Source organism: Coregonus lavaretus (assembly GCF_964263955.1).
Source record: "Coregonus lavaretus genome assembly, chromosome: 13".
NCBI lineage: Eukaryota > Metazoa > Chordata > Actinopteri > Salmoniformes > Salmonidae > Coregonus > Coregonus lavaretus.
Window position 1 is genome coordinate 24,539,148 of NC_140000.1, and position 72,089 is coordinate 24,611,236.

Below are 72,089 nucleotides of genomic sequence, written 5' to 3' on the forward strand. Positions count from 1 at the left end.
CACGCCAAGGCTCTTCACACTCTGGGAGGAGGACACAACGGAGTTGTCAACCGTGATGGCGAGATCAACCGTGACGTCTCCCGAGTGGCGCAGTGGTCTAAGGCACTGCATCGCAGTGCTAGCTGTGCCACTAGAGATCCTGGTTCGAATCCCGGCCGCAACCGGGAGACCAATGGGGCGGCGCACAATTGGCCCAGCGTCGTCCAGGGTAGGGGAGGGAATGGCCGGCAGGGAGGTAGCTCAGTTGGTAGAGCATGGCGTTTGCAACGCCAGGGTTGTGGGTTCGATTCCCACGGGAGGCCAGTATGAAAAAGAATAATGTATGCACTAACTGTAAGTCGCTCTGGATAAGAGCATCTGCTAAATGACGTAAATGTAAATGTAATCATGGAACGGGCAGTCCTTCCCCGGGAGGAAGAGCAGCTCCGTCTTGCCGAGGTTCAGCTTAAGGTGGTGATCTGTCAGCCACACTGATATGTCTGCCAGACGTGCAGAGATGCGATTCGCCACATGACAGAGCCAAGTGACTTGGTGTATAGCGAGAATAGGAGAGGGCCTAGAACTGAGCCCTGGGGGACACCAGTGGTGAGAGCACGTGGTGCGGAGACAGATTCTCGCCACGCCACTTGGTAGGAGCGACCGGTCAGGTAGGACGCAATCCAAGAGTGAGCCGCGCCGGAGATGCCCAACTCGGAGAGGGTGGAGAGGAGGATCTGATGGTTCACAGTATCAAAGGCAGCAGACAGGTCTAGAAGGACAAGAGCAGAGGAGAGAGAGTTAGCTTTAGCAGTGCGGAGAGCCTCCGTGACACAGAGAAGAGCAGTCTCAGTTGAATGACCAGTCTTGAAACCTGACTGGTTTGGATCAAGAAGGTCATTCTGAGAGAGATAGCAAGAGAATTGGCTAAAGACGGCATGCTCAAGAGTTTTGGAGGGAGAAAGAAGGGATACTGGTCTGTAGTTGTTGACATCAGAGGGATTGAGTGTTGGTTTTTTGAGAAGGGGTGCAACTCTCGCTCTCTTGAAGACGGAAGGGACATAGCCAGCGGTCAAGGATGAGTTGATGAGCGAGGTGAGGTAAGGGAGAAGGTCACCGGAGATGGTCTGGAGAAGAGAGGAGGGGATAGGGTCAAGCGGGCAGGTTGTTGGGCGGCCGGCCGTCACAAGTCGCAAGATTTCATCTGGAGAGAGAGGGGAGAAAGAAGTCAAAGCATAGGGTAGGGCAGTGTGAGCAGGACCAGCAGTGTCATTTGACTTAACAAACGAAGATCGGATGTCGTCAACCTTCTTTTCAAAATGGTTGGAGTAAACTAGTGGACAACAATGCTTAGGCCTCTATTTCCAGCTTATACATACTATATACATTTTAGGGACACAGTCAATTTTACAATAATTATATTTTGTTTGTTTTTACTCATGAACTTCCTCTACCCTCAACCTCTCCGATCATTTTCATGATGTCCATCCGGTTTGCTTCTATATGCCATATCTTTCTAACTGTGCTCTTTCACAAAAGCTCTCAACCTATAACCTATATACTTATTATGGACACAGTATGCTTTACATTAGTTATCTTGTTGTTATTAGTTGTTGTTAGTTGTTATTAGTCCCATCCTTCAACTCCATTCAACACCACCCATCTATCTCTTAACACCATCCATATTGGATTTCTATTTGTCATATATTTTTCAACTGTACTGTGATGTTTTACAAAAGTTCTGAACCCTTCTATTCTCATTGTTTATACAGATTGTAATTGAAAATATTTGTTGTTGTTGCTAAAAGTATTATTATATTATTGATCGATTGACTATGACTTTTCAGATCACCCAGTAGTGCTATCTGCAGGGTTAGCTCCAGGTAAATATTGCAGTCCTTTAGCTATTCCTGGACCTGTGTCCAAAAACAAGCTACAAATGGACAGTACCAAAACAAATGATCTAATGATTCTGTCTCTTCGCAGCAAAATCTGCAGAGCTGGGAAGATTGTATCCCCCATATAAATAACATTCTATTGGTAGCAATAATTTTATATAATAATTTTAATTGAAAAATTCTACTTTTTGAATCCGGCGTCGTTTTGCGCATCAGTTCATAAACACTATGCCATGGAATCGGTACGTCAGAAATCTCTTCCCAACTATTTTGCAATCTATATGGGACGGCTGTCAATCCTTTGGTCCTTAAATGAAACATTATTTATCACAATTTTCTTTAACCAATTATGTTCTTTAATGCAGGGCCGACAGACAAGTTCCTTACTTTTTCCCCCTTCCGCTTTCCTCTTCCATTTTTGCGGTAATGCTGCAATTATTTGGTTGTAATTTTGGGTAGAGCAGTCATTTCCATATGTTTTTGTTAGCTGCATGTGCGACATAACTCCACCAGTCCTACCTATGATATCATTTACGAAGATTATACCTTTTTAGAACATTTTCGTCATTGGTTATCAGTCTTGCTACCGTCGTGTCGTCAGCAAACTTGATGATGGTGTTGGAATCAAATATATTAGTGTCTTATTGCAGGACTTTGATTGTGGCAAATCACCTCCTCAGTCAAACTATTGTGCGTATTGAACATTCATTCATATTGGACTGTACAGCCTTAACTATGGAGTGTGTGCCCATGAAATTGGGTATCAGCATACTCAGTGATACCCACATATTACAACTGTAGAGTTTACATATATATACAAATCTAATCAAATGTTATTTGTCACATAAACAACAGGTGTAGACAAACAGTGAAATGCAGAGTTAAAGATAAAAGATACAATAAAAAATAGAAGTAGTGACACGAGAAATATACAGAGTGAATAACAATAACAATGACGAGTAAAAATAACATGGCTATATACAGGGAGTAGAAAATAACATGGCTATATACAGGGAGTACCAGTACCGAGTTGATGTGCAGGGGTACGAGGTAATTGAGGTAGCTATGTACAATGCTCAAAAAAATAAAGGGAACACTTAAACAACACATCCTAGATCTGAATGAATGAAATAATCTTATTAAATACTTTTTTCTTTACATAGTTGAATGTGCTGACAACAAAATCACACAAAAATTATCAATGGAAATCAAATGTATCAACCCATGGAGGTCTGGATTTGGAGTCACCCTCAAAATTAGAGTGGAAAACCACACTACAGGCTGATCCAACTTTGATGTAATGTCCTTAAAACAAGTCAAAATGAGGCTCAGTAGTGTGTGTGGCCTTCACGTGCCTGTATGACCTCCCTACAACGCCTGGGCATGCTCCTGATGAGGTGGCGGATGGTCTCCTGAGGGATCTCCTCCCAGACCTGGACTAAAGCATCCGCCAACTCCTGGACAGTCTGTGGTGCAACGTGGCGTTGGTGGATGGAGCGAGACATGATGTCCCAGATGTGCTCAATTGGATTCAGGTCTGGGGAACGGGCGGGCCAGTCCATAGCATCAATGCCTTCCTCTTGCAGGAACCACTGACACACTCCAGCCACATGAGGTCTAGCATTGTCTTGCATTAGGAGGAACCCAGGGCCAACCGCACCAGCATATGGTCTCACAAGGGGTCTGAGGATCTCATCTCGGTACCTAATGGCAGTCAGGCTACCTCTGGCGAGCACATGGAGGGCTGTGCAGCCCCCCACAGAAATGCCACCCCACACCATGACGGACCCACTGCCAAACCGGTCATGCTGGAGGATGTTGCAGGCAGCAGAACGTTCTCCACGGCGTCTCCAGACTCTGTCACGTCTGTCACGTGCTCAGTGTGAACCTGCTTTCATCTGTGAAGAGCACAGGGCGCCAGTGGCGAATTTGACAATCTTGGTGTTCTCTGGCAAATGCCAAACGTCCTGCATGGTGTTGGGCTGTAAGCACAACCCCCACCTGTGGACGTCGGGCCCTCATACCACCCTCATGGAGTCTGTTTCTGACCGTTTGAGCAGACACATGCACATTTGTGGCCTGCTGGAGGTCATTTTGCAGGGCTCTGGCAGTGCTCCTCCTGCTCCTCCTTGCACAAAGGCGGAGGTAGCGGTCCTGCTGCTGGGTTGTTGCCCTCCTACGGCCTCCTCCACATCTCCTGATGTACTGGCCTGTCTCCTGGTAGCGCCTCCATGCTCTGGACACTACGCTGACAGACACAGCAAACCTTCTTGCCACAGCTCACATTGATGTGCCATCCTGGATGAGCTGCACTACCTGAGCCACTTGTGTGGGTTGTAGACGCCGTCTCATGCTACCACTAGAGTGAAAGCACCGCCAGCTTTCAAAAGTGACCAAAACATCAGCCAGGAAGCATAGGAACTGAGAAGTGGTCTGTGGTCACCACCTGCAGAACCACTTCTTTATTGGGGGTGTCTTGCTAATTGCCTATAATTTCCACCTGTTGTCTATTCCATTTGCACAACAGCATGTGAAATTTATTGTCAATCAGTGTTGCTTCCTAATTGGACAGTTTGATTTCACAGAAGTGTGATTGACTTGGAGTTACATTGTGTTGTTTAAGTGTTCCCTTTATTTTTTTGAGCAGTGTATATATACAGTGAGGGAAAAAAGTATTTGATCCCCTGCTGATTTTGTACTTTTGCCCACTGACAAAGAAATGATCAGTCTATAATTTTAATGGTAGGTTTATTTGAACAGTGAGAGACAGAATAACAACAACAAAATCCAGAAAAACGCATGTCAAAAATGTTATAAATTGATTTGCATTTTAATGAGGGAAATAAGTATTTGACCCCCTCTCAATTAGAAAGATTTCTGGCTCCCAGGTGTCTTTTATACAGGTAACGAGCTGAGATTAGGAGCACACTCTTAAAGGGAGTGCTCCTAATCTCAGTTTGTTACCTGTATAAAAGACACCTGTCCACAGAAGCAATCAATCAATCAGATTCCAAACTCTCCAACATGGCCAAGACCAAAGAGCTCTCCAAGGATGTCAGGGACAATATTGTAGACCTACACAAGGCTGGAATGGGCTACAAGACCACCGCCAAGCAGCTTGGTGAGAAGGTGACAACAGTTGGTGCGATTATTCGTAAATGGAAGAAACACAAAATAACTGTTAATCGCCCTCGGCCTGGGGCTCCATGCAAGTTCTCACCTCGTGGAGTTGCAATGATCATGAGAACGGTGAGGAATCAGCCCAGAACTACATGGGAGGATCTTGTCAATGATCTCAAGGCAGCTGGGACCATAGTCACCAAGAAAACAATTGGTAACACACTACGCTGTGAAGGACTGAAATCCTGCAGTGCCTGCAAGGTCCCCCTGCTCAAGAAAGCACATATACAGGGCCGTCTGAAGTTTGCCAATGAACATCTGAATGATTCAGAGGAGAACTGGGTGAAAGTGTTGTGGTCAGATGAGACCAAAATCGAGCTCTTTGGCATCAACTCAACTCCCAACCCCCAACTCTGCTTTGGGGGTGTTTTTTTGCTAAGGGGACAGGACAACTTCACCGGATCAAAGGGACGATGGACAGGGCCATGTACCGTCAAATCTTGTGTGAGAACCTCCTTCCCTCAGCCAGGGCATTGAAAATGGGTCGTGGATGGGTATTCTAGCATGACAATGACCCAAAACACACGGCCAAAGCAACAAAGGAGTGGCTCAAGAAGAAGCACATTAAGGTCCTGGAATGGCCTAGCCAGTGTCCAGACCTTAATCCCATAGAAAATCTGTGGAGGGAGCTGAAGGTTCGAGTTGCCAAACGTCAGCCTCGAAACCTTAATGACTTGGATCTGCAAAGAGGAGTGGGACAAAATCCCTCCTGACATGTGTGCAAACCTGGTGGCCAACTACAAGAAACGTCTGACCTCTGTGATTGCCAACAAGGGTTTTGCCACCAAGTACTAAGTCATGTTTTGCAGAGGGGTCAAATACTTATTTCCCTCATTAAAATGCAAATCAATTTATAACATTTTTGACATGCGTTTTTCTGGATTTTTTTGTTGTTATTCTGTCTCTCACTGTTCAAATAAACCTACCATTAAAATTATAGACTGATCATGTCTTTGTCAGTGGGCAAACATAAAAAATCAGCAGGGGATCAAATACTTTTTTCCCTCACTGTAGGTAGGGTTACTGTAAAGTGACTAGGCAACAGTATAGATAACAGACAGTAGCAGCAGTGGGTAGCCATTTGATTAGCTATTTAGTAGTCTTGTTTAGCAGTCTTATGGCTTGGGGGTAGAAGCTGTTCAGGGTCCTCCTCTCCACCCTCTCAGGGCTGGGCATCTCAGGCTCTGCACACTTTTTGATTGCATCCTACCTGGCAGGACGCTCCTACCAGGTGACGTGAAGAGGATCTGTGTCTGCACCACATACTCTCACTACTGGTGTCCTCCAGGGCTCGGTTCTAGGCCCTCTCCTCTTCTCTCTATACACCAGGTCACTCGGCTCTGTCATATCCTCACATGGTCTCTCCTATCATTGCTATGTGGATGACACAACTATCTTTCTCCTTCCCCCCTTCTGACACCCAGGTGGCAACACGCATCTCTGCGTGCCTGGCAGATATCTCAGCTTGGATGTCGGTCAACCACCTCAAGCTCCACCTCGACAAGACAGAGCTGCTCTTCCTCCAGGGGAAGGCCTGCCCGCTCCAAGACTTCTCCATCACGGTCCATGGTGTCCCCCTCCTAGAATGCAAAGAACCTTAGCATGACCCTGGACAACACCCTGTCCTTCTCTGCAAACATCAAAGCAGTGACACGCTCCTGCAGGATCATACTCAACAACATCCGTAGAGTACGATCCTACCTCACACAGGAAGCGGCGCAGGTCCTAATCCAGGCACTTTTCGTCTCCCGTCTGGACTACTGCAACTTGCTGTTGGCTGGGCTCCCCGCTTTTGCCATCAAACCCCTGCAATTTATCCAGAACGCTGCAGCCCACCTGGTGTTCAACCTTCCCAAGTCCTCACATGACACACTGCTCCTCTGCACACCCCACTGGCTTCCAGTCGAAGATCGCATCCACTAAAAGATCATGGTACTTGCCTACGGAGCAGCAAGAGGAACTGCCCCTCCCTAACTTTAGGCTATGCTCAAACCCTACACCCCAACCCAAGTACTCCGTTCTGCCACCTCTGGTCTCTTGGCCCTCCCACCCCTGCGGGAGGCCAGCTCCCGCTCAGCCCAGTCCAAGCTCTTCTCTGTCCTGGCACCCCAATGGTGGAACCAGCTTCCCCCTGAAGCTAGGATAGCAGTCCCTGCCCATCTTCCAAAAACATCTGAAACCCTACCTCTTCGAAGAGTATCTTAAATAATCCCACAGCACCCCCACTTGCACCCCCCCTCCCCCAGCTTTTCTGATAGCTAATTTACTGAGGAAAAATGTACTATGACGGTGATATGTTGTTGTCCCACCTAGCTATCTTAAGATTAATGCACTAACTGTAAGTCACTCTGGATATGAGCGTCGGCTAAATTACTAAAATGTAAAATGTTACAGATTTACCGCTTGCCATGCGGTAGCAGAAAGAACAGTCTATGGCTTGGGTGGCTGGAGTCTTTAACAATTCTTTGGGCCTTCTCCTGACACCACCTGCTATAGAGGTCCTGAATGGCAGGGAGCTCGGCCCCAGTGATGTAAAGGGCCGTACTCACCACCCTCTGTAGTGCCTTGCGGTCGGGTGCCTTGCAGTTGACGTAGCAAGTGGTGATGCAGCCAGTCAAGATTCTCTCAATGGTGCAGCTGTAGAACTTTTTGAGGATCTGAGGGCCCATGCCAAATCTTGTCGTGCCCTCTTCACATCTTTGTGGGTGTGTATGGACCATGTTAATTCCTTAGTGATGTGGACGCAGAGGAACTTGAAGCTCTCAACCCGCTCCACTACAGCCCCATCGATGTTGATGGGCGCGTGCTCGCCCCTCCGTTTCCTGTAGTCCACGATCAGCTCCTTTGTCTTGCTGTTGAGGGAGAGGTTGTTGTCATGACGCTAATATTTGTGTAAACTCTACACAGTTTTGTTCTGTGGATGTCACTGAGTAGGCAGATACCTCATTTCATGGGTGCACATCATAGGTAAGGCCATACAGTGCATATATGCCAAAAGTATGTGGACACCCCTTCAAATTAGTGGATTCGGCTATTTCAGCAACACCCGTTGCTGACAGGTGTATAAAATTGAGCACACAGCCATGCAATCTCCTTAGACAAACATTGGCAGTAGCATGGCCAGTACTGAAGAGCTCAGTGACTTTCAACGTGGCACCGTCATAGGATGCCACCTTTCCAACAAGTCAGTTCATCAAATTGGCATCCGCCAAACCCAGATTAGTCCGTCGGACTACCCGAATACAAAGTGCCAACTGTAAAGTTTGGTGGAGGAGGAATAATGGTCTGGGGCTGTTTTTCATGGTACGGGCTTGGCGCCTTAGTTCCAGTGAAGGGAAATCTTAACGCTACAGCATACAATGACATTCTAGACGATTCTGTGCTTCCAACTTTGTGGCAACAGTTTGGGGAAGGCCCTTTCCTGTTTCAGCATGACAATGACCCCTTGCACAAAGCGAGGTCAATATAGAAATGGTTTGTTGAGATCGTTGTGGAAGAACTTGACTGGCCTGAACAGAGCCCTGACCTCAACCCCATCGAACACCTTTGGGATGAATTGGAACGCCGACTGCGAGCCAGGCCTAATCGCCCAACATCAGTGCCTGACCTCACTAATGCTCTTGTGGCTGAATGGAAGCAAGTCCCTGCAGCAATGTTCCAACATCTAGTGGAAAGCCTTCCCAGAAGAGTGGAGGCTGTTATAGCAGCAAAGGGGAACCAACTCCATATTAATGTAATGCATATTAATGTAATGCTATGTTCGACGAGTAGTTGTCCACATACTTTTGACCATGTGGTGTACATACATCTACAGTCGGATTTCAACAGTTTTATTGCATATTGTCAAATGAATTAATTATTGTATTGATTTGAAAGTTATTTAACAGCAATCCAACCTTGTTTAGAATTACCGGGTCCAAATATGTCATGAAAACCACTATTTGTATCCGTTTGCGTCACTTTCAATTAGTGACTTTTATTTTGAAGCCGAGCCGCAAATTCCACTATTGTTGTTAATCGATATTGTGGCTAGCTTCACATAGGTCCCGTCCTCTCTATACCCTTTCTCTCGACTAACGTCTGCTGTAGTTTCTCTGTCCATAAGTGGGGGCGACGTGGAGAGAAGCCTTGAGGAAGTCCATGCTCGAAGAACCTCGTTTCAATCCCAGTTCCCATTGTCCACGAAGTGAAGAAGATGGGGCTCGCTCGCTGCTGCTTTCCCGCGTCGATAAAGATGGACCTCGCGCTGCTGGCCTGCTTGGTTGCGCTTGTAGGCATCTGCTTAGCGCGCTCCGACGCTCCGCGAGGGGTGGCGGTGCCGTTTGTTTTTGACCTCAAAGCGACGTGCGACCCTCCGTGCCAACATGCTGGCATCTGCATCCGAAACAACACCTGCTTCTGCTCTCGCGGCTATGAGGGAGAGACCTGCCAGTATGGTGATGTTACAACTTTATATTTGCCTAGAAAGGAGACAGAAAACAAAATAGCCAAACTAGAAAAGAAAAGTGATGCATTGAACAATATATGAAATATGTATATCATGTATTTTTTCATCACAACATGTATGTAACATTTGCATGACTTACTGGATGAGTGCTGATGAATATATTGCCTGTTGTTTTGAACAGCTAACTGCTATCCCAAATGTAAGAATGGAGGAGAGTGCCTTCGCCCTGGAAAATGCAGATGTCCTTCTGGATTTGGAGGAAAATATTGTCATAAAGGTACTTATCTAATTCTGTTAACCTTTTAGATATACAGTATGTTGGTGCTTGGTTAATGTTAAAAATCTGAGTAAATATTGTAATAATATCTATGTATTGGTAACTACAGGAGGCTAGTACAAGTAACCTAAGATGTTTTATTTAGAGAGAGTGTGGTTGGACAAGGGTGGGGAGTTAAGACTTAGTCCTATAGTAAAAGGTTATGAACATGGACATGGGCAGGGAAGTGGATGATTTGATTTTATGTCTGTCTTTTCCAGTGAAATGTGATAGTGGATGCTGGAATGGTGGAGACTGCATCGCTGTGAACGGAGTGGCCAAGTGCATCTGTCCCTCCAGCTGGACCGGCTCCAAATGCCAAGAGGGTTTGTTTACATCCTAATTAGCCTAATCCACACAGAGGTGAAACCAGCAGTGAGACTGGTTGCTCAGCTGGCCTATTAATCAACAGTAGCATATAAATCCTCTCCGGAACCCTCTGACAACTTCATTGCAATGCCAAGATACCTTCACACGTACTAAAACAATAAAAAATAGTTTATTTAATTACGTTCGAATGGGACAAAGAAAACGCTTCACATGGCCAAAGGTATAATGGTGATTTATTGGTTCCCAGAATGTTGAGAATGCATTGTTGCGATGTTTCCCCAGCGATCTGTCCCCAGGGGTGCAGGAACGGGGGCAGCTGTGTGGCCCCAGGAATCTGCAGCTGTCCAGAGGGCTGGCTGGGTGGAGCCTGCCACACTGGTGAGTGAGATCTTAAGACGAATGCAGTAACTGTAAGTCGCTCTGGATAAGAACGTCTGCAAAATGACTAAAATGTAATGTAAAATGTGACTCATATACACACAGTTCACTCTCATAAACTCTCACAGATTTGGCACACAACCAACATACAGTATACACATTTTCAGACATGCACTTTCTTACTCTCACCAAAACAGACACACAAACACGGTACATTATGCACACACTAGCAGACACACTTACACAGATACAGGCAACAGGCCAAATAAATGTATAACCGTAACTGGAGCCTAATCACTAATCTGTTCTGGATGTGTGTCAAGTGTGTTACTTTGTAACACACTGACACACTTGGGTCAAACAATAGTTGGCAGAGAAGTTAATCAGGCATGCTAAAGAATAACAAATATAAATCAGACTGTCAGCAAATTAAGAAATTATAAACAGAAGTGTGTGAGAAGTGTGTGAGAAAGTGAGAAACCTGTCAATGTGAGATATCTGTTGAAAATGACTGTTTTGAGATTTTGCTCTCAGAGCGGTCTTTCCCCAGATGTGAAGAGGCCACCAGAGTACATAATGAGCCCTCCTTCCTTTCTTTCTTAATGTAACATCTATTTTTCTTATTTCCCTCTCCCTCTGTCTCTTTCCCCTCTCTCTCTATCTTGCAGCTGTGTGTCACCAGCCCTGTCTGAATGGAGGCAAGTGTGTGTCTCCCGATACATGCCGCTGTCGCCCTCCTTACTCCGGACCACGCTGTGAGGAGAGGAAAAAGGTGTTTTAACCCTATATGGGGTCAGAGGTCAAAGAGGACCAGTCAGAGGCCATGTAGAACTGTATTCATTCCAAATCTGGTGCTTTAGATATTGTCTCTCTGCCTTTTGTAAATGTTTTTTTAAAGAACCACAGATTTTTGTGTTAACGATAACATTTGACTATTAACTTAATATCTACTATACAATTTTGTGTTTGTGCTATATAATGAATAAAATGTGGATACAAGGTTTATTGTTATTTTCTTTTGAAATCATTTCTTATCATGCAGTCAGATGATTTACAGTAAAACAACACTTAGCGAACTGCTTTTACTAATAATATACTGTAGCTAATTAATAGTATAACTAATCTGTTACAAAAGTGTAAATCCATCCCCTTACTGTATTGCATTTGAACCAGTCAACATGTTACTTACAGCAAATTACACAATCACTTTTTATTTTGTTTCCATATGTGTGATTTACAACAATGAGGTGTAAGTGTTAAAATAATGAATGTTTTGACCTACAGTACCAGTCAAAAGTTTGGACACACCTACTCATTCAAGGGATTTTCTTTATTTTCACTATTTTTTACATTGTAGAATAATAGTGAAGACATCAAAACTATGAAATAACACATATGGAATCATGTAGTAACCAAAAAAGTGTTAAACAAATCAAAATATATTTTATATTTGAGATTCTTCAAATAGCCACCCTTTGTCTTGATGACAGCTTTGCACACTCTTTCTACAATGTAGAAAATAGTAAAAATAAAGCAAAACCCTCGAATGAGTAGGTGTGTCCAAATTTGGACTGGTACTATATCTACAGTATAATGTACAAAAGTGATCAAGTATATCTGAATTGATACTTATAACAGATCTCGTCAACAGTTACAAAACAATTGCAGACAAGTGGACCTAAAAATCAAACAAGCTAATAACATTTCCAAGGCAGGTGTGATGCATAAAGAAGAATAGTATTATTTCTCCATACATATTAAGTGTGAAACAACAGTGCACAACAGTTTAGGCAAAAAAACACTTTCAGTACCACAATAAACCACAGCGGAAAAAACGTTGGTCAAATTAATAACAAGGAACAACAAAACAAATAGAAAAGTGGGTATTAATATCTTATAAATCTAGATTCTTCAATAAACCATCAACTAGTTTTTCATCGGATTCTCTTCTCTTACTCTAACGTAATACTGTGTGCAGTAACACTTTTGTATAAAAGCCTAGGATAAGGACTATAAAACACATTTGTATGCATTAAAATACATTTCTTAATGTCTATGTTAGATTACATAGTTTGGCTACGTTTACACAGGCAGCACATTTCTGATCTTTTGCCCAATTATTGTCAAAACAGCTGATCTGATTGGTCAAAACACCAATTAGTATTATGCATTGTTAATGAATATGCTATGCATTTCTTATGCTAGGGCTTTATATCAATGTGCTACCTTGAGCATTGAGGTAGCAACAAAACAGGGACAATTAGATACGTGCAATATATCCAGTCCCCGTTAATGTACAAAGATACACACACACGCACATGCACACGCACACACACACACACACAAGCACACACACAAGCACACACACACACACATACAGGCACACACACTGCCTAATAAGGACTCTTTTCTTCTGTTGGCTGTGTATTTTGTAAAACTTCTGCATCTTCAGTAATTTCCCTTATGCAAGAGGGGCCTACAAAAGAGCAAAGAGGTTTTACAGTACACAATCTCCAAAAAAAACACACAAAAAAATGTTAATAAACATCCTAACTGTGCCCCAATGCTCACCTTTAACCCACAGGTGACGCCAGTGTACCCATTGCGGCAGTGGCAGAAGTTGGGCAGGACACACCTTCCCCCATTAAGACATCTCTGCTTACAGATGGCTGTGCGTCAGGCAGATGAAGGACAGTATAGAACTCAATATAAGTACAGGATAAAAGTATATATCTATGTATTGCAACTTGGCAGCAATATATCATATTGAATGTGAGAAGGACTCACCGGACTGACACTGCAGGCCTTCCCATCCCGTGGGACAATGGCAGGTGTTGGGTCCCACACACTCACCACCGTTCTTACACTTCTGAAGGCACACGGCTAAATACACACACGCACACAAACACATAGAGATGCTTAGCATTGTCAAGGCATCTTTACATGGGGACAGGTTCAGGTTAACAGTGGTTGTACATGATGTTCTCACTCACGAATGTTACACCTCTTCCCCCTCCACCCAGAGGCACAGGAGCAGGAGTTGGGCCCCACACACTTCCCCTTGTTCATGCACATGGGGTCACACACACCTGAAAGACACAACGCAACATGCATCTTTGGCTCAATTAACATAACTGCATGTACTTACTAGCTTGCTACAGGGTTATTACAATTAGGTTCTATCACATGTATTTACGTTGGTATAGGGCCTAGAACCATTTAATACTGCATGCATAGACAGTGATGTGGGGTGTCTGGTTGTGTTGGGTGGCAGTGGCACTTACTCTTCTGACACCTCTTCCCTGTGTAGCCCTCGGGGCAGGAGCACACGTTGTTCCTCATACACTGACCTCCGTTCTTACAGGGAGGGCTGCACACAGCTGGAGGGCGCAACACACACAGTGACACACCTACAGTAATACCTCACTAAACCAAAGTACCACCATGCAATAGACTTCTGTGCAAATTGACGGATCAATCACTATTAGGAGAACAGTAGAATGTCTCATAATCAATTGAGGTTATTGATTGTCAATATGACACCTATTCTTACCAATCTGACATTGGGAGCCATAGAAGCCACTGGGACAGGTGCAGATGTTGGGTTTGATACAAGTCCCACCATTCAAACACACTGGATTGCAGACAGCTGGAGATGAATACAATGGAATATTTAGCCCATAGCTAAACATACTGTTGTCAAAAAGAGATATATTCGGCATGGGCTTCTAAGTAGAAACATGTGGTGTTGATTGGAGTTACCTGAGTTACATGTTGGTCCGTACCAGCCAGACTTGCACTTACACACATCGGGAGAAATACACTCCCCTCCGTTTTCACAGTGCCTGTTGCACACCACTGAAAAGAGACACACACAGACACAGTCACACATGACAAATCCTAACCCCTATACACACATTCCGGGTTTTTTAGGCAAGCAGATAATTGTAGGGAAACATGATATATGCCAGAAAGGATCAAATGGATTGAATGAGCTCTCACTGATTTCACATCTTGGTCCCACGTAACCGTAAGGACAGGTGCAGAGATTCCTGGCCAGACAGGTTCCGCCATGCTGGCAAGACGGCTCACAGTTAGCTACAAACACAGCAACCAAGAGGTGTACAGAGCATCCAGTAAGAAAATGAGAATATTTACAGTACAATATATACAATGGAGAACATATAGCCTTGACCCAGATCTGTTTGTGCTATCTTGCCAACTCCTATTACATAATTGTCAAGCCACACAATGAGTGACAATGAGTTGGCAAGATAGCACAAACCGATTTGGGGCCAGGATATACAGTACATAGTTAAGAGTTCAAATATGTGTGGGATGATATGTTTACCTTCCTCACATGTTGGTCCGCTGTAGCCCACGGGACAGACGCACACATTTGGCCTGACACACTTCCCATGGTTCTTGCAGTCCGGTCGGCAGACAGCTGAGAAGGTAGAAGGTTAATAGAATCTACAACTTCTATGTGTAACTGAAAACAACTTATTCTAATTTACAGACATTTTTGCAGAAGTTATTTTGTAACTCTCATAAAAAGCCATAAGAACAGAAAGGTTCAGAACTTTTGTGAAACATCACAGTACAGTTGAAAAATATATGGCAAATAGAAATCAAAACTGGATGGTCTTCAGAGATAGATGGGAGGGGTTGAGTGGAGCTGAAGGATGGGACTAAAAACAAACAAAAGATAACTATTGTAAACTATACTGTGTCCGTAAAATGTATATAGTACGTATAAGCTGGAAGTAGAAGCCTAAGAGTTGTTGTCCATTAGTTTACTCCAATTAAGGGAGGGGTGGTAGGGTTAGGGGAAAATAATAAATAAAGAAAAATATATATATATATATACATTGCCTTCGGAAAGTATTCAGACCCCTTGACCTTTTCCACATTTTGTTACATTACAGCTTTATTCTAAAATGGATTAAATAAAACATTTTCCTCAGCAATCTACACACAATACCCCATAATGACATAATTACATTTTTGCTTATTTATAAAAAATGTAATACAGAAATACCTTATTTACATAAGTATTCAGCCCCTTTGCTATGAGACTCGAAATTGAGCTCAGGTGCAGGTCCTGTTTCCATTGATCATCCTTGAGATGTTTCTACAACTTGATTGGAGTCCGCCTGTGATAAATTCAATTGATTGGACATGATTTGGAAAGGCACACACCTGTCTATATAAGGTCCAACAGTTGACAGTGCATGTCAGAGCAAAAACCAAGCCATGAGGTCGAAGGAATTGTCCGTAGAGTTCCGAGACATGATTCTGTTGAGGCACAGATCTGGGGAAGTGTACCAAAAAATCGCTGCAGCATTGAAGGTCCCCAAGAACACAGTGGCCTCCATCATTCTTAAATGGAAGATGTTTGGAACCACCAAGACTCTTCCTAGATCTGGCCGCCCGGCCAAACTGAGCAATTGGGGGAGTCGGGCCTTGGTCAGGGAGGTGACCAAGAACCTGATGGTCACTCTGACAGAGCTCTAGAATTCCTCTGTGGAGATCGGTAGAGAGCACCTTCCAGAAGGACAAACATCTCTGTAGCACTCCACCAATCAGGCCTTTATGGTAGAGTGGCCAGACGGAAGCCACTCCTCAGTAAAAGGCACATGACAGCCCGCTTGAAGTTTGCCAAAAGGCACCTAAAGACTCTCAGACCATGAGAAAGAAGATTATCTGGTCTGATGAAACCAAGATTGAACTCTTTGGCCTGAATGCCAAGCGTCACATCTGGAGGAAACCTGGCACCATCCCTACGGTGAAACATGGTGGTGGCAGCATCATGCTGTGGGGATGTTTTTCAGCGGCAGGGACTGGGAGACTAGTCAGGATCGAGGCAAAGATGAACAGAGCAAAGTACAGAGAGATCCTTGATGAAAACCTGCTCCAGAGCGAAGGTTCACCTTCCAACAGGACAACGACCCTAAGCACACAGCCAAGACAACGCAGGAGTGGCTTCGGGACAAGTCTCTAAATGTCTTTGAGTGGCCCAGCCAGAGCCCGGACTTGAACCCGATCTAACATCTCTGGAGAGACCTGAAAATAGCTCTTCAGCAATGCTCCCCATCCAACCTGACAGAGCTTGAGAGGATCTGCAGAAAATAATGGGAGAATCTCCCCAAATACAGGTGTGCCAAGCTTGCAGCGTCATATCCAAGAAGACTTGAGGCTGTAACCGCTGCCAAAGGTTCTTCAACAAAGTACTGAGTAAAGGGTCTGAATACTTATGTAAATATGATATTTCAGTTTTTTTTGTTAATAAATTGGCAAACATTTCTAAAAAACTGTTTTTGCTTTGTCATTATGGGGTATCGTGTGTAGATTGATGAGGGGGAAAAAACAATTTAATCAATTTTAAAATAAGGCTGTAACGTAACAAAATGTGGAAAAAGTCAAGGGGTCTGAATACTTTCCAAAGGCACTGTATATACTGTACCAGTCAAACGTTTGGACACACCATTCAAGTGTTTTTCTTTATTTTTACTAATTTCTACATTGTAGAATAATAGTGAAGACATCAAAACTATGAAATAACACATATGGAATCATGTAGTAACCAAAAAAGTGTTAAACAAATCAAAATATATTTGAGATTTGAGATTCTTCAAATAGCCACCCTTTGCCTTGATGACAGCTTTGCACACTTGACATTTTCTCAACCAGCTTCATGAGGAATGCTTTTCTAACACTCTTGAAGTAGTTCCCACATATGCTTAGCACTTGTTGGCTGCTTTTCCTTCACTCTGCCGTCCGACTCATCCCAAACCATCTCAATTGGGTTGAGGTCGGGGGATTGTGGAGGCCAGGTCAACTGATGCAGCACTCCATCACTTTCCTTCTTGGTAAAATAGCACTTACACAGCCTGGAGGTGTGTTGGGTCATTGTCCTGTTGAAAAACAAATGATAGTCCCACTAAGCCCAAACCAGATGGAATGGCGTATCGCTGCAGAATGCTGTGGTAGCCATACTGGTTAAGTGTGCCTTGAATTCTAAATAAATCACAGACAGTGTCACCAGCAAAGCACCCCCACACCATCACACCTCCTCCTCCATTCTTCATGGTGGGAACCACAGATGCGGAGATCATCCGTTCACCTACTCTGCGTCTCACAAAGACACAGCGGTTGGAACCAAAAATCTCAAATTTGGACTCCAGACCAAAGGACACATTTCCACCAGTCTAATGTCCATTGCTCGTGTTTCTTGGCCCAAGCAGGTCTCTTCTTCTTATGGGTGTCCTTTAGTAGTGCTTTCTTTGCAGCAATTTGACCATGAAGGCCTGATTCACACAGTCCCCTCTGTATAGTTGATTTTGAGATGTGTCTGTGACTTGAACTCTGTGAAGCATTTATTTGGGCTGCAATTTCTGAGGCTGGTAACTCTAATGAACATATCTTCTGCAGCAGAGGTAACTATGGGTCTTCCATTCCTGTGGTGGTCCTCATGAGAGCCAGTTTCATCATAGCACTTGATGGTTTTTGCGACTGCACTTGAAGAAACTTTCAAAGTTCTTGACAATTTCCGGATTGACTGACCTTCATGTCTTAAAGTAATGATGGACTGTCATTTCTCTTTGCTTATTTGACCTGTTCTAGCCATAATATGGACTTGGTATTTTACCAAATAGGGCTATCTTCTGTATATCCCCCCTACCTTGTCACAACACAACTGATAGGCTAAAAGGCATTAAGAAGGAAATAAATTCCACAAATACAATTTTAAGAAGGCACACCTGTTAATTGAAATGCATTCCAGGTGACTACCTCATGAAGCTGGTTGAGAGAATGCCAAGCGTGAGCAAAGCTGTCATCAAGGCAAAGGGTGGCTATTTGAAGAATCTCAAATATAAAATATATTTTGATTTGTTTAACACTTTTTTGGTTACTAAATGATTCCATATGTGTTATTTCATCGTTTTGATGTCTTCACTATTACTCTACAATGTAAAAAATAGTAAAAATAAAGAAAAACCCTTGAGTGAGTAGGTGTGTCCAAACTTTTGACTGGTAGTGTATATATGTAAAAAAAAAATTATGGGGGATTGGAAATGATGCAGACAAATACATTGATGGAAGCCACAATCTATCTGCAATATTAAAGCTTATATCTACCCCCCCCGCAAAAAAAACAAAAATAAACATATATATATAAAATCGAATAAATTGCCATAAGAATATGAATTGTCCAGCCCTGACTGTTGTTCCCACCTATGTGGCAGTTATATCCAGTATAGCCTTCTTTACAAGTGCAGGTGTTGGGTAGAGAGCACTCCATATTCCTTCCACATGGATACCGGCACACAGCTGGAATACACAACACCACAAACAGTTTCATGTCCATGTAAGGATTTCAATGTTAAAAATACAGTACCAGTCAAAGGTTTGGACACATCTACTCATTCAAGGGTTTTTCTTTATTTTTTACTATTTTCTACATTGTAGAATAATAGTAAAGACATCAAAACTATTAAATTACATAGATGGAATCACATAGTAACCAAGAAAGTGTTGAACAAATCAAAATATATTTTATATTTGAGATTCTTCAAAGTAGCCACCCTTTGGCTTCATGACAGCTTTGCACACTCTTGGCATTCTCTCAACCAGCTTCATGAGGTAGTCACCTGGAATGCATTTCAATTAACAGGTGTGCCTTCTTAAAAGTTAATTTGTGGAATTTATTTCCTTTTTAATGCGTTTGAGCCAATCAGTTGTGTTGGGACAAGGTAGGGGTCGTATACAGAAGATCTATTTGGTAAAAGACCAAGTCCATATTATGGCAAGCACAGCTCAAATAAGCAAAGAGAAATGACAGTCCATCATTACTTTAAGACATGAAGGTCAGTCAATTCGGAACATTTCAAGAACTTTGAAGGTTTCTTCAAGTGCAGTCGCAAAAATCATCAAGCGCTATGATGAAACTGGCTCTCATGGGGACCGCCACAGGAAAGGAAGAACCAGAATTACCGCTGCTGCAGAGGATAAGTTCATTAGAGTTAACTGCACCTCAGATTGCAGCCCAAATAAATGCTTCACAGAGTTCAAGTAACAGCATCAACATCAACTGTTCAGAGGAGATTGCGTGAATCAGGCCTTCATGGTCGAATTGCTGCAAAGAAACCACTACTAAAGGACACCAATAAGAAGAAGAGACTTACTTGGGCCAAGAAACACAAGCAATGGACATTAGACCGGTGGAAATCTGTCCTTTGGTCTGGAGTCCAAATTTGAGATTTTTGGTTCCAACCGCCGTGTCTTTGTGAGACGCAGAGTAGGTGAACGGATGATCTCCGCATTTGTGGTTCCCACCATGAAGCATGGAGGAGGAGGTGTGATGGTGTGGGGGTGCTTTGCTGGTGACACTGTCTGTGTTTTATTTAGAATTCAAGGCACACTTAACCAGCATGGCTACCACAGCATTCTGCAGCGATATGCCATCCCATCTGGTTTGCGCTTAGTGGGACTATCATTTGTTTTTCAACAGGACAATGACCCAAAACACACCTCCAGGCTGTATAAGGGCTATTTGACCAAGAAGGAGAGTGATGGAGTGCTGCATCAGATGACCTGGCCTCTACAATCACCCGACCTCAACCCAATTGAGATGGTTTGGGATGAGTTGGACCGCAGAGTGAAGGAAAAGCAGCCAACAAGTGCTCAGCATATGTGGGAACTCCTTCAAGACTGTTGGAAAAGCATTCCTCATGCCAAGAGTGTGCAAAGCTGTCATCAAGGCAAAGTGTAGCTACTTTGAAGAATCTAAAATCTAAAATATATTTTGATTTGTTTAACACTTTTTTGGTTACTACATCATTCCATATGTGTTATTTCATAGTTTTGATGTCTTCACTATTATTCTACAATGTAGAAAACAGTAAAAATAAAGAAAAACCCTTGAATGAGTAGGTGTGTCCAAACTTTTGACTGGTATTGTATATGAATGAAAAGCAAAGAACAAGAGTGCTAACCGCTAACCTTTGCAGGTGACCCCATCTCCAGTGTAACCATATGGGCAGCGGCCACACTTGAAGAACCCTGAGACAGTGGGCTCACAGGGCACACCGGAGAAGCAGGGCGAGTCCGCACAGGTCACTATGGGAGTCGATGACCCCCACCTGACCCCGTGGTTGAGGTCAGGGGTCAGGTCCACCTTGCTGCTCTGACCTCTGTTGTGATTGGTGGGGGTGGAGACTCTGGTGATAGTTTGGTCCTGGGGGCTAATAGGTGTCTTTCTCTCCATGGAGGGGACTCTCTTGCTACCCGATGAGGGCCCCTCAGTTTTCCTCCTTTTCTGGAAGGAGGAAGAAGAGGAGGAGTTGGAGGTGGTGCCAGTGATTTCCCTACTGGAGTCTTCTGTCACTTGGGGACGTCCATCTTCTCTGTTGGTGGTAACTGGCTTCTGTCCTGTAAAACACTGGAAGTTAAGAGGATAGAGCTTGATTTGTATAGAGCTATTATAACTCAATCACCTCTATCAACTAACCCTATCAATCATCAGCTAAGTGATCAGGTGACCCTTCTCACCTGTTGTGGTGCTTCTACTACAGGTGTGTCCGTTGCCATGGAGCCCAGGTGGACAGGGTCCACAGATGTACCCTATGGACACATGTGTGCTCTCGAAGCAACTGCACCCCCTGGGTAGCATGGTTGTCTGGGAGCAGGGGGCCTGGCCTGATGGTTTAACCGTGCCAGAACCCTGGTGACCTCCAGTGGGTACAGCAGGTACGGGCACGGGCACTCTATGAATAGGCTCATAGTCATCACCCTTACCACTGGAAGGCTCTGATTTAACTACAGGAGAAGAGGAGGTAGAATATAATTACTCACAGTCAATATAAATATATTGATGAGAGAATGAGGGGGGGGGGGGGGGGGGGGGGTAGAGAAGAGAGAGATACAGAGACAGGGAGAGAAAACAGAGACAGGGAGAGTGGGACCCACTGCAACTCTTCCCGTCCCAGTGTAACCCTCTGGACAGGAGCCACAGGTGAATGAGCTCAGTGTATTGTTGCAGCCCACCCAGGGAAGCACGGCTCTGCGGCACATTCATCCAAATCCTCTCTACAGGTATGACCTGGAACACAAAAACAACATAAAGTACACAGCCTTACACACACAGGATGTAATCTACTAACAAAACATCATACTCCAAATTCACTGAACCAGAAAAGAAAATGTGGCCCTGCTTGTAGGCTATCCACACACTGAAAGAGTGGTCATAAAGAGTATGCTTCTTAGAATGCATATCTTCATAACCGAATGACTAAAAGTAATAAAGCATCTGAGACCCAGAAAAAAGTCAGAAAAGCATCCGAGACACCCAAAATTAGCTGCAGTATTAGCATGGACAGCATGCACAACATACAGTATGTGTTCTAATTAAGCAATAATGCCCGAGGAGGTGTGGTATATAGTCCCCGTGCCCAAGAACTCTAAGATAACCTGCCTAAATGACTACCGACCCGTGGCACTGACGTCTGTAGCCATGAAGTGCTTTGAAAGACTGGTCATGGCTCACATCAACAGCATAATCCCAGAAACCCTAGACCCACTCCAATTTGCATACCGCCCCAACAGATCCACAGATGATGCAATCTCTATCGCACTCCACACTGCCCTTTCCCACCTGGACAAGAGGAACACCTACGTGAGAATGCTATTCATTGACTACAGCTCAGCATTCAACACCATAGTGCCCTCAAAGCTCATCACTAAGCTAAGGATCCTGGGACTAAACACCTCCCTCTGCAACTGGATCCTGGACTTCCTGACGGGCCGCCCCCAGGTGGTAAGGGTAGGTAACAACACATCTGCCACACTGATCCTCAACACGGGGGCCCCTCAGGGGTGCGTGCTCAGTCCCCTCCTGTACTCTCTGTTCACCCATGACTGCATGGCCAGGCACGACTCCAACACCATCATTAAGTTTGCCGACGACACAACAGTGGTAGGCCTGATCACCGACAACGATGAGACAGCCTATAGGGAGGAGGTCAGAGATCTGGCCGTGTGGTGCCAGGACAACAACCTCTCCCTCAACGTGACCAAGACAAAGGAGATGATTGTGGACTACAGGAAAAAAAAGAGGACTGAGCACGCCCCCATTCTCATCGACGGGGCTGTAGTGGAACAGGTTGAGAGCTTCAAGTTCCTTGGTGTCCACATCACCAACGAACTATCATGGTCCAAACACACCAAGACAGTCGTGAAGAGGGCACGACAAAGCCTATTCCCCCTCAGGAGACTAAAAAGATTTGGCATGGGTCCTCAGATCCTCAAAAAATTCTACAGCTGCACCATCGAGAGCATCCTGACTGGTTGCATCACCGCCTGGTATGGCAACTGCTTGGCCTCTGACCGCAAGGCACTACAGAGGGTAGTGCGTACGGCCCAGTACATCACTGGGGCAAAGCTCCCTGCCATCCAGGACCTCTATACCAGGCGGTGTCAGAGGAAGGCCCTCAAAATTGTCAAAGACTCCAGTCACCCTAGTCATAGACTGTTCTCTCTGCTACCGCACGGCAAGCGGTACCGGAGTGCCAAGTCTAGGTCCAAAAGACTTCTCAACAGCTTCTACCCCCAAGCCATAAGACTCCTGAACAGCTAATCATGGCTACCCGGACTATTTGCACTGCCCCCCCACCCCATCCTTTTTACGCTGCTGCTACTCTGTTAAGTATTTATGCATAGTCACTTTAACTCTACCCACATGTACATATTACCTCAACTAGCCGGTGCCCCCGCACATTGACTATGCAACGGTACCCCCCTGTATATATAGCCTCCCTACTGTCACTTTATTCTATTGTATATATAGCCTCCCTACTGTCACTTTATTTTTTACTTCTGCTCTTTTTTTTCTCAACACTTTTTTGTTGTTGTTTTATTCTTACTTTTTTTGTTTAAAATAAATGCACTGTTGGTTAAGGGCTGTAAGTAAGCATTTCACTGTAATGTCTGCACCTGTTGTATTCGGCGCATGTGACCAATAAAATTTGATTTGATTTGATTTGATTTGATTTGATATGGTCAATATACCACAGCTAAGGGCTGTTCTTAAGCACGACGCAACGTGGAGTGCCTTGATACAGCCATTAGCCGTGGTATATTGCCCATATGCCACAAACCCCCGAGATGCCTTTTTGCTATTATGAACTGGTTACCAACATAATCAGAATAGTAAAAATATAGTTTTTGTCATACCCGTGGTATACGGTCTGATATACCAGCCAATCAGCCTTCAGGGCTCAAACCACCCAGTTTATAATTCTGTTTCTGTCATGTACATTACCTGTCATTCCGGGGGGACAGATGCAGGAGAAAGAGTTGGGTCCGTCTATACACTTGGCCATACGGCAGGGGTTGGGTTTACAGTCGTCTATGTCCTCCTCACACCTGTCCCCTCTGAAGCCAGCGGGACAGATACATAGGTACTCCCCACTGCCAGGGGGGAGGTTGATGTTTGTAACACAGGAAGCTCTGTTCAGACAGCCACAGGGCCACACAGAGACCTGGGGACACACAGTGGAATAGGATATGTTAGTAGAGTTTGGTATCTGAGGTAAGCTACAGAACATGGGTAAGTTACTATATCTTGGTTACATGGGTAAGATGCATGGGTATGGTACTGTGTCTTGGTTTTGAATGTCCTGCTAGTACAGTAAGGCTAGCATAGCCTTGGATACAGGACATGCTCATACAGTATGATCTTTGACGATCAATGATAATTACACATCTAGAGCTCCCTCTTGTGGTATTAATCCATATTTAGACCTTTTAAGCGTCACTTTCAACAGCCTGTTGGCATGGTAAGCGAGACTAACCCTACCTGGACAGAGGCATGCGTCTCTGCATTACAATCGTCTGTAACGGTGAACCGAAAGGTCTGTGTGGAGGTGGAGGTGGAGGTGGCAGCGTCAGTAGCCTTCCAGATGACCAGGCCAGCGGGGGAGAGGGAGGCGTCACTGGGGCCTGACTCTAGAGTGAACAGCACCGCAGAGCCCTCTGGGTCCTGAGCCTGCAGCTGGTACACAAAGTTCTCCCCCTGGAACGTCTGCAGACGCCCCTGGGCTGCCTGAAACACTGGAGGCTCGTTCTCTGCCAGGAGCAGAATAGTATTTAGTAATAACATAATAATAACCTAATACTTTAATAATTTCATAATTAAAGGCCATATCCTTATTTGAGGTACAATAATGTTCCTTTATTTCAACTTGTTTATTGATATGTTTATCGATCTTTGTAAAATTTAGATTTTCTGTTTTCATTCCTCGTTCAAACCAGTTTAATCTGGAGTGATTTGGCCTAATTTTATATTAACAAAGAAAACTAAAATCAAATCACAGCAAAAAGAAGGCATTGGAACACATTGAATCAACCACAATTACAGTACACAAAGTACTTTAAGTTTCTGTAATTACGCTGACCTCAATCACACCTTATTCCCTACAGCATGACCAACTCTGAGCTGTTGACATGTTAACATATTCCAGAGACCATGCAGCCATATGTGTTCTCTGTGACCGTGTGCTGTCGTCAGTAGTTGGTGGTAGCAAATACCTTTTTCCGATTTCAGTTGGCTTGGTATGAATTTGTATACAGATGCATTTGTATAATAGTAAAAGTAATTATAGAGTACTACATATTGTAGTATTAGTAGAGGGTGCTGTACTTACTCTCAGCGATGGACCATGTGTACTTGGAGGAGTCTGGTCGGCATATCAAGCAAGGGCTTCTGGGATTTCGGTCTCCCTCTCCATAACATACACTGTCAATGTTGCATGTTTTCTCCTGGGGATCGATACACAGCAACACAATTGGCATATATCTGTTTGCCTTTTAGAAAACATCAAACATCTGATCTTGCCATTGAAATAGGAACCAGGAACACTTTTCGGGCCAACAAGAGAACAGGGCTGGCATTGACTTACTGCATACACACGCAAGTGAACCTTGATTGGACTAAAACACCTAATTGTTTCCTGTGTTAAGAGATGCCAGAGAGGTAATCATGCCAGCTTCAACCTATCATCTCACCCACACCACTTCTATATGGACCTCCAGCATACATTAAATGACAAACAGAGCATTGGCCACTTTTTGTTTGGGTGATAAATGTTCTGTTTGAGTTCTTCAGAAGAAACTGGTTGGCACACATAACTAGGAGGAGTGGTGCTCAGGTAGCACATGGAGATGTGTGAAACGTATTCCTCAGCCTGAAGTGTCCCCACTTGCGCCACATAGCTAGCTTTTTGTGTGGCGCCGTATGTTAAGACGCTTCAGGCTGATGGGTAAGTTTCACACATCCCCATGTGCTACACTCACATTTAGTTTTAAGAGGGGCCAGGCCGCATGTGCTGGTTTTTCCTGGTGGGAAAGGGGCCTGAAATTTGAGCTAGCCTGAACATCTGTTGAATGTCCCACAACATAATGTACTGTATCTGTTGAATGTTAGTGGCTGAAAAAGAACACAAACTACGAGAAGTTGATTCATGCATCCTCAGGCTGAGAACATTTTCTCAATCAAATTGGAAAACACAAGGAACAAGGACATGAAAAAAAGGAAGAAAGTTAACCTGTTACAAGTATTGAATCATTTAAAATCAGACTCTAATCATTAAACAACACATTCTGATCTTGCTACCAGAAACGTTGTGATACCATTAAAACCCTGAGAAAAAAACAAAGAGAAACCCACCCTCGAGGTACAGAGAACGTCAGCATTGAGCGTGCAGATCTGACAGGCTCCATCGAACAGGGTCAGGATCTTGGCATTGCTGTAGCCGTAGCCATCGTTGGACACCTGCCAAGACAATGTTAATGACTTAGTTATCAGTGACTACTGGTAATAAATATTTACAGAAGCTACTACTATAAGTAAGGGTATCTTGTCCAGGTTTCACCATCTTGAAAACATCTGGTAGGTGTGCAAACAAACCATATCAGAACACTAGACCAGAACACTGCCCTGCTACAAATAGTACTATTGTTTAGGGCTCTGTTATCCAGCTATATTTTATGGGTCATTGGCCCATTCCCAAATGAGTCTGGACCCATTGGTGGGTTGGGGCCTTTTGGGTCACAGCTTAAGACTGGTTCCTGGTTAGAAATGGCAAAAACATTACTGAGATGTGCTGCATAGTGTTGTTCCACTGACTTTGATCTGCCAGCGTGCGAGGGGTCTGTCGGTGGCCATATCCAGGTCCACGCCTGCAGTGGGTTGTCGGTACTCCAGGGGGAGCCGACACTCCAGACCTGACACATCCAGGAAGGTAGCCAGGGAAAACTGAGGTTCGTCCAGGGTCCACTCACCATCCACAAACTGGACACACACAGACAGAGACAGGCGGGGTCAGAAGTACTGTGCTACAGAAAATAATATCACAAGTATGGAGGTGTGTGTGTGTGTATGTGTGTGTGTGTGTGTGTGTGTGTGTGTGTGTGTGTGTGTGTGTGTGTGTGTGTGTGTGTGTGTGTGTGTGTGTGTGTCGGTGTGTGTGTCGGTGTCGGTGTCGGTGTGTATGTGTGTGTTTGTGTGTGTGATGTAGTATGGTACCTTTTCCTTCAAAAATTCACACTTGAGTTCATAGGAGTCTTTGAAGCCTTGCCCAAAGACCTGTACAGTGGAGCAGTCACTCTGTCTGACATCACACAGTCCCTCGTTCTCCAGCTCTGTGATCTCTGGAGTCTGGTCTTCACCATCCCAGACGACACCAGAGACAGACAGAAATAGAAAGCAAAAAAAATGCCAGCAGGTTTTTTAATCGCTTTACTAGGATTAGCTAATTACTGTGATATGTCTTTCATTTTGATTAACTATAAGCCAAACCCTGGCCTAGTGTTGACTTACAATATGTATGATTGACTTATAGATGTGTGTTACTGATCCAATCCTGCCCTCTTCTTACCAGAGATAACGCTGCAGTCGTAGGAGCCGAATCCGGGGAAGCACAAACACCCCCACTCGGAGCACTGCCCATTCCCATTACATAGATTAGGACACTTGAGGAAGGACAACATGTCCTGGTGCTCTCCCTCTCTCCCCCTCTCCTCCACTAGCCTCCTCTCACACTCGTTCTCAAGCAGAGGCAGAGTGGCGCCCACCCAGGCCTGGTCGTCCTTTAGCTGGAGGTCGCTGACGCACATAGCCACCGCCTGGCTCACTATGGCCGGGCCTAAGAGCCGGCCGCAGCCCAGGGCCACACTGGAGTTAGCCACCACCCGCTGGCACTGCACCCTGGCCTGGAGCTGTGTTAGCCCAGACGGGGTGGGCCAGGTGGGGGGAGGGGAGGACTCGGGCTGGGCTGCCAGCTCGTGGTCCTCTGGGAAGAAGTAGGTGAAGCCCTCCAGGTCGGACTGGCTCAAGCTCTGGTAGGGCGTGTTGGGGAGGAACTGGTAGGACTGGCGCCTTCCACGGCTTCTCTGGTTGTTGGCTCCATGGCTGGAGCCTGTTAGGGTAGAGCCTCTCTCTCCAGGCTGGGAGGCGGTGTCCTCGGCCTGGCCATGCTGGTTGGAGTTCCCTGAGGGGTAGACATGGTGGCCTTTGAACAGCTCTACTGAGTTGATGTATTCGGCAGTGACATCTAGAGTGGGGATTATACTGTGGAGTCTCACGTTGCCGTGGTGATAACAGGAGGAGTCAGAGCCAGGGATTGGCTGAGACCTGGTTCGCGGGGATTTGGGGCGGGACTCTTCTTCACAGTTACAGTACCTGTGAGGGTTTGGGGCGCTCTGATAGGACGGAACGGTGTCAAACAAGCTGCTACCAGGAGGGAGTCTGCCAGAAGAGAAATACAAACTCATCAGTTAGGATTTCTATGGAAATACATCACAACCACAGCTGAAAGAGCTCATGTACAGTACCAGTCAAAAGTTTGGACACACCTACTCATTCAAGGGTTTTTCTTTATTTGTACTATTTTCTACATTGTAGAATAATATTGAAGACATCAAAACTATGAAATAACACATATGGAATCATGTAGTAACCAAAAAAGTGTTAAACAAATCAAAATATATTTGAGATTTGAGATTCTTCGCCTTTGCCTTGATGACAGCTTTGCACACTCTTGGCATTCTCTCAACCAGCTTCACCTGGAATGCTTTTCCAACACTCTTGAAGGAGTTCCCACATATGCTGAGCACTTGTTGGCTGCTTTTCCTTCACTCTGCCGTCCGACTCATCCCAAACCATCTCAATTGGGTTGAGGTCGGGGGATTGTGGAGGCCAGGTCATCGGATGCAGCACTCCTTCACTCTCCTTCTTGGTAAAATAGCCCTTACACAGCCCGGAGGTGTGTTGGGTCATTATCCTGTTGAAAAACAAATGATAGTCCCACTAAGCCCAAACCAGATGGGATGGTGCATCGCTGCAGAATGCTGTGGTAGCCATGCTGGTTAAGTGTTGAATTCTAAATAAATCACAGACAGTGTCACCAGCAAAGCACCCCCACACCATCACACCTCCTCCTCCATTCTTCATGGTGGGAACCACAGATGCGGAGATCATCCGTTTACCTACTCTGCGTCTCACAAAGACACAGCGGTTGGAACCAAAAATCTCAAATTTGGACTCCAGACCAAAGGACAGATTTCCACCGGTCTAATGTCCATTGCTCGTGTTTCTTGGCCCAAGCAGGTCTCTTCTTCTTATTGGTGTCCTTTAGTAATGGTTTCTTTGCAGCAATTCGACCATGAAGGCCTGATTCACACAGTCCCCTCTGAACAGTTGATGTTGAGATGTGTCTGTGACTTGAACTCTGTGAAGCATTTATTTGGGCTGCAATTTCTGAGGCTGGTAACGCTAATGAACTTATCCTCTGCAGCAGAGGTAACTCTGGGTCTTCCATTCCTGTGGTGGTCCTCATGAGAGCCAGTTTCATCATAGCGCTTGATGGTTTTTGCGACTGCATTGAAGAAACGTTAAAAGTTATTGAAATGTTCCGTATTGACTGACCTTCATGTCTTAAAGTAATGACGGACTGTCATTTCTCTTTGCTTATTTGAGCTGTTCTTGCAATAATATGGACTAGATTTTTTACCAAATAGGGCTATCTTCTGTATACCTTGTCACAACACAACTGGTTGGCTCAAACGCATTAAGAAGGAAATAAATTCCACTAATTAACTTTTAAGAAGGTACACCTGTTAATTGAAATGCATTCCAGGTGACTACCTCATGAAGCTGGTTGAGAGAATTCCAAGAGTGTGCAAAGCTGTCATCAAGGCAAAGGGTGGCTATTTGAAGAATCTCAAATACAACATACATGTTGATCTGTTTAACACTTTTTTGGTTACTACATGATTCCATATGTGTTATTCATAGTTTTGATATCTTCACTATTGTTCTACAATGTAAAAAATAGTGAAAATAAAGAAAAACCCTTTAAGGAGTAGGTGTGTCCAAACTTTTGACTGGTACTGTAAATGTTCAAAATGATTAATATCCAAAAGCCTGCTCCTGTTTTGCAGATCTAAAGAAACTGTATAGGCATAGGAATTACAATGAAAGCTGCAATGCAATCATTGGTAGGCTGGTTAGAATCTGCAAACTCCATAAAGTTAGGGACTAGAGGTTGATTTGAGATTTGGCATCAGACTAACCTCCATTCAGAGATGAAGGCTGCTACGTCTTCATTGTCCAGCGCTGCGCCCCCTGCTGTGTGGAGGTCATTGTGCGTCTGTCCGTCATACGTTCCACACAGGCCCTCGGTGTAGCCCCAGTCTGAGCTGGGGGCCCTCAGGGTCAGACTCATGCCCCAGTCAGACACATCGGCACACACAAATGCCCCAGACGAGAAGGTAATCTACAGCACAGACAGAAAGGGGATTAGATCCTATTGTATTCTGTTGTATTTCATTTGATTTTACTCTATTCTATTGAGACTAAATTATTTTCTGCTTTCCAGTGCTTCGCTATATCATCACAGTCTGTATCATATCATAATTAGCATAAACAATTGAATACCGACTTTGCACTGTAAGTTTACACTGCCTTTCACAACACCCTATTGGCTAATGACTACTTCCTGTGGGCGTGGGCTTCCACTCAGTAACCATTTTTCCTGGCACCACCAACTCATCAGAGGACAACTTTATTTTAAAAAATGTTTTAATGTTACATTTTATTTACTTATTTATTCACTCACTGTGACTTTGCGTCCTTGGTAAGACTCAGTGATGCGGATGCCGCTCTTGCCCACGTCCCTATTCTTCACTGACAGGTGCGGCCTGGTGTCCCCCAGCTCGCCGTTGCACATGTCGAAGGCTATGACATCACCGCCATCCCTCGCGACGAAGCCGCACATGCACGAGGCGCCGTGGACCACGCTCCCGCACTCCCACTGGCGCACATGGACCTCGAACGGCTGCCGCGTGCTCTTGTACAGCACAAACGTCCCAATCTGGTAGTTGTCATACTGCCTGGAAGGAAATGCATTAAATACATTACAGTACAGTATCAGTTACTGTAATGTGTATTCTTGTGATTGTTATCATATTTGCAGACTAATATTGCCATGACTGCATCTATCATTTATGCTGACTAAAAAGGAGTGATTGAAGTACCTGCCATCAAACGTGATGATGTGAGGATCAGTGAAAGAGTAGCAGTATGCAGAGGGAACATCCTTCACTGTGATCTGAAAACACAAAGCAGATATCACATATCAAATATAATTTATTTCATTTTCACATTCAGCTATCTAGATGAGAAAATAAAGTGTATACAGAACATGCTTATATGATTGTGTTGGCAACTTACAGTTTGTGTATGGGCAATTGTATACTATACAGTATATACAGCATCATAGCATATTCTCCATTGAGTGAGTTAAGTGTAACAACCTAGACTGGTCCCAGATCTGTTTATGCTGTCTTACAAAGTTTTATGCCAAACAGTGTGACAATGACCATGGGAGTTGACAAGATAGCACAAACAGATCTGGGACCAGGCTAATAAAAACCATCCCCTCTCCTCCCAACCCATCACAAGGTTTTTTTTCTTCCAGTTCCAGTACCTGGACACTCTGTGGTGTGTAGCCGCTCCAGAGGAAGTTGGATGTGACGATGGGTTTGACAGAGATCTGTGTCGTCCTGTCTCCGTCCCTGAGGAAGTCTGTGACAGCGCTGAGGTGAACCAGGGCCTGGCTACACACCCCGTTACGACACCCCAGGCTCTGGGAGAGATCCACCTGGCACGAGGACAACACCACATCTGGACCCAGCAGATCCTCTCCTATGGAGGAACAAATAGATCATTTAATGGTTGTTGTCGTTGGCTTTGTTTTTGTCTATTTCGTAGGGATACCGACATGTCAGAATGCGTTGTCACTGGAGAATCAAGACGCTATGGAAATCAAACGTATTGCCATAATCAGTTATTAAAAATTCTAAATTGTGAAGAATCTAACTTTACTGAGGTGATACTGTGAGTATGCAGGATTACTTACGAAGCCTTTACCTTGATTGCTTGTACTCAGGTGTAAGGAGAGAGTACACTGCTCTGTGGAGGAGGACAAGGAGGAGGAGGAGGCATCGCCAGGGCAGGGGACAGGGATGGTACTCTCCACAGTCAACTCATAGTCCTTCCCATCCTCAGACACAGTAGTCACCTCTGGTCTCAACTGCAGAGACAAGTCACAAGAGATATTCTGACTAACCAGTGACTACTTAAAACAAAAGGAGACACACAAACCCAGACCCAGAGAGAGAGACAGACAGACAGGCACGCCCGCACACACACCTTACACACTTTACACACACTCAAACACCAAATCCTTGAAATAGTGTTCTCTATCTCTTTGATTTACCCTGATCCCGGCGAAGAACTCTTTGCTCTCCACTGGGGTTCCCTGGATGTCCGGCGAGTCCAGAAAAAAACTGGAGCAACTGCAGTAAATCTGACAGAGAGGGAAGGACAGCCACAGCCGTTCAAGAGGAAGAGAGAGGCTACAGTTCAGGATGTATAAAAGCCTTTATAGTTGAAGCCAGGTGATAGACATGATACCACAGTAAAACAAAACAACATGTCTGACTAGAGTTTCATAAAAGGATGACAAGACAATATACTGTTTAACTTTGATGGCCGGTGGCAATCTAGGTTTTAAACACGGCCAGCTCTATCGCTCTATATCCTCACTTGTAAAACAAATTCACTTCAGTTTTGAGAGAGAGCTCGGAAGCTAGCATTGTTTTTGCGTTTGACTGTTTTACAAGTGAGGTAGAAGCTACCCATAACCGCAAGTCTCGAATCAAATTGCACTACCCTCGATCTTATCCTTAACCATTAGAGAGAGGAAAGATATCTGACCCTGCGTCAGTGGTTAGGGGTAACTTCTACCCACCTTGTCCCCCAGTCTGAGGTTGATCCCGTCCAGCTCGATGAAGGCAAAGGTTTGGACAGTAGTCTCCTGTTTCAGTTCTTCTTTGGTGCCTTGGGGGGAGAGGCGAGACCAGGCCACCACATAGCCTAGGGAGCTGTTCAGGCTGTGGCCTTCGAAGCTGCACTTCAGGTAGACGATGCTCCCAGAGAGCTCTGCTACTATCACAGGCACTGCTGGGGAAGGAGGCTGTTTAGCTGGAAGGGATAACGGAGTCGTGTTCAGTAGGGTAAACCGTAACAAAATGTTTAGCAACATGTTTTATTTGACAAAATTAGACTGAATGTCTTGTTGGACAAAATGGGAAGTACCTACCAGTTGCACTCAGTTTTCTTCCTACTGAACATGTCCCTGGTATTTACATGGATATAGCAGGTAATCATTTATACAGTATTTGGGTGATATGAGATGGTTGTGTATAATACAAGCTTGGCTGAATGTTTTTGTCTTGTGACCCACCAAGTAATCAAAATCAATATTTCAGGCAAGGAACCAGTCATCAGCCACAGCCCAACAGTGGGTTCCAACATTTTGGTCTATTTCTGTAACCCTAATCAGGGAAAGGGGCCAACCATAACAAACCAAAACAGTAGGTACCTTCTCCTATTTATAGTATTCCTTCCAACTTGATAACTTCTCTTGTGTGAATTAAAGTTAATTAAACCATCCACCTATGTCCCCAGCCCCCCTCCTCCTTCGCCATAAAACCAGAGGATAATTCATGACCTCAGTGAGAGATGTCGTCATGGAGATCGTCATGGAGATGGGGCGAGGGACGCAGGCGGCAGGACACACATGCTTAGCTCATTAAGAGGACCTGTGAGGGGCCTGTTGCTGCATTCCACACCGCCTGGCAATTCTGACGTGGCTTGTTGTGGTGTCTGACTTTAACAAGGGCCTCCTATAGACCTCACTCACCTTTACACGTTCCATCAACCTCCACCTCGTCAGGACCACACACCACCACCGCAGAGTCTGACATCTCTGCATGGTGAATGATAGCAGGACAATTAACAGACAATGAACAATGGTGGTCGTAACAGTTAACGCTACAGAGGTCTGAATCACTAGCACATAAATAACAGTTGAATGAGTTACATGCAGTTAGTGCTAATTCTCTAGTGTTTTTGACAGTTGTATCAAGTCACCTTTACATCCGCTATTACCACTATAAGAATTCCCTCTTAAATAATTACATTAGATCTATTCTATTCTAGGAGCCTGTCCAGCATTTAGCAAACACTTTTAAAGAAACCTACAGCACTGTCACGTTTACATTGACACATAAAGAGATCAAAGCATAGAGCATTGGCAATACGCTATGAAAGTGATGCAGCATTACATCATACTTCCGGGGTCAGCCCTAATCTTTTGAATGGGCTTGACGATTATACCATCAAATTCATGAAAACACGGTCATTTACACAATTATATTTGTGTTTGTGGATGAATTGACTTCTGCTAGATAGATGCCTTTTATGACATTTTGGCGCTGAAGACCATTGCGCTACGTTTCTGCCCATTGAAGACCCTTCAAAAAGAAAAAAATGACTTCAAGGCTACTTCCTGGAAAATGCAGCCTCACTTTCATAGCGTATAGAGCTCCTCATTGCCTCCACCTAAACAGACTATCGTAAACAGCTGCTGTACCCTGTGCGCAGTAGCCCATGCAACCCTGGGTGGGCTGGAGCAGGTAGACGTAGAAGTCTCCACAGTTGCGCACAGTGACAGGGATGCGGAACAGGCAGCAGTCCTTACTGCTGCTGAGGAAGAACTGCCAGGTGGCACAGGCCGTCAGTTGCGTCACCTCCAGGGGCCGCGGGAGGCTCTCGCCCTCCCCCAGAGACAGCCACACTGGGGCCTGGGTCCCACAGTGGTTCACCTGGTGGACACAGATGAAGACAATGGAGAACAGAATAAGACTACTTGAGCCTGGTTCCAGATCTGTTTGCACTGTCTCGCAACTCCTTGTCACTCATTGTGACAATAAGTAAGACAGCACAAACATGTCTGGGACCAGGCTAGTTTATACTGGGTGGTAATAATACAACTACATGGGTAATGATTGGTAGGGCGACACTTTGCAGGCAACAACTGCAATATGACACATGACAATGCCCTGGGAAGAAGAGGAAGCTGACACCTATGATGGATCCTTCAGTCTGCAGCACAGCAGGCAGCCCAGGTAAAATGAGGAACTGAAAATGTTTCCTGTCTCTCTCCTGTCTCTCTCGTCTCTCTCCTGTCTCTCTCCTGTCTCTCGCTCTCTTTGGTCCTTTGCTTAATGCTGATACCATCCCAGTCTCCTTGGAACAAAGAGCCTATGTTCACTTCAAAGGCCAAGACTAGCACTCATGTTACCACTGCAATGACTGGGCTACTCACTGAAAAGTACTCTAGTGCAAGAAGAGCTAGCTTATATCATTGGGACAATGCTCTTCTGTACTGTTCTGACTGAGGCATAGCATTTGCTATGAAAGACCACCTAAACCAGGTGTGTCAAACTCATTTTTCCCCGGGGGCCACAATTGGTCTTCAAGGAGGTCCGGAGGGCGGCACAATTTTAAAAAATATATATTTCCTCGCCGTCAAAATATGTAAAAAAGATAGTCCTCTAGCCATCGTTTTTTGGAATTTCCAATGCTCCCTGACTGTCTAGCTTTCATTTCGGTGATTATTAGCAAGCTGGATACAGTCAAGAAACAATATGGGTGTTTGCGACACATTGGGGGATGGGGTGACCTCCATACATTGTAACATGCTTTGAGACCTAGAGAGAAAAAATACTATAAAATAAAACGTATTATCTGTATTTACCTCCACACATTGTGTGGGCATGCTGGCGGGCTTGTCAAAGATCTGGAACTGGTACCAGCCTGGTATGAGGGAATGGTCACAGATGAAGTCCTGGAGGGCTGACTGCTGTAGGCTGCGGGAGCTGAAACTGGTGCTGCGGTATGGGTTCTGGAGCAGAGAGTGACCCCCCGGAGCACATTCTGGGGGCAGCACTGAGGATAGACACAAGCAGCCAAATATAGCATAAACATGAGTGAATAAGGTGTTGCTGTGTTTTCACTCAAAGCATGTACACGCGCACGCATATGCACACAAGTTACCGATGCCAAGTTACCCCCTCAACACACACACAATCAACTGAGTTAGAAATGAAACACTATGTCAATACTATGTTGCAACCATGTAATAACTAGGCCTAGCCTAATCATAACAACTGTAAAATAGGAGTTATGGGATTATGAGACAAATGAATGTTGGAAATATGTTGATCTTGGTGATCTTGTTTGTACTTTTGTGCAAAAAAACGACAGTTAACAAAACAATGATTTTCTGGAGATGGAAAGTCTAGGAGTTGTGACTAGAGGTAGTACAGCTACAACCAGACGTTACATTTCGTAGCAGGTTAGGAGAGCATTTTAGCTAACCCTAACCGTTTTCCTAAACTTAACCTAAGTCTCCTAACCTGCCACGTTAATTATCCTAACCTGCTGCATAAATTATACTAACCTGCTACGAAAAAGTCACTTCTGGTCGTAGTTGTACTCCCTCTAGTCAGAACCAAGTAAAAAATTGTGACATCATAGAGTGACACTGATATTCTAGGTGCATCAATCAAACAATTACTTGACAAAACAACAAAGTATTTTCAAAAAATATTATGTTAAAATATCTAAAATAACAAAAATAACTGTTTATAACTATGGAGGACCCTTTCCAGAGTAACGCCTTCACACCTGACTCAACACAAGGTAAGAATTTTCTGTTCAATTACAATTCAGAGCTCTCAAAACTGGCTGTTAGCTTTTAAGCTCTCTAACTACATTTTACATTTTTACATTTTAGTCATTTAGCAGACGCTCTTATCCAGAGCGACTTACAGTTAGTGAGTGCATACATTTTTTAAATAAAAAAAACTATCTATGCTTTATTCTAAAGTTGGCATGAAATTATCATTTTGGATGACAGAAATTAACAAGGCAAAGGCATAATGACTTTACAAATGCATTCATTCATAATAAACTGTACAAAATATTTTGTGAATAAAAAAATGATAATTTGGTTTCCTTTCAGGAAACAGCTTGCTGGCAGGACAGATAACTCTGGTCATAGATCACAGCACAAACCCTCCGGTTGTAACAGCCCATTTCCAGCAGTCTCCTAATCATCCCAATCTCCCACATCACTATCTTCATCATCACCATCAACCCATTCCTTCTCATCCTCAAACCCATCAACATGCTATCTATGGCACATTGTTGTCTACCAAAGGTCAGCCCCCTCAGCCACCACCAGTGCCACAAATCTGGGCAGTATGCCCCCCACCAGGGTACATATATGTGGCTGCACCAGCACCAGCACCTGCAACCAACATTACCATGGCACCTATTGACACAACACTGAACACTGGCAATCCAGCTGTCCCATTGGAGGAGGCTAAAGGAAGCCCTGTGACAGAAGCTACTAAAAATAAAGAGGAGGAAGCAGAGCAGGGAAGAGGGGAGACAACAAAGAAGACGGCCATCTTTGGAGAGGTTGGTGACAGTAGTGATGGCGTGAACAGTGAAAAGACAGAAGGTGAAAAGAGGGATGGTGAAGGTGTAGAGGAGAGTAATCCTAGTCCTGTGAAGGAGGTGGTTCAATGTGCAAGGAGAGATGCTGCAGATGGAGGTGGGGACAGAACAGGTTCAGACATTTCATCTGCCAGGAAGCAGAAAGGTAGCGTTAAGGGGGCTAAGTTAGAGGCGGGGCCTACCCCAAAGGCTCCCCGACCACCCCAACCTCCAAGGAGCCGTCTGGGTCATCAGATGATGCAGTCTGTTCAGGTCTTCCACAAACTCGGGGTCAAAGCTCAGACGTCCAATCAGTCCAACCAGTCCATTCCCAATGAACAAATGACAGAAGAAAAAGTCATTTTGATGGACCAGGCACTGCTAGACTTTGAGACGATTCATGTTACCTTAGCAAACTGTAACTCCTCAGTGGTGGAAAAAATAATACGAGATGATGTAGATACTATTGGGGCATCCCAAGCTGAACATCCTTCGTCTGCAAAACCAACTGTCTTTGACAACCCAATAACACTTGACAACCTTTCACAGAAGTCTGCTAGCTGCACAACCAAGTTTGTCTCCCCATTCTGTCAGAGTAGGCAACCAACTTCATTAGGGGGAACAATCCATAGCGACCCCACACACTCCCAACCCTTCGCACCACCCACTACCCAAAACCACACCCTGTTCAAAGCCCCCAACCCTCACCTAAGGAGAAGGTACCGTGGTTCTCGCCATCAGTTTCCCTCATTACCCAACACGTACCATCACCCAACCCCTCCTGGGCAGCATGGGAGGTTACCCCCCCCTGATTCCCTCTACTTCCCCAGCCCGTGGCAGGCCTCGGTGCCCATCTCTCTGTGGCAGAGGGAGGAGAGGGAGGACATGAAGAGGAAGACCCAGCAGCAGAGAGAAAGGGTGTCCCGGATCACTAAACAGGGCTGGGACCATAATGTGTTCATCAACAGGGAGCAGTACACTCTGGAGAACTACCTGAGTAGTCCCACAGTACCCATCCTGAAGGGCACCATGAGTGCCTGGAAAAAACTAATGGAGATCTGGAATAAATGAATGGCAATTTTTTGTTTGCACGTGTTTTGTGTATCTTTTCGTAAACTATAGTGATGCACAGGGTATACTACAAAAGATGGTAAAGGTGGTTCACTTCTATGTCTTCTACATTGTCTGTCACTGTACTCTATGCATGTCACGGACAGTCGTGTTTCACTAATTTAATGTGATGTGATTTACAGGGAATTGTCAAATCCACTATGCACAGTGAGGAGCTCCACTTTGTATGTGATTGTCTTCTACTTCCCTTACATCTATGTTGTAATCTAATGTATCCAATGACAGTTCCAGCTCGGAGCAGGAATGTTTGGTAGTTGCCACAGTAACATCAGCTGTGTTCACCTCAGTAACAGTTCTGACATCACAGTCAGGTAATGGTGGAGCAACATTCTAAAAACATTCTAAAATGTGCTACTGATGCTCTTGATTTTATGTAGGTTTGTCCTTTACAATGTGTCTGACATAAGAGCAGAGGATGAAAATGAACTTTCAGTACAATTACCAACAACAATTATTACAGCAAGATCATGGTAAGTGTATGTTGTTTGAACGTCTTTTGTTCAGTCTAGAATAGTAGCAGAACCACAATACAAAAGATTATGAAATAATCCGAAAATGCTTCACAAAGAAAGTGTACTTAGATCGTACTAGCATCAAATATGATTACTATTAATTGCAAGCCTAACAAAAATAGATAACCTAGATGGTCATGATTTCTCAAATATTTAATAGCAAACTAATTTGATTGTCTTCAATATACAGGACACCCTTCAAATATGGGCCTAGATTCTGCTGTTCTTGCAAACATTTCCACAGAGGCCTACACCTCTGGAGGTATCATCCAGCCATCTACACAATTGATTGATTATGTCTACACTGCACACCCTCAGCCCCTTCCGATGATGCCTATTGGACCAGCCTGGCCCACCTGGTCCTCACAGCCATATCCCCAACCATACCACTGTGCTCCAACCATGGTGGGTGTTGCTATACCTCCCATGTCAGTGGTTGATCCCAGCATCCCCTCTATGGTGATGGAAGGAGAGAAGGAGAAGAGGCGACGAGCTGTTAGGTCGAGGCCAAAAAGAGACCCCAACAGTTTCACTCGGAAATATAGGAGATTGATGGAGGTGATGGGCAAGACTGGAACCAAAATTGACAACACCTCTTATACAAACTATCAGAGGTTTGGGAACACAAACGATATGTATAAGAGATGGGATGCTACTGATATGGTGAATCTTCCAAGTCAGGCAATTGAGGCCCAAACAGAAGATATGGGTACCTCTGACAGAGACTTGTGTCAGAAGCAGAAATATATGCTAATGGTTAATGAAGAGCAGAACAGCATGAGGGAAAAGAGAGACGAAGACAAGATGAATAGAGAGCAAGATGGAGAGAAAACCCCAAAAGTGAGAGCTGTGGGACTGAAAGGCCAACATGAGATGAGCATGAGTCAGAGCATTCGCAGCCAAGTGAAAAGTCATAGCCCAACTAACTATGACACAGTGATGGCAGTCGGACAGGACGTTGCAGGTGACGACAGGAGCTTTCAGAGCTACCCTATCATCGTTCACTCTCAGCAGCACCTGGTCAGTCCATCTCTCTTCAGCCAAGACGGGAACTCTCACAGTCAATGTCCTGAGATACCCTTCAGCACCATATCCCTGTCAGAGTGTGCAGCCCTCATGGACACGTGTCTCTTCCCACCTTGGCCACAGGGGTCAAAGGCTTTTGTAGTTGGAGAAGACACAGAGACAGGCTTGGCCCCTGCTGCCTCCAATGACAGGTCAACAGACTGCCATAGCAATGAGAGTCATAGTAGGTATGTGCCCTTGGATGACAGCACCTTGATTGATGAACTTTACTATCAGTACACATGCGACAGATCTACAACATTCTTACCAGATGGACAGGACTAAAGAATGGAGAGAGCAGGTTCAAAATCATCTGAGACTTTTGAAAATGTTTATCTGGCTCTAATAAATTATATATTTTCAGCATTCAAAACTGTATTGTGACCTTTTCTTCCATAGCTACGGGACATTTATCCCCCCGCTCATAATAGTAGGCGTACTGTGTTCACAATGTTCATCAAAAACCATGTCCTTTGAAAAAAGAAGCTTGAAACCCATTGGTAGTCTACAGGTAATTTTCGCACTTCATTTTACGGTCTACATACAATTTAGTCCCAATGTAGCATTATCAGTTAATAACATTAGCATATCACTTACCTGTTTGAGAAAACATTGTATTTGGGAGTAAAATGATAAGGAAATAAAAAAGTTTCACAACTATTTGAAGTTTCATCGTTCACGAGCCAATGTGAAGCCTTCCAAAATGACCACTGACAGACCACGGTTTTACAAAGGTCCTTGGCTCCTCAAAAGGTATGCTCAGTTCAGCTGCCTTCGGTTTTCCATTAGGCTAAAAAAGGAGTAGGGATAGGCTGAAATAAGATAAAATCAAAGACACAGCCGAGAGTCAAAGAAAGTCCGTTTCTAGGAGGTTCGCAAGAGCTGACAAAAGCACTTCCCCGGCACACCGGACTGCGGCGCGTGACAACAAACTCCACGAGCAATAGCAGCATCATATTAGGAGGAGCATCCACTAACCTTATCTCGACCGAATCTACAGCGGCGACTGTTTGGACAAGGACAAGTGATAAGAGTATTGAAGTCGGGGACTATTCAGCTGTATCAACAGGAAAGTGGTCGAGTCGTCATGATTGTGGTCATTCATTCACTGAGAACTGATGCAGCTTTCCATTGTGAGCAAATGAAATAAAAGTAGAATTTTGATGCTTTTTTTGTTGTTGAAAATAATGGACTGTTATTACAATGTTTGTTCTTGGCACAATGTTATTAGTCATGATTGATTTTTCCTCTGGACTGTAATTACCACTCAACAAACTGTCTGTGAACTCTACCCAAAACACATAATTTTGTCACCGTTGGTGCTGCTGAGTGGATGACATTATGTTGTATACTATCACCTTTACAAATGCATAATAAACAAAAACAACGGAAATTAATTATAGCACTGCAAATTTATGACAATATCATTAGTTGATTGAAATGTTAACACCTGACCAATTTGACCGAGCTTGGCAGGTAATTTGCCTTTTAATTATTCTGCAGTTAACTATAATTAGACACATTCCATACTCCCACGTAGGACCAGAACAAGTATGGTTAAACTGAATTTACCACAGGCAAAGAGGTGTACAGCCTATGAAAACCTTTTTTCCCTAGTCATCCAAAAAATGTGTTGTTTTCTCTCTAAATATCCAACGACAATCTAGGCGATAATGATTTCCATCCACTATGCAGTCATGGGATGTTTAGTCACTACTCCAATCCACTAAACCAGATGATCATACTGTATCTTTCAGGAAAATGACTCGGCCAAAGACTGGGATTTTGGATAGGCCAGATATCACTTGGGCCAATGTAGCTCACTCTAAACTGTATCCATTCTCATTTTAAAGTGCATTGTGCAACCATATACCTTACAGCAGTGGTTCCCAACCAGGGGTACTAAGACCCCTTGGGGGTACTTGGCCTATCCACAGGGGGTACTTGAGAAAACTTATGAGACCATAGGCTTACTGGTAAAATGCACATGAGGGGGTACTTCAGGGGTACTCCGGGCAGAGCAAAATTCAGTTGGTGGCACAGTAAGCAAAAAAGGTTGGGAACCACTGTGCTTACAGCATTCCAAGATCTCTTTCAGTGTTTAGATTTGACCTGACAATGATCGCTCAGTTTGAATTGTTTATACACAGATGTAGGATATTAATTTGAGCCAGTTTGCTACAGCATGAAAATAATCCTGAAGCAATATGTGAATTATTATGTGGATTCTAATATGGAAATGTTTTGTAGGGGCTGATACATTTTTTGTTATGGCAAATCAAGTCTGACATTTCTAAGTGGAAATTACAAATGTTGGAAGATTTTTTAAACCTCGAATACACTACATGTTTGCTTTTCATTATGTACTGGGAAATTATCAGCAACAATAGTGATCAAATTAAGATTCTACATCGGGAAAAATGGGAAATGCTATTAATTGCTGAGCCTCAGTTGAACCTATAATATAACGGCAATGTGTGTGAGACATAAAAATGAGTCAGATCACCAGAAACCAGATGTTGAATTGTGTTTATAAAGACTGCAATTTTCCCATAGCTGTGGACATCATTCAATAGCACATTGAAATCCCACACTGACATTTGTTTGAGAACTGTTGAAATTACATAACACATTATTAAATATCTCTATAAAGTCAGGACTGATACCTTAATGGGGGGGGGGGGGGGGGGTTCAGTGGGCTCAAAGAGCTCATGAAAAACAAACAAACCAATCAGATGGGTGATCTTTTTTTTCTGAAGGTCATAGAATGGTTTTCATATGATGACCTTTATATTCTGCTGGAGAAAGGTTCTCTAACCGTCTTGTCCAGGGCTTTCTCCTTTCGACTCTCAGGCAGAGGGAGGAACAACCTCTTGCTCGTAAATCTCCTGGACCATCAACCTATGAGAGTCTGGAAAATCTATCAGGTAAAGCACAGATATTCCCCCTCATGCAGTTTCTCTCCCATAACAAGTAATTAGGTCAAATCTTGTTCATTCCTAATCACTTTGTTTTTCAACCATGTGAACACTGTATACAATCATGTATAAGTCTAATCTTGGGGGAAGAATAAGTGATCTCACCAATTAACAAATACAGGTAACTGACAATTTGATAGTTTAATCTAAACACGTGACCTCATTTTGTGCAATTTTCCCCATCACAATCAGTTATGCATGCATGGAGTGAGGAGAAAATAACACTACTTCCTATACCTCCTGTGGGAAATCTGATATCAGCTAATGGAACCATGGAACAAAACCAGTGTGTAATTACCTTGACCTTCGCTTACAAACCCTGATTGCACAACTTCATGTACACACAACATGATTTTGGTATTTATATTGTTTATACTTTTAGCCCCTAATTTGTGCAACACAAAACGCGTCCCTCTCACATACAATATTTACATCACAGTGTAAAGCCTACTACTAAAAAAAATATAAATAAAAAAAAATGTGGAAAGTGGTTATCCCACTGGCTATAGGGTGAATGCACCAATTTGTAAGTCGCTCTGGATAAGAGCTTCTGCTAAATGACGTAAATGTAAATGTAAAGCACACACAGTTTTAACTATTTCACCAACAGAACAAAACAAAGGAAGCAAAATACTAAAGATAAAGACAGAACAGGCTCCATGATTTATGGCACAAGGAAAAGTAAATGATAGCTCTAGTGACAGGCCTTACAGGGCCATTAACGGACTGACCTTGTCCATGTAGCCCAGTGGTGTTGCAACAGGGAACCACTCAAGAGGCCAAAGCCATACACATGTCCAGACATGTTGTCACGATCGTCGGGTACAGAGGACCAAGGCGCAGCGTGAAAGGTGAACATATTTATTAAATAATGATAACACGAACAAAAACAACAAATGATAACGTGACGTCCTCGGTCTAACACAAACCACACTGGAACAAGATCCCACAAACACTGTGGGAAAACTGGCTGCTTAAGTATGGTTCCCAATCAGAGAGAACAAGCAACAGCTGATACACGTTGCCTCTGATTGAGAACCACACTGGCCAACATAGAAATACAAAACTAGAACAAAAACAAATGAAAACTCACACCCTGGCTCAACATACTAGAGTCCCCAGAGCCAGGGCGTGACACATGTGCTCACTTGCCCAGCCCACTTCTGCTTATTGAAATAAATATGGCACTATGGAGAAATTGAGAAAGTGATGCTCATTATAATCAATTGCCAAGGAGGAGGTACTGCTGAGCAGATTGGTATATCGACATTGTCAATTGTTATACAGACAAAAAGGATGGGAGGCTATTATATAACATTATAAAAACGATGGAAATAGTTTCATTATTTTACTAGACACTATGCAGTATTAAAGCTGTCGATATGCATGACCTTGTTTCTAGTGCCCTAGCTGCACAGTAAATAAAAATAACCCTCACACTGCTTGTTGTGCTCCAGAAACAACCTAAACTATGAGGTCTTCATCAGGTCTCATGTCAGTTGCTGACCTCTGAACTTTTTAGATATGCATACAGTGTTCCACCCTTTCTGACATGACATCTAAGTATGACATTGACCCAGCACCCTGATTTACACTGCAACCTGTTCACTGAAATGAAAGATGAAAGTACTTACTTAAACCCAATGCACTGGGGAAATGAACCTCCCCTTGACCCTTTGATCGCAATGGAGAACTACATCATACTGTTTCTTCACTTTAGGTCTTGTTCTTGTATAATAATTACATAATGTCTCAATTAACTAGGCAAACAATCCCGGTCGAGGAGAGAGACGGCTTCTCCATTTACATTTACGTCATTTAGCAGATGCTCTTATCCAGAGCGACTTACAAATTGGTGCATTCACCTTGTGATAGCCAGTGGGACAACCACTTTACAATTTTTGTTTTCTTATTTATTTTTTTATTTTTATTTTTTTGTTGTTAATTTTTCTTATCTTTGAAAATATATATTTCTTATTTTTTAATTTGTAATTTTTTAGAGTATATTTTTAATTTTAATTTGTTTTATATATATATATATATTTTTTTTTTGTTTGTTTATTTTTTATTTTTCAAAAAAAAAAGTATTATTATTATTATTAATATATATATATTTTTAATTTATTTATTTTTACATTTTTGTGGGGGTGGGGGGGGGGGGGTAGAAGGATTATTTTTATACTATCCCAGGTATTCCTTAAAGAGGTAGGGTTTCAAGTGTCTCCGGAAGGTGGTTAGTGACTCCACTGTCCTGGCGTCGTGAGGGAGCTTGTTCCACCATTGGGGTGCCAGAGCAGCGAACAGTTTTGACTGGGCTGAGCGGGAACTGTGCTTCCGCAGAGGTAGGGGGACCAGCAGGCCAGAGGTGGAAGAACGCAATGCCCTTGTTTGGGTGTAGGGACTGATTAGAGCCTGAAGATAAGGAGGTGCCGTTCCCCTCACAGCTCCGTAGGCAAGCACCATGGTCTTGTAGCAGATGCGAGCTTCAACTGGAAGCCAGTGGAGTGTGCGGAGGAGCGGGGTGACGTGAGAAAACTTGGGAAGGTTGAACACCAGACGGGCTGCGGCATTCTGGATGAGTTGTAGGGGTTTAATGGCACAGACAGGGAGCCCAGCCAACAGCGAGTTGCAGTAATCCAGACGGGAGATGACAAGTGCCTGGATTAGGACCTGTGCCGCTTCCTGTGTAAGGTAGGGTCGTACTCTGCGAATGTTGTAGAGCATGAACCTACAGGATCGGGTCACCGCTTTGATGTTAGCGTAGAACGACAGGGTGTTGTCCAGGGTCACGCCAAGGTTCTTTGCACTCTGGGAGGAGGACACAATGGAGTTGTCAACCGTGTGGTCCTCTGTAGCTCAGCTGGTAGAGCACGGCACTTGTAACGCCAAGGTAGTGGGTTCGATCCCCGGGACCACCCATACACAAAAATGTATGCACGCATGACTGTAAGTCGCTTTGGATAAAAGCGTCTGCTAAATGGCATATTATTATTATATTATATGGCGAGATCATAATAATAATAATGGAGCGGGCAGTCCTTCCCCGGGAGGAAGAGCAGCTCTGTCTTGCTGAGGTTCAGCTTGAGGTGGTGATCCGACATCCACACTGATATGTCTGCCAGACATGCAGAGATGCGATTCGCCACCTGGTTATCAGAAGGGGGAAAGGAGAAGATTAATTGTGTGTCGTCTCTGTAGCAATGATAGGAGAGACCATGTGAGGATATGACAGAGCCAAGTGACTTGGTGTATAGAGAGAATAGGAGAGGGCCTAGAACTGAGCCCTGGGGGACACCAGTGGTGAGAGCACGTGGTGCGGAGACAGATTCTCGCCACGCCACCTGGTAGGAGCGACCTGTCAGGTAGAACGCAATCCAAGAGTGAGCCGCGCCGGAGATGCCCAACTCGGAGAGGGTGGAGAGGAGGATCTGATGGTTCACAGTATCAAAGGCATCAGATAGGTCTAGAAGGATGAGAGCAGAGGAGAGAGAGTTAGCTTTAGCAGTGCGGAGAGCCTCCGTGACACAGAGAAGAGCAGTCTCAGTTGAATGACCAGTCTTGAAACCTGACTGGTTTGGATCAAGAAGGACATTCTGAGAGAGATAGCAGGAGAGTTGGCTATAGACGGCACGCTCAAGAGTTTTGGAGAGAAAAGAAAGAAGGGATACTGGTCTGTAGTTGTTGACATCGGAGGGATCGAGTGTAGGTTTTTTGAGGAGGGGTGCAACTCTCGCTTTCATAAAGATGGAAGGGACATAGCCAGCGGACAAGGATGAGTTGATGAGCGAGGTGAGGTAAGGGAGAAGGTCTCCGGAAATGGTCTGGAGAAGAGAGGAGGGGATAGGGTCAAGCGGGCAGGTTGTTGGGCGGCCAGCCGTCACAAGTCGCACTGTTGCATGTGTTGCTTTTTTGATTTCTAAGACCAAACATCCTCTTTCTAGACAAAGATAAAAGTAGTCCTACCTAAGGGAGGAGGGGTGAGAGGGGAGACAGTTGAAGGGATGGGCGGGAATAGCTGGATCTAGGACCCACAGTCACTTTTGTGGCTGCGCTTAAACAACGGTAAAAACAGACGGCGGGTTCTGGTACATCAGTCAGAGACGGGCTGTGGCCCAGGCAGACAGAGGGGCGTTGAGCTGGAGGAGAATGGCTGGGGAGGAAATAGGAGACCGTTTAGTAATGAACCCAAGCAGTTAATGGGAGAACCATTTCCACAGCCCACCTCCACAGTCCAAACATATACCATCGGCTGCCATTTGTTCTTTGTATTCTCAATCTGTATTTAGCTTTGCGTCTTTTTCTTTCTTTCAGTACACCTACAGCTACCAGAGATATCTCTCTGTTTTACAGCGTGATTTGTCTGGGCTATTCACTTTTTTGTGTTCAGACAATATAGCAATTAGGCACCGTTGACAGTTCTCTGCTTTGGCACTCTTCACTAACTTACTGTGGGGTTAAGTGGGATGTGTTTAAGTGTACTTAAACAGAGGGTCAACACTGGCCTCTCAGGTTGACAGCTTTGACAAAAACCCACAATAATTGGTACAACCGAACCTTGAGGGCATGGTAGCTGTAAAGGACACTGGATACAATGGCGAGCACTATTCTAAGACACAGCTGAAAAGGCAAAGGTTGAACCCAGCGCTCTATCTCAGCTTTATAGGGGCATTAGGGTCAACTCCTTTACAGGGGCTGTATGGCCTGTATCGGGTTTCCTGTTGCCTTTAGCCTCTCCTGTCAGCTGTCCTGATGGGCCCAAATAAAAAGGCCACCACAACAACTGCGTGGATAAACTCTCCCACATACAGATATGTATTTGTGTAAGGGGATACCCTCCACTTTACGTCTGACCCCAATAAATTGCAGCTGTGACCTCGGACCTCCTCTGTCTGTGTCAAGACCTGAGGTTCCATCCTCATTCGCTATAGGATATTGGGAATCTATCAGGAAAAAAAGAGAGTAAGGTTTCTTTCAGAATGCCAATTTTTTTTTTTTTTACTCATAGCACAATTGACCATTATAGATGGCTGATAGCTTTTATTTGTTTCATAGAACAACGAACAGGACTTGGCATAGCACAATGGCAACTGAATACCATGATCAATGCAGTTATGGTTTGTGTATGTTTCTCTTAGTTGCCTAGAGAGCACTGACCTGAATGGAGGAAACAGCCTTGACGATAAGTCATTATATTATTCTATACACCGTAATGTCCAACAACTTCATTGTTGCTTGGGGATAAAGCTGACAAAACACTGAGATGTGACCAGATCCATTTCACAATGACCACAAAATGTTGATGGAGGGGGCTACTCATTTTACTATTGGGCCAGTTGTTACAAAGACATAATGAAAGATGGAAATGTATTGTGCAGGACAGAACTTGCTGGTGACAGTCTGACTTGTCTGGGAGGCTTAGTCTGTAAAAGTGTCTCCATGTAGCTATAGTAGACATAAAACAGCTGTCTGATTCAGAGAATGATAGCAAGTCAGGGTCTGGAAGAGGCATAATCTCCGCATGCCAAGTCCTGGCCTGTCTCTAGAGGGTTTCTGATGAAGCATTCATTATGAACTCTTTACTTACCAGGTAGGCTACACTGTGTCTTACTGATGAAAATACGCCTAGGAATTTAACTGAAATAGTGAGAGAACTGCTGAAATACATATATTTACATTTTACATTTTAGTCATTTAGCAGACGCTCTTATCCAGTAAGTGAGTGCATACATTTTTTTTTCATACTGGTCCCCCATGTGAAACGAAACCACAACCCTGGGGTTGCAAACGCCATGCTCTATCAAATGAGCGACACAGGACTATATTACGTATAACAAGAGACATTCCCTCTCTACACCTATGCAGACTCCTCTTTCTCTCTCACACACACACAGAAGAGCCTACCCAACTGATGTTATCAACACACACTACATACTTTTCACTTAGAGTATGTAGTGCCATCTAGTGGTTTCTTCTTTACCTCACCCCACCTGACAAGAGGTAAGCTATTGGAGACCAAATTAATAATTCAGAAATAATTAGAAATGCCCTCTGTCAACCTGGACTCAAGGGTAGACCTAACATAGTAAAGGTAAATCAGGCACACTCCAATTAGTATGATATGTTACGTTTCGTATGGTATGTATTAATTTGTGGATGTCCATCATCCATTTTGTATGATACGTTATGAATTACAATTCGTACAATATGTTACGAATTTGCAAAACGTATGATACTGTCACACCCTGGCTCTGGGACTCTATATGTTGAGCCAGGGTGTGTTCATTCTATGTGGTTTATTTCTATGTTGGGGGTTCTGGTTTGTTGTTTTCTATGTTTGCCTTAGTGACTCCCAATCAGAGGCAACGAGTGTCAGCTGTTGGCTGGTTGTCTCTGATTGGGAGCCATATTTAACTGTCTGTTTTTCACTTTGTGTTTGTGGGTTTTTGTTCCGTGTTCGGTCATTGTCACCGTGGACGTTACGAGTCGTTTGTTGTTTTGGTCGTGCTTTAATTTAATAAAGTAAACATGTTCATTCATCACGCTGCGCATTGGTCTCTCCCTGACGATCGTGACAGAAAAACCCACCAAAACTGGACCAAGCAGCGTGTCCAGGAGCCATCGCCAGGGGAATCGCTTGCAGATCTCCGTGGCAACCTCGACTGGGTCCAGCCTTGTAAAGAGCAGAGTGGATGGACTTGGGAACAGTGGAGGAAGAGTCTCGACTGGGTCAAGCCTAATGAAGAGCAGAATGGCTGGAATTGGGGGCAGAAGAGCGAGAGTTGGGCGAGAACGATAGAGGCCTGGCCCACGGGGAGGAGAGACCCCCAGAAAATTTTTAGGGGGGGGCTCACGACGTCGGGGCAGCAGGAGGCCGCGATAGAGCGGTCCAGCGGGTTGGCAGAGGAGGCCGCCAGGTTACGGGGGCCACTGGTCGAAGAGGGGATGGAAGGTGGAGAGGCACGGCGAGAGGTACTGGGGTGTGTTACCAGTCCGGTCTGGCCCGTTCCAGATCCCGGTGTAGGGCCAGTGGTGTGTGTCCCCAGTACGGTCCGGTCTGTTCCTGCTCCCCGCACCAAGTCAGTGGTGCGCTTCGTCAGCCCGGCTCGGCCCGTTCCTGCTCCCCGCACCAAGTCAGTGGTGCGCTTCGTCAGCCCGGCTCGGCCCGTTCCTGCTCCCCGCACCAAGTCAGTGGTGCGCTTCGTCAGCCCAGTCCGGCCTGTCCCTACTCCACGCACCAAGCCTATGGTGTGCGTCGTCAGCCTGGTAAGGCCCGTTCCTCCTCCACGCACCAAGCCAGTGGTGTGCTTCGTCAGTCCGGTGAGGCCCGTTCCGGCTCCACGCACCAAGCCAGGGGTGCGCATCGTCAGCCCGGTCCGGCCCGTTGCTGCTCCACGCACCAAGCCAGGGGTGCGCATCGTCAGCCCGGTCCGGCCCGTTGCTGCTCCACGCACCAAGCCAGGGGTGCGAGTCATCAGTCCGGTGAGGCCCGTTCCGGCTCCACGCACCAAGCCAGGGGTGCGTATCGTCAGCCCGGTCCGGCCCGTTGCTGCTCCACGCACCAAGCCAGGGGTGCGCATCGACAGCCAGGTCCGGTCCTTTCCTGCCTCACGCACCAAGCCTGGGGTGCGCGTCGTCAGTCCGGCACAACCCGTGCCTGGGTCATCGGTGCCAAATCAGGTACCGCTTTATTGCTCCACAACGGAGCTGAAGCTAGCCGCTCCTGCTACGTCCAGGTCAGCTCCAGCCAGCGGGGCCAGACCGGACCAGGGGCGCTATGGGGGGTTTATTGGAGGGTGGTGGGCAAGCCCGGAGCCAGAACCGCCGCCGAGGAGGAGTGCCCACCCAGCCCTCCCCTATTTTTCTCTGGTTGAGGCGCGGTCGCAGTCCGCGCCTTTAGGGGGGGGTACTGTCACACCCTGGCTCTGGGACTCTATATGTTGAGCCAGGGTGTGTTCATTCTATGTGGTTTATTTCTATGTTGGGGGTTCTGGTTTGTTGTTTTCTATGTTTGCCTTAGTGACTCCCAATCAGAGGCAACGAGTGTCAGCTGTTGGCTGGTTGTCTCTGATTGGGAGCCATATTTAACTGTTTTTCACTTTGTGTTTGTGGGTTTTTGTTCCGTGTTCGGTCATTGTCACCGTGGACGTTACGAGTCGTTTGTTGTTTTGGTCGTGCTTTAATTTAATAAAGTAAACATGTTCATTCATCACGCTGCGCATTGGTCTCTCCCTGACGATCGTGACAGATACACTATGTGGACACCCCTTCAAATAAGTGGATTTGTCTATTTCAGCCACACACGTTGCTGACAGGTGTATATAATCGAGCACACCGCCATACAATCTCCATAGACAAACATTGGCAGTAGAATGGCCTTACTGAAGAGCTCAGTGACTTTCAACGTGGCACCATCATAGGATGCCACCTGCTAGAGCTGCCCCGGTCAACTGTAATGCTGTTATAGTGAAGTGGAAACGTCTAGGAGCAACAACGGCTCATCCACAAAGTGGTAGGCCACACAAGCTCACAGAATGGGACTGCCGAGTGCTAAAGCACGTAGCGCGTAAAAATCGTCTGTCACTATCGAGTTCCAAACTGCCTCTGGAAGCAACATCAGAACAAGAACTGTTCGTGGCCGAGCAGCCGCACACAAGCTTAAGATCACCATGCGCAATGCCAAGCGTCGGCTGGCAAGCGTCGGCTGGAGTGGTGTAATGCTCGCCGCCATTGGACTCTGAAGCAGTGGAAATGCGTTCTCTGGAGTGTTTAATCATGCTTCACCATCTGGCAGTCTGACGGATGAATCTGGGTTTGGCGGATGCCAGGAGAACTCTACCTGCCCGAATGCATAGTGCCAACTGTAAAGGTTGGTGGAGGAGGAATAATGATCCGGGGCTGTTTTTCATGGTTCGGCTTGGCCCCTTAGTTCCAGTGAAGGGAAATCTTAATGCTACAGCATACAATGACATTCTAGACGATTCTGTGCTTCCAACTTTGTGGCAACAGTTTGGGAAAGGCCCTTTCCTGTTTCAGCATGACAATGCCCCCGTGCACAAAGCGAGGTCTATACAGAAATGGTTTGTCAAGATCGGTGTGGAAGAACTTGACTGGCCTGTACAGAGCCCTGACCTCAACCCCATCGAACACCTTTGGGATGAATTGGAATGCCAACTGCGAGCCAGGCCTAATCGCCCAACATCAGTGCCCAACCTCACTAATGTTCTTGTGGCTGAATGGAAGCAAGTCCCCGCAACAATGTCCAACATCTAGTGGAAAGCCTTCCCAGAAGAGTGGAGGCTGTTATAGCAGCAAAGGGGGGACCAACTCCATATTAATGCCCATGATTTTGGAATGAGATGTTTGACGAGCAGGTGTCAACATACACTACATGATGTTACAAATTCCAATTTGTAGTGGCTAACGTTAGCTAGGTGGCTAACGCTAACGTTAACTAGGTGGCTAAGTTTAGCTAGGCTAGGGGTTAGGGTTAAGGTTAGGGGAAGGGTTAGCTAACATGCTAAGTAGTTTCAAAGTAGCTAAAAATCAGTAAGTAATTAGCTAAAATGCTAAAGTTGTCCATGATGAGATTCAAATACGCAACCTTTGGGTTCCTAGATGTTGGTGTTATACGCCCACCCATCCAACCCGACTAAGTAACCTTCTGTTTTATGTAACCATACCAAATGTAACATATCATACTAATTTGGGTGTCCTGGATTTACATTTACTATGTTACGTCTAATCTATGAGACCAAGCTGCCTCTGTCTACACATCCTGACTGTGTAAATTACCATATTATTTTATATTCTGTTACTCATAGCAATTCAGTGATTAAACACATTTGTGAACAGACAAACACTTTTGATTTAATCAAATATTCTAAGAAGCTACACTAAAGTTCACACATTCGAAAACTACCCTTCAGGATAGAAAGTCTACCAAGCGCAGACCGCATTATTTCATATGCCTCAAAATTGCTTAGTCAGTCTTTACTAATCTGACGGGTCCTTAAGTTTGAGGGTTGATATTGGCATTCAGAGGGCACATTGTTCCTTGGTTGCTAGGAAGTTCATGTTTCTCTTCAACAGAGTCTCCTGCTGTGCTCAGCATTTTGCATATTCTTTATGGAAAGTCTCCAGACCCTGGTCACTTAGCAACCACTTTTATTGTATTGAACACTTTCTCCCTGTGTTGTCCCTTACATAACATCAAACAGTGCAACCTGAACTTGAAACTTGCAGTGATTTCTGAACATGTGTCTTCTGTAACAGATTGGTGTCTTTGAAATTCCAGGTAAGAGTAAAATGATTTATCCCTGGTCAACGCCGCTTGATGTTTTTAAAAGAGGTTGAAGAAAAATGTGTGTAATGTTAGACACTTGAGAGTTTTCTACTTCCTTATTGTTGAGAAGTTCAATAGCCCTTCATTTTTTTTCTTTGCACCTGAACAGGTTATCGTTCATTCAATTTCAGGACTGAGATATCACAATGACCTCTAACAGTTATTTGGATCCTTCAACATCAGTTTATTTTAATAAAAAGACAGTATTTTCTGCCAACCTGAACTTGGCCACCATAAGAAGCAAAGGCTTTATCCGTCCTCATTCTCCACATCAGGTTGATCCATGGAACTTGAAGCCACCAGATTTCTCTCCTAAACTCTACACATCTCTGAGTGTCCCTCGAAGGAAGAACACAAAAAATACACACCAACATTTACTGTCACTTGCCTCCAGTGAGACAGCCTTCAGAGTGGACAGAGTTACCCCAAACATTCTACTTACCGAGATTGACCAGAATAAGAAAGCCTTGCCAAAGTTCAGTACATCATACAGACCTCCTGGCTCTTTAGAATCCAAGCTGATGTTCGTTAAAACAGGGAAATACCCTCCTGTGACCTACAAGAACCCTAAACCACATAACTTTAGACCGGTATGGTGCTGGAACATAACACCTTCCTTAACATGTTCATTGTGATTTCTATTAATGGTACAAAATACTGGTACTAAATTCTTGCCGTGTATGATTCTAACACAAGATGGCAACAAATATATTGAAAAATATTTTGCTCTGAAATATTTCAATTCAGCTTGCTGATGACATGCCAAATATAGTTACTGCAGCTGAAAGGGATCCTGGTCACTTGAACTTCAAATCTCAGCACCTGAGTATAAGTAAGTCAGCTTTCCTGGATATTGGTGTGTAGACACTGCTCTATTAGTGTAATTAGACAATTTCCTAAGCATCATCCATTTATCATTTGAAAGCTATGTCCATGGCCTTTTATCAAAACTATGCCTACATTACACTGATGTTGCACAGAAAACTCAGCAATATCCTGCCGACTGTGACACTGGTTTTCATTCTACTCCAGTTAGGGGCACCAGATCGGACACAGACATTTACTCAAGGGAACCTTTGGGGAAGATGGACACCTATAAGCCAACAGAGCCCAGATGGGAGGCCAGGCTCACACTCCCTAAATTGCCATGGCCCTCAAAATCTGCCTCCTACACTGTGAGTGGGCTGGTTTATACCCAGCCTGGCTATAGGCCCCACACCATTTTAATTCAATGCTTTCATGTCTGCTTCAGGCCATTTCAGTAGCGTGAGTGTTGAATTGGTCAGTTACCATGTTATTATGCTGTTAAACCCAAAAGTGCTAAAACAAAACGATTTCCCCGCCCGCCACTGTTTTGGTAAAAAGCTTAGGGTTGGGGCTGGAGAAATGTAACCACTCTTAAATTCATAGACAGAGATATGGATATCAAGGACTGACCATCCATGATATCAAAATTATTGTTTTAACTATATGTTTTAAAGCTATACAGTGTAGGGTCATCTTTAAGCCATTCAAAAGCCTAGAGCATAAGGCAAACCCATAATAAATATAGTATATTCTGCGTCAAGTTTCTACTGATATACATTTTCTGAAATATTTTCTTCTTCTCAGAGACACAGGCACAGACGCGGAGTGTACAGTGCTTTCATGGACAGAGTAGAGGAGAAGATCTCCAGCTCTTGGAAAACTGGCTGACACTTTGATCTCCTAGGTCGTCTATGGAGTCCACAGCTGTGCAGTGATAAGTGCATTGGCTCCCCTAAAATGTCCAGTATGTTAAACCAAACAATATGTTCTAATCTGGGTGTGTGAAAGGCATGGCTGAAATATTTGCATTCACAGAAAGGAATCTTGCAGGCTATAGCCTAATGAAAATACTTCAAGGTATCATGAAAATACAATAATTGTAGGCTAGACTATAGAGTTCATTGCAAAACAATTGCCCTTGCCATGACTCTTTTTGAAAGATATGTCAGTTTTTAAAAATCTAGGCCTAATAGGAATCTATTCTCTCAGACAATAGGCAACAAAGATAATCCCAGTAACTGGAAAATGTAAACAATGTGTGTTATTACAATGCCATTGAAACTCATTTCTAAAATGTAGGCCTATATGCTATTAAAGTGGACAATTGGAAAGCAGCTAATCTCGGTTAATCCAGAACTAATGTCTTGAGTAATTGGTCAGAGGCTCAATTAAATTATGGGTCCATACGTGAGGGAGGGAGAAGGGAACAAAGAGCTCCACCCTCTCTCTTTGCAAATTAGGGGCAAGTCTATAGGGCAAATGATCCTTCCCCTTTCCGAAATTCTAAAGCACCGGAACTAATGCTGCTCTTTATCTCACACATCCCGTTGTATCATGACAGATCTATGGTACCATTTATGTTTATGTAGTCTGTCCACGAGAGATTAGAGAGCAGCCAAACTAATTTCGGAACCCAGAACCAAATTATTTGCAAATGTTTGTTCATGTTACTAGCGATTACAAGCACATCCCTATTGCTAAACATTTGTAGGATATATACAAGTTCACATTTGAGAAAAAAGTTATGTATATTTAGAAGTTGTAGCCTACACATTGTATTCCTGACCTGGGGGGTATACTACAAATCAGGATCAATTATTTCACCAGCTAACTTTTATAAGCAACAATAAATAAATTGGTTTTATGGTTCATTAAAAAAGCTAAACTTAGATATGTATTTTCGTTTGTTAAATCAATTAGACCATGACCATGTCAAGCTTATCTTTCTACAAAATACAAAAAATATCCGAATATTTAGACAAGTTAGCTGGCTAACTCCATAATCGTGTTTTGTAGTATACCCACAGATTTCTAAACCTTGTTATAAACTGGGTGGTTCGAACCCTGAACGCCGATTGGCTGAAAGCGATGGTATATATTTTTCCTGTTGTAATTACGTTGGTAACCAGTTTATAAAAGCAATAAGGCACCTTGGTGGTTTGTGGTATATGGTCAATATACCACGGCTAACGGCTGAATCCAGGCACTCGGCAGGTAGCCTAGCGGTTAAGAGAGTCAGGCCAAATATTGAAAGGTCGCTGGTTTAAATCCCCAAACTCACTGGGTAACAAAAATGAACGGTCAATGTGCCCTTGAGCTAGGCACTTAACCCTAATTGCTCCTGTAAGTTGCTCTGGACAAGAGTCTCTAGTAAAATGTAAAAATGTAAGATGTTGCGTCATGCTTAAGAACATCCCTTAGCTGTGGTACATTGGCCATATATCCCTCTGCACCAGAGACTATGGATATACTGACAAGATACAAGTCTCTCTGCCCTAACAAAACCTTTGTCGGCAGGCGGGCTGTCTAGCTCCCGCCTATCCTTTCTTTGGATTGGTGGATACATCTCATTATTGTAATCCTTTTTTAATATTCGATTAGGGTTGTTGACGTCAACTGCCTGTATTCAATGGAGAGAGATGCAATGTTACTAGCCTCATGCCATGAGTATGCATAGCCATCTCCAATATAAAAAAAAAATAATTCTCAAAGTTGCCGGGATGTCACGTGTCCTACTTATATCAGTACACTCGTAACAACTTACGAAACTTCTAATCGATCAAATTAGACGCAAATAAGCCATTCATTTTTTTGTTGACTAAATTCGACACTCATTGACCTCCATATAAAAACTCCTTGCTTGGTGGGCGAAACAACGCCACCTGCTGTAGGGATACAGATTTTCCGCCGAGTTGGGCCTCTTTCTCTTCCTCTGTCTGTTTGTAAAAAAACTGGTTTGACCAGGATGGCGCGCATTGGTCATGTCCACATTTTACCCACAGGTACTTGTGCTGAATAATTACAATGTTATTTGTTGATGGGTGTTTGCCTAATATCTTTCTTTGTTGAATATGTATGTGATATTATGTCCTGATGTGTTGAAATGTATTATGTATTGGCTAGTGGTATTGAAACTAGTGAAGTATTGATTAGGCTATTTATTTTAATTGAGGAAATACCTGTTTATGTGCATTTTGGATTATCCCAGTGTTAAGGGTTGGGTTTTTTTTTTTACCTTATTAGCCTCTGGTGGCTCGTTTTCGGGAGAGTTCAGATAAACTCAGCTGTGTGAGGAACTGTAGGCACTTTGCCTAGTTTGAAGGCACTCTGCCTAAAAGGAAGCTAACCTTCTGCACCTGTAAATAAATACCACAATTTTGGGCATTTTGCACCTGATTCCGTCTGACTACTCCTTCACAACTCCTTGACAAGACGGCCAGTGCAATCCAAGATCACTGGGACGTCCCTAACCTAACCCATACCTTAACCATTTTAAATGTAAACTTCAATGGGGGGCTATTTATAAAAACATAGGCTAGCGTATTTATTAAAAGTACTATAAAATATATCATATATAATTAACATTATTTCAATAGATACCACAGGATTAGAATTTATACAATTAATCTTGTGATTAATTGTATAAACCTCTCTTTCGTAACGTCTGAGATCCCCAGAGATTGGAAAGCTGCCACGGTCATCCCCCTCTTCAAAGGGGGTGACACTCTAGATCCAAACTGTTACAGACCTATATCCATCCTGCCCTGCTTTTCGAAAGTTTTTGAAAGCCAAGTTAACAAACAGATCACCGACCATTTCGAATCCTTAGAAAGAATACATTAATGATTAAACATAATAAGTTTGTGCTGTACTGATATAGATTGTTTAACATAACAAGCTGTGATTAATGTGAGGAACCGTTAGGGGGTAGGCTGAGACAGACTTGTGACTCACACACACACACACACACACACTGCCTCTTTGTTAAACTGCTCAAGGACATGTGTACTGCTACAATGAAGAAGAACAAACTATGTCTGAGGTTGCTGACTCGAGACAAGTTGTAAAGATAACAACTAATGCCCGGCAACAGTGAAGCGCCAAGGGGCTGGGACCAGCTTGAGCGCCAACGATAGGTTGGGTAAGTTTAAACCACACCCAGCCTCTATTCTGACAGGCCCAGCAGGGAGCGGGAACTATCTCTGTCAGAGTATTTAAAGAAGAACATATAACAATAGCTCAGTTCTCTGTCTGCCCTGCGTGGTGTTTCAGTGGGCCCGTATATACGAACATCATATTTACCATTCAAGTGTTTGCATTAATTAAAATACTAGTCTATTTTAGAAGACGTGTATTGACTTCTTTTTGTTCCTATACCAGATTTGAATTGACGCAATTTGACAATAGCCTTGGTTTCTCAAATGACTGCCTCGCCTGGTTCACCAACTACTTCTCAGATAGAGTTCAATGTGTCAAATCGGAGGGCCTGTTGTCTGGACCTATGGCAGTCTCTATGGGGGTGCCACAGGGTTCAATTCTTGGGCCGACTCTTTTCTCCGTGTATATTAATGATGTCGCTCTTGCTGCTGGTGACTCTCAGATCCACCTCTACGCAGACGACACCATTTTGTATACATCTGGCCCTTCATTGGACACTGTGTTAACAAACCTCCAAACGAGCTTCAATGCCATACAACACTCCTTCAGTAGCTTCCAACTGCTCTTAAACACTAGTAAAACTAAATGCATGCTCTTCAATCGAACGCTGCTGGCACCCGCCCACCCGACTAGAATCACTACTCTCGACGGGTCTGACCTAGAGTATGTGGACAACTACAAATACCTAGGTGTCTGGTTAGACTGTAAACTCTCCTTCCAGACTCACATTAAGAATCTCCAATCCAAAGTTAAATCCAGAATCGGCTTCCTATTTCGCAACAAAGTCTCCTTCACTCATGCTGCCAAACATGCCCTAGTAAAACTGACTATCCTACCGATCCTTGACTTCGGCGATGTCATTTACAAAATAGCCTCCAACACTCTACTCAGCAAATTGGATGTAGTCTATCACAGTGCCATCCGTTTTGTCTCCAAAGCCCCATACACTACCCACCACTGTGACCTGTACGCTCTTGTTGGCTGGTCCTCATTACATGTTCGTCGTCAAACCCACTGGCTCCAGGCCATCTATAAATCACTGCTAGGCAAACCTTATTTTAGCTCATTGGTCACCATAGCAACACCCACCCGTAGTATGCGCTCCAGCAGGTATATCTCACTGGTCATCCCCAAAGCCAACACCTCCTTTGGCCGCCATTCCTTCCAGTTCTCTGCTGCCAATGACTGGAACGAAATGCAAAAATCTCTGAAGCTGGAGACTCTTATCTCCCTCACTAACTTTAAGCATCAGTTGTCAGAACACCTTACCGATCACTGCACCTGTACACAGCCCATCTGAAATTAGCCCACCCAACTACCTCATCCCTATATTGTTATTTATTTTGCTAATTTGCACCCCAGGGGCCTGTTGCACAAAAGTAGAATTAAGACATCCGGGATAAATGACTCAGCTGAGCTCAATGAAGCCAAAACATGTGCGTCCAGGCTTAATTGGTTGCACAAAGACCAAGCCAGGATGAGCAGACACGGATTCATTAAGCCAGGTGAAACCAATCCTGGATAGGTGCGCGCTCACGGCTCACTCAAATAGACCCCGCCACAGATCACAGATTAACTGATTTACCATGGCAACTAGAGCCGCGTACTTTTCCCCGTCGGAAGCACAAATCCTCATGGAGGCATACGAGGAGGTAAAAGATATAATTAAGAAGAAAGGCAACACCGCCACAGTGATAAAGCAAAGAGAAAAAGCGTGGCAAAGTATTGCAGACCGCCTGAATGCGTAAGTAGTGCACAATTACACACTCACCGCTCCGCTGAAACATCACAATTACAATTCAAATATTTAATTCACATCTCCAAAAATGCAGTTGTACTGTAATTATGAAACGGTTAAATTTTTAATTGAAATGCACTGCAGATATGAGTGAAATTGTGTAAAGTAACTCCATCACACTGTATAAAGCTATGATAAATTTTTTGATATTTTTACTGAAAACAAGACAAAAATACCAAGTAATTTTTTGCAGTGTGACTCCATTAAATGTGTGTGTGTGTGTGTGTGTAGATTAAACATGAACGGGCCAAAACGGACATGGCAGCAGGTCAAAATCAAATACAAGAACATTCTGCAGAATGGTATGGTCCCTGACTAATATTTAACAAAGCACAAGCATATATTGTACCCAGAAGGTGCCTGCTCACACATTGTCTGTACTGTTTTAGCAGTGAAAAAGAATACCCACAGACAAGGCACGGGTGGTGGGTCACCAAAGGCTGACCTTACCCCAGCAGAGGACATGGCCTTGGAGCTAAATAAAGGCAGGCCCGTCTTAGAGGGGATCCCTGGGGGGAAAGAGACGAGCATAGGTTCCTCCCAAGATGCCACCCGCTTCATTCAAGGTATGTCCTTCCATCTCTACATGGGATACAACCACATTCATATTGAATCAATTTGGACTGTCTGACTTTGGTTTACCTATTGCCTTGCAGTGTCTGGCAGCACTGTGTTCCTGTTAGAGCCACCAGCACAAGCACCAGACGATGCTGATCCAGTGAGTACTCCATCAAAGGCATACTGTAGGCCTGGCATGTCTTGTCTACTAGCTTCAATATGAATCCGATTAAATGTGATAGGGTGAAGGCCCCAGTGCAGCAGCAACGGCACATGATGGAGACGATGATGAGGAGGAGACCATCTCTCTGGATTCCAGAAGGCATGAGGTATCATGTTAAGACTGTGAAAGTACTATTTACTCTACAATGGTGAGGAGTCCTCATCAAAATCAAAAAATCTAATTTCTTTTACAGGACCCAGATGCTATACAGTGGGAAAACCAGCCTGGCAACATAGTGCGTATTAATAAAAGGACACCACATCCTGCCAAATTCCAGCTGCGCTAATTGTATTGTGTTCACAGAGCTCACAAGCTATCAGAAAGTTGTATGGCAACCACCTCCGGCGCCAAATAGAACTGGCAGACATAGACATTCAGTACAAGAAGAAAAAGATGGAAAATCTTGCACTGGAGTCCGAAATAAAAAAGAGGACAATTAGGAAACTGGACCTTGAAATAAAAAAACTTGAGAGGGAGGTGAGATATGCCTTCAATGTACACTGTATGCTAACTGTAACACAAATGTATTAATCATTATTTTTCTTTCCTCCCCCAGCTCCAAGAAGATGACACAGCTCAAAATATAAATTAGGTATATTCTCGTAAAGTCAAGTGAGCCATGACATATGAGCTTTTATTGTGAGCACACAGGACGGTGGCATCTTTCTAAGGTTTTTTTTATTTTCCCAGCAATCAGTACAACCAAGTCATCGTTATAAGGCATCGCCCTCTTTTGCCCACCCCCCCAGCACCAGGTGTGGCCACTAGCCTATATGAAGGCCCAAAATTGTGTGTTCCTTTCTGCTCTGACAATGGCATGCCCATTCGTGCGAGATGTGGTGGATGAAGAAGCACTTGTGCTGAGGAGAGCCTTCAGGCGAGAAAGCGTCTTCAGGGACCGGTTGGACCCACTGGCCTTCCCTGATGACCATCTATATGAAAGATACAGGTTTTCTGCAGATGGCATCAGGTATCTATGCAGACTACTGGGTCCCAGGATTAAGCACCGCACTGCACGGAGCCATGCACTGAGTGTGGAGCAAATGGTTTGTGTGGCCTTGCGCTTTTTTGCTAGTGGAGCCTTCCTGTACTCAGTGGGGGATGCAGAACAGCTGAACAAGGCCACAATTTGCCGCACAATAAGGAGTGTGTGTCTGGCTATCAAAGCATTAGCAGATGTCTTCATCTCCTTCCCTGGCCACAGAAGACTCTGTGACATCAAAGAGGAGTTCTATAGGATTGCAGGTAAGAGGATCTACAAATTACAGGACAACTGTTAACACATAGTAGGATACTCATTACTTTGTGTGACAGGTTTCCCCAATGTCATTGGTGCAGTGGACTGCACACACATAAGGATAAAAGCCCCCTCAGGTGCCCATGAGGCCGATTTTTGTGAATAGGAAATCCTTTCACAGCATTAATGTTCAGGTGAACATAACTTTTTGATATTGTCCATTGACGAACACTCTGCATTGCCAGTGATGTGCATTGATTGGTGTAATATTCCTCATCTTATGATTTCAGATGGTCTGCAATGCTGACTGTGTGATCAGCAATGTTGTGGCAAAATGGCCTGGCTCAGTCCATGACTCCAGAATCTTTCGGGCCTCTGAAATCTATCAGTGCCTATCACAAGGTAAGCCACACAACCCCTATTTATAACCATCATGGCTGTGTCAAGAATATCACTGTGTTTATGAGGTAGTAATGATGAGATTTTGTGTTGACAGGTGAATTCTCTGGTGTGTTGCTGGGAGACAGGGGGTATGGCTGCCAGCCTTTTCTCCTGACACCTTTCACAGACCCCCAGGAAGCACAGCAGGCCTACAACCATGCCCATGCCAGGACCAGGGCCAGAGTTGAAATGACCTTTGGCCTCCTGAAGGCACGCTTTCACTGCCTTCACAAATTAAGGGTCAGCCCTGTTAGGGCATGTGATATTACTGTGGCTTGTGCTGTCCTCCACAATGTGGCCTGCCTGAGGAAGGAGAGGGCCCCCAGAGTGCCACCAGCCATGGACTGGGACAATCCGGCAATCTTCCCTGATGACGACAGTGGTCTGCTGCTGAGGGACCAATATGTGTTGAATTATTTTAGTTAGTATGTGTGCTTTCAATTTTGGTTAAATATGTCCTGCGGTGGCAGAGGAATTTGGGTTTTTTTGGGTTCGTTTTTTTACGAATTTGGCCTCTTATGATGTTTGTGCGGTATACTGTGTGTAATACAAGGCTGCAGGGAGGCTACTGCATCCATTCATTTGTCTGTTCAGTTGATGTGTATGGATTTGTCCTGCATTTATTTTAGTGTGCAGACATGCAGGGTGTGTTATATACAGACCTTTGAATGTGTATGTATCATTTTGTATAATATGCTTGGATTCTGTGCTTTCCATCTTGTAGAGTCACTGTGACTTCAGTTTCGAAAGGAGCTGATGGTTTACCTGCTTTGTTTTGTCCTTATTCAATAAAGGAACATAATGTTACACATTGTGTTTTTATATTCATATGGAATGTGTATTTGTTTATATGACAGAGTACTAGGGCCACACTGAAGAAAAAGGATAAAGTAATAAATTTATGAGGCTGGTTCTTTCTGCAGAAAAGCTACATATTGTTTTTACAGTTTTGATACTTATGACAATGTGATACTTAATATTCTGGCACATCAGCATGTCTTTGTTTATGAAACCATACTGAAGTACAATTTCACGAAATGCCCCACATCTGTCATTTTAACAACTGTCCTCCTTTAAAACAACTGGTTACAATATTATGACTTGTGTTTTTTCCCCTCTGTGGCCCTAATATTCTATCATTTTATATATAGCCTTATAGTCTATGGGAAACTGTAAATTATCTAATGATAGCAACATCATCTAAAAATCATTTTTTATCCAAAATCATTGAAATTAATGATCACAAACGTTTAAATAATGACAGTGGGTCTAGTTATATGTGATAACAATGTATAGTGAGCAGTGAAATAACTATTGGTTTCCATTTGTGGTGACTGCTGACTGACATTAGGGATGAGATTAAATAGATACTGGAATTTAGCCTGGTCTGGAGCAGGCTAGCTCCACAGAATAAATCTCCATGGTAATTTATACCATAACATATCCTCCTGCCCCCTATCCATCTTTAGTGCAACCGGATTACGGATCAATTGAGCCAGGATCACCAAGATATCCTGGCTTAATCCCTTATCCTAGTTTTGTGCAACAGGCCCCAGTATCTCTATTTGCACATAATCTCTTGCACATCTATCATTCCAGTGTTAATACTAATTGTAATTATTTTGCACTATAGCCTATTTATTGCCTTACCTCCATAACTTGCTACATTAGCACACACTGTATATATATTTTCTGTTGTATTTTTTGACTTTATGTTTTGTTTTACCCCATATGTAACTCTGTGTTGTTTTTATCGCACTGCTTCGCTTTATCTTGGCCAGGTCGCAGTTGTAAATGAGAACTTGTTCTCAACTGGCTTACCTGGTTAAATAAAGGTGAAATAAATACATAAATAAAATACAATAATTATCATTATAAAATCAGTATGCGTGGGATATATTTTGTACCATTGACCAATCAGTTTGAAAGTAAACAAGATAAGGATGCATCATGGGGCGGCGCTGTTTAGCGTGTGGGCAAACCAAAACCAAGCCACATGCGACACACGAACACTGCAACAAAAAAGAAAAGCGGTAAGTTAGACATTTTTTATAGTTCAATAAGTTGTTCATTTTAATACATTCGTATCACAAACTATTTTGTGACTTTTCTTTTACTTTTAGTTTTCTTTTACTACGACTTTTTACGAATATAGCCTACAGAATGCTTGGCTTGGCTTGCTATGCTATGTTAATAACCATTCGTAATGATTATGGTTAGACTTTGACCTACTACCAGATACGTTTTTATTATAGGCATGGTTCATGTTGCATATTTACATCTATTGGCTGGAATAATGACGTTACAGCAACAGGTGATGGGCGTGTTTTGAATGGGTACATTATTGATGGGGCTTCCAGTTAAACCAATCGGTTGCTCGAACGTGAGCATAGTTTTACACAAATTGCACTGCAGTATTATTCTATGGGAATGAAACCGTCTAGTAAAAATAATAGAACGCTGCTGATCGCGCCCAGTCATCAGAAGCCCTGGATTGTGAATATTGGATAACATGTTACTGGACCTCGTGAACACAGATCCGCATATTCAGAGTGGATAGATGTAAGTGATGCCCTGCAAGAAAATGTCTGGCTGGACGGAACGGTTGTAGCCTATGATAAAGATTCATGCCGCAATTTGAGAGCCTGGTATCACGTCAAGTGACGTTGCTGGCTGTCAGCATCTGTATGCCTATCGACTTAATTTTAATTTGCGCGCCTATCCTTGGCAATAGGCTTGTGCATTGCTGCCGCCTAAAATTCAAGTGTGTAGCGTACTTTGACAAAGTCCGGTATTTCTGCATGGTATTTTCATTTGAGCCTATTTAATTGAGGGTGTCTAATGAATGTCATGCATTTGGCAGTACTTAGCTCATATGCTGCCCTCAATAAGTGAATAACACCTGGATAACTGATTTGATCACCTATATATATGCTATAGGTATTCTGTGTCGATTTAAGTTTATGTGGTAGACTTATATTTGTGTCCTATCTTTGCTTGGCTAAAGTAATATTTGTTTTGTTTTTAGGTCACTGCTGCAATCCATTTGGAATATAATCAGTGCCAATCATCGTTGTTGGAGAAGTGGACCAACCCTTTTATTCCACCTGTTCTTCCCCACATGAGAAAAGATGGGGAATGGATTATCTGAACCACAGACTTTCCTCTCGAGAATCTCTTTCTTTCAGTCGTTCCATATCGCCATTTTGGGACTGGACTCTGCAGGTAAAACGACTGTCCTGTACAGGTTGCAGTTCAATGAGTTTGTCAACACAGTGCCTACCAAAGGCTTCAACGCAGAAAAGGTCAATGTGTCTTTGGGTGGCCACAGGACGGTGACCTTCCACTTCTGGGACGTAGGTGGTCAAGAGAAGTTGCGTCCATTGTGGAAGTCATACACACGCTGTACCGACGGCATCGTATTCGTGGTGGACTCTGTAGATGCCGAACGCATGGAGGAGGCTAAAACGGAGCTCCATAAGATCGCCAAGACCGGAGACAACCAGGGAGTGCCACTGCTGGTGGTGGCTAACAAGCAAGACTTGAGGCACTCTCTGAGCCTGGCTGAGATTGAAAAGGCGCTAGCTCTGAAGGAACTGAGCCCTGGCACGCCCTGGCACCTGCAGCCCACCTGTGCCATCATAGGAGACGGACTGAAAGATGGCATGGAGAGACTCCATGACATGATCCTTAAACGGAGAAAGATGCTCCGCCAACAGAAGAAAAAGAGATGATCAAGCAGTGAACTGAATCTCTTGTTTTAAATGAAGGACACAAGGAGATGTTCTCGCACCTGGGTGGATATAGGAGTTCTCCCACAGGCTTGGCACACTGAGTTTTATCAGTCAATGTTAAACTGTAGGTATATCGTGTCTCAGACAGCAAAATGTCTTACTTCATCTTAAGTATTTCTTGCATTTTAGTGGTTGAGAAAGCACTATGAAGGTAAAGGATTTGGGGTTTATGATTAAAGAATGGTTTTGATCCTTGGTATTAGACCATTAGTAATGGATATTTCAAAATCGAATACCAAAAATGACATGAGTTTGATGAAGAACAGAAAGAATATGTCACCTTTCTCTACAAAGGTTAGTGGGAGGACAACAAACACGGTCTTCCTCAAAGGGAACTTTTGAACCTTGTAAGCTACTTTTAAATGTTTTCTTCCTTCTCAAAAGGAAGGTACAGTCTTGCGCTTTTTGTCTGTCTAGTGTCTGTCTGTTTGTTAATGCACTTTAGATGACCTTTTTTGATGATGGAGTTTACAGCCTTGATGTTTCCCAATAGAGCTTATTACACATAAAGTTTAGTTGCATCAAAAGAAGCCAACTGTAATATGCTACTGTACTGGGTCCCTATTGGCCACATGGACAATAGATGGGATATGTTTTTCATGTTTTCATCTTTAATAAAGCCTCTTTACAGCACTGCTTTTGTTTTGTATGAAGGATATATTGCTATTTTGATTATTTGTCATAATATTTTTTGAGAAGTTCCGCAGATCTGATAAGCCTGATGAGATGTTTAAAATGTATGTCCTCTGATTCTCATATTTGAAAGACACTGAAGTAAATCAAAATGAATCTTGGTTGCTCATGCTCACACTTTGTACTGATGGATAATGAATCTCCCTTATTTCTCTTTCTGAAAGTAAACAAGACGCATATGATTGAGGTGATGGTGGTTGAGTGTTTACTTGCAGTGTGATTATAGGGCCTGGAGTCCTTTTATGTTTTCTGGAGCCAAGAGGCTCAGTAATGCAGTCAGGGCAGTCTACTTTGTGTACGCCAGGCCAGACGACATACCCTGTACAACAGGCTGGGGCAGGAGGGGGCTGGGGAGGCAGAGCATTTTTGTGATGGGGAGAGGCTGTTGTCACATAGCTCAGTGAAGTGATGCCTGTTGCTCACCCATCCCTTTAGAACAATTGTAACCCTGTACTGTAGAGCAACAGGGGGGAGCAACAGTTGACCTACTAAATATAGTGCTATATTTACATATGTTTCCCCTGTTGTTCTGTTCTTTACAATGCTCCACTTCAAGTGCAGAATTTGCTCTTGGTTCACCAGACATATTTGACAAAATTATTAGACCTGGTTGTAATGGTCCTGTATGTTATAGATGCCATTTCAATGTAATTTCTTTCCTAATTCAAATGATATTAGTAATATTAAACCTACACCACATTTTACAATGTCTATCTTTGATTGATATGCATCAGGTTTCAAAGAAAGACAGTACTGCCCTCAGGTCCACGATTAATGTTGAGGTGTCACTCCTTGTCTGTGTTGAGCAACTCTTCCCAGTTTGTTTTCCAAGGAAGGAAACCCTGTTGGATGGCAGCAACATATTCCCGCTATTCCCACTTCCTGCTCTCCGTTCTAGGAAAGGGAAAGGGAGGTCTTGGGAGTGAGTGTGAGTCTGATCATGGGACTGGTCACTCCTTATCCCTGTTTTGGGGTCAGATCCTGATACGGGCCTGGTGGCAGGGTCTCTTCCCTTTGATCCGCTGATGTAATTAACTAGGGATTAGGATTGGACATAGCTTTGGAAATCCTCAAGTTGGTTCCCTTTCCCACACTGCTTTTGCTGACTCAATTATAAACTAACATGGAAAAGTAATATTCATGGACTGTAATAGCCGTCGTCACATGATATCCCTGTGCCCAACTAGTTTCCTGGACATCTAGGTGGTGGTTTTATTTGACCGCTTAGCCCTAGCTGAGGTCAGCTCGGTGACGATAGTAAGTCCCTCTCCTCAGTAACAGGATAACTGTAGGGAAGGCATTGTCTCACGTCTGCACTGGCAACTGTGAGTCGCGTTAGGAAGACAATGGTAGGAAAGGAGAAAACCACTCCTCATTCCACTAATCTACTAGCTAACCTTGAGATTAGGCATGTCATGCTTCAACTCACTTTCTCAAAATGCAAGGAAATGTACATCAAGTCTGTCTCCTGGAGCAAGTCAGAATAAAATATTTTTTGGGAAATGTTTTCTCTACCTGTGTAATAAAAATATATTTTCTCTAACTGTGTATACATTTTCAAGCTGTGTACACTGTACTCACGGGAAGTAGCAATAATGCATAATCCTCTCTGCTGCTTATTATGCAGGGTTATCATAACAGGATTCATCTTTCTTTTTCCTGTCTTAGCGAGCGAGTGGCCTATTTACATGTGAATTCTTCTAGCGTTCTAGCAGCCTCTCTGAAAGTAGGGTGAACGGGGCCACCTGCAAGGGGAAAGAAAAGGGGAAGGAAAGACAGACAGAGAGAACTCTAGAGAAGCTTGCTCTTGCTCTTCATTGGTGTAAGGAAGCTCTCTTTCCATTAATCCTCAGAGGCATGAAAAGAGAGACTGAGAAAAAGTTAACAGGACCAGATGGGCGTATAACAGGGTTCCCCAACTGGTGCCCCGTGGGTGATTTTATTTGGCCCCCATGTTTTCTGAGCAAAAAAAAGAATAGACTGCAAACACCAGCAAATCAGATCCAAGCTGATCCATCCGCTCAAGAAAAAGTCAGCCTGCGTGCTCAGTCCCCTCCTGTACTCTCTGTTCACCCATGACTGCATGGCCAGGCACGACTCCAACACCATCATTAAGTTTGCCGACGACACAACAGTGGTAGGCCTGATCACCGACAACGATGAGACAGCCTATAGGGAGGAGGTCAGAGATCTGGCCGTGTGGTGCCAGGACAACAACCTCTCCCTCAACGTGACCAAGACAAAGGAGATGATTGTGGACTACAGGAAAAAAAAGAGGACTGAGCACGCCCCCATTCTCATCGACGGGGCTGTAGTGGAACAGGTTGAGAGCTTCAAGTTCCTTGGTGTCCACATCACCAACGAACTATCATGGTCCAAACACACCAAGACAGTCGTGAAGAGGGCACGACAAAGCCTATTCCCCCTCAGGAGACTAAAAAGATTTGGCATGGGTCCTCAGATCCTCAAAAAATTCTACAGCTGCACCATCGAGAGCATCCTGACTGGTTGCATCACCGCCTGGTATGGCAACTGCTTGGCCTCTGACCGCAAGGCACTACAGAGGGTAGTGCGTACGGCCCAGTACATCACTGGGGCAAAGCTCCCTGCCATCCAAGACCTCTATACCAGGCGGTGTCAGAGGAAGGCCCTCAAAATTGTCAAAGACTCCAGCCACCCTAGTCATAGACTGTTCTCTCTGCTACCGCACGGCAAGCGGTACCGGAGTGCCAAGTCTAGGTCCAAAAGACTTCTCAACAGCTTCTACCCCCAAGCCATAAGACTCCTGAACAGCTAATCATGGCTACCCGGACTATTTGCACTGCCCCCCCACCCCATCCTTTTTACGCTGCTGCTACTCTGTTAAGTATTTATGCATAGTCACTTTAACTCTACCCACATGTACATATTACCTCAACTACCTCAACTAGCCGGTGCCCCCGCACATTGACTATGCAACGGTACCCCCCTGTATATATAGCCTCCCTACTGTCACTTTATTTTACTGTATATATAGCCTCCCTACTGTCACTTTATTTCACTTCTGCTCTTTTTTTCTCAACACTTTTTTGTTGTTGTTTTATTCTTACTTTTTTGTTTAAAATAAATGCACTGTTGGTTAAGGGCTGTAAGTAAGCATTTCACTGTAATGTCTGCACCTGTTGTATTCGGCGCATGTGACCAATAAAATTTGATTTGATTTGATTTGATTTAATCTAGTTGATGATCTCTGGCGTATAATCTATCGTTGGTCCCATAGATCCATTAATTAGCCTATTCATTAGGGATTATAACTTTCTGTATCATTGTTCCTATTATGATTGTGTTCCTGGAAGTTATCAATTTAATATTCTGGGTCTTGGAAGTCATGGGAATTAAAAACCAATAACCATTGTCTTGTCCTTGCTGTTGTTGCTTGTGGTGATTCTTTTGAAAAAATATTGCTCAGTTGGTTTGGATATCGTGCTGGCAATGTGAATGTGATTCTATTATTCCTACAGAGTATCTGGGCTGTTTTGCTATGCATAGAAGTCAGTGCTGCCTGCATGTTCATGTGATGGCATCCCCTGCCTTACCCTGTGTGGAAGACTCTGAAAGGCTCATTGTCAAGGTGATGATTGCTTTGTCAGCTCTGTGACTGAGAGGGCTTGAACGTCGGCAGCTGTGACCTGAATGGGAGACTGTCTATGTGAGAGAGGGGGACAGAGACAGAGAGATGATGTGTAGATTACTTTGTCATTCTCTCTGCCATTTGGCCATACACACACACACACACACACACACACACACACACACACACACACACACACACACACACACACACACACATACACATATAGTGTGTATAAAAAAACTCCCACCAGTCTAGTCATTGTGAGGCACAAGCCTGTGAAATCTGGCTTTCGTCTCGTTTGTGCATGAAGGATTAGGACAGGGGCAGACTGAGGTCCCCATAGCTTTGTAGTGGCTCCATTGTCTGGTGGCAAACGTCAGAGAAAGTTGTGACCTGTAAAGCAAGGGTCCAACTCAAATGACTGATTGTTTTGGTGAGGGGATGCTGGAAAAAATATATTTTGATGGCGGCAGCTCAAATCTAGATAGGCAAGTTATGAAGTATTTTTCCAATTATTGTGTCTCTCCCCAACTTGTTTACTTTGAACTCTGTTTCAGAAACATGACACATACATTGTTTTGTCTGCAAGGTCCCTATCTGTTTCGCATTGATATTCAAATCAGCCTGTCATTGTTAACCTTTTAAATGCATATTAAGGATGTCAGACATAAAATGAAGTTGCAATCCAGGGTTCTTCTGAGAGGTTTGTTTAATGTGCTATATGATACAGAAGTTAATGCCGTTGCCCCTCATGACTTGGTTATCTTCTTTGTCCCATTGCATTCAATTCTTGTTCTATACAGTATGTTTCTAATGTCATATCTAATGGATGTGCTAGTAATCACTTTGGATCATAATCTAACTCTTAAACATCAGTGTGCAGAAGAACGTTTTTGACAACTTAACCCTAATTGCTCATGTCTCCCTGGATAAGAGCGTCTGCTAAATGACGAAAATGTAATTCTATTCCATTCCATTTCAGTTGTAAGGGGTAGACATATCAGAAACGTCTCTATTTCTGTCCACAGAAGGTAAACATTTGGCAAGCCTTTTCTATGAGACACTGTGGGGGCACCCTAATATTTGCAAGGTAATTCAACAGCCGTGCCATAAAGACTATTTTTAGGAGGAGTTCATTAACTACAAAGAACATTGGGATTGAAAAGTGGAACCAGACACCTTTAACATAGTCTAGGAGGGGTCGTATTGATGTTGCCCAATCATTTACACTCACCACTGA

At 44.0% G+C, this 72,089-nt stretch overlaps 1 protein-coding gene and 1 pseudogene across 3 annotated transcripts; one reads left to right on the top strand and one right to left on the bottom strand.

The window, feature by feature from the left end:
* Positions 1-12,734: 12,734 nt before the first annotated feature.
* On the bottom strand, positions 12,735-40,880 carry LOC311139989 (von Willebrand factor D and EGF domain-containing protein-like; annotated as a pseudogene). The gene is made up of 31 exons: positions 40,805-40,880; positions 35,752-35,942; positions 34,585-34,816; positions 33,853-33,918; positions 32,899-33,131; positions 32,365-32,454; positions 32,016-32,178; positions 31,573-31,790; positions 31,121-31,194; positions 30,703-30,976; positions 30,158-30,360; positions 27,463-28,331; positions 27,111-27,247; positions 26,712-26,876; positions 26,253-26,357; positions 25,231-25,345; positions 24,384-24,652; positions 23,847-24,066; positions 21,497-21,629; positions 21,080-21,346; positions 20,531-20,959; positions 18,764-18,859; positions 14,877-14,972; positions 14,528-14,623; positions 14,288-14,383; positions 14,079-14,174; positions 13,810-13,905; positions 13,519-13,614; positions 13,313-13,408; positions 13,072-13,194; positions 12,735-12,751 (listed from the first exon to the last, which is right to left on the bottom strand). The product of its transcript is annotated as a von Willebrand factor D and EGF domain-containing protein-like (transcript).
* A 23,841-nt stretch (positions 40,881-64,721) lies between these two features.
* LOC311139605 (ADP-ribosylation factor-like protein 4A) lies at positions 64,722-67,176 on the top strand. 2 transcript variants are annotated; one of them, XM_084174513.1, is made up of 2 exons: positions 64,722-64,782; positions 65,778-66,821. In XM_084174513.1, the coding sequence occupies exon 2, from the start codon at positions 65,881-65,883 to the stop codon at positions 66,481-66,483; it is 603 nt and encodes a 200-aa protein (XP_084030639.1). In that variant the 5' UTR covers positions 64,722-64,782; positions 65,778-65,880; the 3' UTR covers positions 66,484-66,821. The 2 variants fall into 2 exon arrangements, with proteins under 2 accessions (XP_084030639.1, XP_084030640.1); XM_084174514.1 differs by lacking the exon at positions 64,722-64,782 and adding an exon at positions 65,165-65,311 and having other exon boundaries at positions 65,778-67,176.
* Positions 67,177-72,089: the final 4,913 nt, after the last annotated feature.

What these genes read in the sequence shown, in the direction of transcription:
- LOC311139605 (XM_084174513.1), top strand. Translation starts at nt 65,881, where the DNA reads ATGGGGAATGGATTATCTGAACCACAGACTTTCCTCTCGAGAATCTCT.